Below are 72,089 nucleotides of genomic sequence, written 5' to 3'. Positions count from 1 at the left end.
GTTTTACATCCTGGGAAATCCAACAAGAAGTCAGTGGTAGATCGAATGTTTAAAGAATATTTGCATTCTGCCTACCTTCTAACTATGTCCTCACATATGCACAGAATAAAGATAGTGCTGTGTAATTTATAAGATCATTTCTCTTTGGCCCAAATCACTTCCCTTTCTGTGAAATACATCTTAACATATATACTGCTGCCATAACCATTATCAAATTATTTTATCCTTTTTCTTTGCATCTATACAAAAGTCTCCTGAAAAGCTGCCTCTAATCTCTGATTCTTGAAAAGTTGACACAGGAACAATCATTGTTCGCAGGTATGCATACAAGATTAATTTTACTGGACAGCTGGATGCAATGGTATACCTGTATCTGATGATGCAGTTACCAGGAAATACAAGAATTGAGGGGCCAGGCTCACCTGGGCAGAAAATTTTGCATAATATTTTCTCAAATGAAAACGATGACTGTGGTGGCACACTCCCATCACCCCTTCTCCAATGAGAAGCATAAAGTACATAGATTATTACCTAAATGTGAATTCCAGAAATAAAAAAAAACACCTGCTTAGCAAATATAAGCTTCTGACTTCAGGTACCAGTAGAGCCACAAACATACGAATGAATAAGAAAGACACATAGGATTGTTTGGGGGAAATGTTAATGTTTAATCCTGTATTAATTCACTCATATGTTCAAATGTGAGTACTTGATTATACTTCTAAAGTGTGGTCATATGCTTACACAGACTATGTAGAGTCTATAAGCCAGACCTGGGGCTTGAACTCAAGGCCTGGGCACTGCCTGCAGCTTTCTCAAGGCTATTGCTCTACCATTTGAGCCATAGCACCACTTCTGGCTTTCTCTGTGTATGTGGTTCAAAGGAACCAAGGCCAGGGCTTCTTGCATGCTGGGCAAGCACTCTACCACAGGGACACACTCCTGACCCTGCTGCATATATTTAAAATGTCATTTGAGTTTTGAATATTCAAACAAAAGAACATGATATTAGTTTTTGTTTGTTTTTATATTGTGTATGCCAGTTTGGGGGCTAGATATCAAAGTGTAGTTGATGTTTCTGACCTTTTGTGCTCAGGTTCACTCTTTATCCCTTGAGCTGCATTACAAGTTTCCTTTTTGGTGGCTAAGTGGAGATGAGTGTTTTAGGGACTTTCCTCCCCAAGATGGCTTCAAAGTATGATCCACAGATTCCATTCTCCTGAATTTCTAGGATTTCAGATAAGAGCAGACAAAGTGCAGCTATATATTTTTTCTTTTATTTTGGAAAATTGTAGTGGGATAGTTTTATTTGAAATAATTTAAAGATGCTGAATATGCACATTAAACATCTCTTAAATATAAACACATATTCAATATTCTGCCTTAAAAATATAATGTGGTTGTGTTTTTTTTCATATCCTCAACACAGTAAGAACTTCATAGGTCTTTATCACATTCAAAGGATGTTACAGTTTTTATTTTTAACACTCATTTAAAATGCTTGTTAAATACTAGTAAGCATTTGTAGAACAAAAATGTGTTCTCATCCAAACGAATTTGCAAAGCTATTTTTGGACATGCATTTCTTAAAGCTAATCTTAAAAGATATATTCATATTTTATATTTAGTGGGAAAAATATGAACATACACAGAGTATCAAAACTGCAATGATAAGTGATATAATTTCTTTACCTCTTGACAACTTGAAAAATGATATGCAATTATTTTTAAAGTGTTTTAACATTCTCTGTTAATCTTTCAAGGAAATAATAAATTAGGAAATATATGTGATTAAAAATTCAAAAGCCTATATCACATTAAGGAGAGTGGATCAATAAAAAATTGGTTCAAATGTACTTATTTATACAAAAGAAAAGCATCCATATTGCAAATTAAAAGAAAAGCTTCAACCAGGTTCCAATGGTTCACATCTATAAGCGTAAGCAACTCAACAGGCTCAAGTTTGAGGCTTGAGATGAGATTTTGAGCCAAACTGATCAGATAAAAATCACAAGACAATTATCTCCAGTTAAATATAAAACAGCTGCTAGTAAGACTGAGTAAATACCTCATATCTGTATAATATAACACGATATTTTTTCTAGCAGACATAAATTTTATAATTAACAATATTTTGATTTCTGTGGGTGTTTAAAATAGAATTTTAGTCATTTCAACCTGGATAATAAAACCAGGAAATATATAACTTTTGTAACAAACTGTAAGAAAAATCACATGGTTTTTGAGTATGGTGTTTCTTTTATACCTTTATATGTTATTTAAAAAATGCACGGCTGGTGGGGCGGGAGTTTGGCCTAGTGGTAGAGTGCTTGACGAGCATGAACGAAGACCCAGGTTCTATTCCTCGGTGCCACATACATAGAAAAAAGCTGGAAGTGGTGCTGAGGCTCAAGTGGTAATGCTCTAGCCTTGACAAAATCCAAGGAGAGGACTCAGACCATGAGCTCAAGCCCAGGACCGGCAAAAAAAGTATTGCAAAGATGAGGTATAGAGGGATTACTGTTACATATGTCAAGTATTAAGTGAATTTCTTTTTGTAGTGTCACCGCTTCACTCGTTTTCTCCCCGTGTTTTTTCATTCCCAATTTCCTTCTTCCCAAGTTGCATAGTTTATTTTTAACATATTGTGGAGTGGGTAAGTAGCACTGCTAAATTAATTTAATCTTTGACCCATCATTTCTGTGCTTTCCCATCCCCTCTCCAAATTAGATGAAATTATAGACAAGACAAAAGGTACAGAGATTAAAAAACAAAAAACAGAGGCCAATGGGGAAAAATAGAAAATAAAACCCACAACAATGAAAAGAAGACCTCTTGTTTCCATTTTTGGAGTTCATTTTGGTGAGTACCATTTTATATGGTCATATGCATGTCACTGTCGCAACAATTTGATTCTTTCCTAAAAATATCCCTTGTTCGCACTGTGTGAATGTTTAGATTCCTGTTTATCATGTTCAATTATAATCTTCTGTCTTTTAGAAACTATCAATTTGGTTTACTTGCGGACTCATAGGCACATTTTAATTATTATAAAAGAGGGACACCATGCAACCTATGTTTCTTTGGATCTGGCTTTCTTCACTTAATATATTTTTTCTAAGTCTTTCCATTCTCTTAAAAATTCAGCAACACCATTCTTTCTGGTATGTGTAAATACACATACCCACATTCTTTCCTTTGTGTATACATACCGCAATTTCTTAATCCATGCATCCACTGAAGACATCTGGTTAGATTCCATATTTTGACTCTAGTAAATAGTGCCATGATTTAGTGTGACATGGTTTGTGGTCAATTAGATAAATACCCAAGAGTGGAAATATTGAGTCATGGGCAAACTCTGTGCTTAGACTTTTATGAAAATTTTATAGTACTTTCCAGAGTGGTTGAACAAGTTTACATTTCCACCAATAGTGTAAGTAGTATTTCTTTTAGGCCACATCCCCTCTAGCATCTGTTATTATAAGTTTTCTTGAAAAGGGTCATTCTAACTGAGCTGAGGTGAAGTTGTTTGATTCACATTTATTCTTATATAGTAATTGAAAAAAACATATATGAGATTGCAAATGCAGCATCTAAAAATAGAAGTCCTTATTTACTTTTACAATTTAATTAATTGTAATAGTTGTCTAAACAGGCTACTTTGTAATATTTTCATATATGCACATACAACATGTAGTCAAATTCTTACCTCCAATTACTCCTTAATATTATACTTCGCCTTTTTTTCCCCAGTTTTTGGTGGATTCACTTATATTCTATTCATACATGTGGTTGTATTTTGTACTTCAAAACTATTCACCTCTCTTATCTTTTCCTTTCTCTCTCCTACCATTCTGTTTCCTTTCAATAGTTTCCCTTTTAAATCTGTGCCTTATTAGTAATTGCACTACTGGTTCACACACCAGAATCCACTAATTATGTAAAGAGAAATAGTTTATTTAGATTTCAATCCCTGGAGATCCAGCATCATAACAAGTGCAGGTATCAGCTGATCTCTCTGCTTTATTATATTATGGAGGGGAGGAATGGCAGCAACATATACAGCTTCAAAGAAGTGACTAACTCTCAGCCAGCAAGCAAGAATAACAATTCTCTTTTAAAAATTCAGACTTGCAGGAGTGCTACCAAGGGTGTCACTTGGCATGTTACTTGTCTCAAAAGACCTAAAGTCATTCCACTAGACCTAGGTTTTCCACAAGTTTCATAGTCACTTGTCAGCTATACCTTGCTGATCACCCCTTTTATTACAATGGACTGGGATTTTAGGTCCCATGCAATTATCCTGTTGGACAAAGCAATCATCTTGTGTTCCTTGTTCTCAACTTTTACCACTAATTGTTTTCCTATGTATGACAATATTTTACTTGTTTATATAGAATCTGTCTCTACAACAAGAAAATAATGTCAATTCTCTTTACTTCATTCACTTCCTACACTCGGTTATATGGGAATTCTCCTCCGGAAGAAAAAAAAAATTCAAATTCCCCGCCTAATTACTTAAATGTCCCCTGTGCAGTCAGCTCAGTTCAGCTTTACAGTCCGTGATCAGTTAGTAATAAAACAATCTCTGTTGTAATTGATAGTCCCTTGATCAAATCTAATTACTCACTTTAAAATTTCAGCAACATTTAACAAGATCATAACTTTGTTTTAAAGCTTTGTTTTTTACATTTGGTTGTTGATTTCTCTTTCTTATGTATCTTTATAATCAGTGGCTGTTCCATTCAGCTGAATGTGAAGTATATGTTTTGTCTTTCCATTTCTAGGTCCTGCTATCTTTTATATCTATTTCCAAAGGCTGGATGTTTCCTTCTAGACTTCAGCATTAAATATCATTAATAGATATCTGTAGCTAAATCTCTTTCCACGAACTTAAGACTTGTTTTAAGGGGCTGGGAGTTTGGCCTAGTGGTAGAGTGCTTGCCTAGCATGCATGAAGACCCGGGTTCAATTCCTCGGTACCACATACATACAAAAAAGCCGGAAGTGGTGATGAGGCTCAAGTGGTAGAGCTCTAGCCTTGAGAAAGTCCAAGGACAGTGCTCAAGCCCAGGACTGTCAAAAAAAAAACTGTATTAAAACTTGTCTATCCAGGTGATTTTTTGAATTTCTAGTAGGAATATTTAATGTCCCTATCAAGCTACATTTCTCTCCAACTTTGTCTTTCACTGAATCCTCCAATTAGTAAGTTTGCATAATGACTTTTTGTCAAATTGAACAATTTGCCATGTCTTTTCACTGATTCAATATGATTAATAAAAAAAATTATTTGCATTTAAAAATGTAAAATTCCTAAAATGAAACATGAATGTGGTAGGGCCAAACAAACATTCTAAAAGGGAAATTAAGACATTGAATCCATTGTAGCCATTCTGCTTGGTTTTGCATATCTTTCAGTACAGCAATGTAAATAGCCTTGTAAGTGAAATGAGTAGATTATGCAGATGGTTATACGACAATTGGTCATGTTTTACAAAGTTTAAAACTAGCAGTGAAGATGTCAAGACACACTGGATTCCCAATACTGACTGAACTTCAGTCTTATATCTTCTAAATGGGAAAAGAAATCAGGTACCATAAAGACATATTCCTTCTTGTGCTTTCCCTCTCCTGTCCTCTCTTCCTCAACTCCCAATTGTCTTTCATTCTCCTTCTTCTCAATCTGTCATTTGCAGGGAAATGGATAGCTATGGATAATATCCTACTGAGTGAAGTAAGGTAGGCCCTGAATGACAAAGGATGATTGGTTATTATGTCCGTGGGTCTTAGACCCAAAATAATATACAGAAGTTTGTAGACTGCTACAGTACAGTATGTGCAGGAGCGCATGTGGGAGGGGTTTCCATGACATAAACTTTACAAACAACACTTTGTTTTCTAAACTTAAATGGTTGTTCAAATGAGCTATAAATTAACAAGCTCTTTTCTGAGTCCAATATATTTTGATAAGTTTCTCTTCTATCATTCTCCCCATCCTATCTATACTTCTTTTAGAGATAAATTAAAAATGAGTATATTAAATAGGGCCATAATAATGAATGAACATATGCGAAAAAAGAAGTGAAAGCCAGTCATAGTGACTCTTCTATCATTCTCCCCATCCTATCTACACTTCTTCTGGAGATAAATTAAAAATGGGTATATTAAATAGGGCCATAATAATGAATGAAAATATGTGAAAAAAGAAGTGAAAGGCTCAGGTCTATAATCCTAGGTACTCAGGAAGCTGAGATCTGAGCATCAAGGTTCAAAGCCAGCCCTGGCAATAGTGAGACTCTTATCTCCGGTTAACCACTAGAAAACTGGAAGTGGCACTGTGGCCCCAGAGGTAGGGAGGAGGCCTTGAGCTTAAGAGCTCAGGGACAATGCCCAGGCCCAGAGTTCCAGCCCAAGGACTGACAAAAAAAGAAGTGGGGAGCTCTGTGTGACTTGTGGCATAGGTTTCTAAATTCCATTGTAAGATCATTCAGTACAAACTATCTTATCTGGACCAGCTTCAGCCATGTTTAGATACATCCCATGAACCTTTGCCTTCTGAACTCACTGTACAGGGAATGACACTGGAATTCGCAATTTTCTGTATTTCTTTCAAGCCTACACCCTCCCTATCAATAAACTATACAACACCTGTTCTGGCTGTCCTCAATAATATACTATTTCTTTTTTATTTTTATTTGGCCAGTCCTGGGCCTTGAACTCAGGGCCTAGGCACTGTCCTTGGTCTTTCTCAAGGCTAGAGCTCTACTACTTGAGCCACATCACCGTTTCTGGCTTTTTTCTATGTATGTGGCATTAAGGAATTGAACCCAGGTCTTCATGCATGCTTGGCAAGCACTCTACCACTAGGCTAAACCCCTGGTCCTAATATACTATTTCTTAAAGAACATTTTTGATACCTTATTTTCTTGATGTTGCTTAGATTATTTATTTCAATGTGTACTTTGCTTATCTCTGGATCACTGGTGTATGTGCAATATACTTTGCTTTCTTTAGAATTTTCTCTTTCATCAAAATACATGTTTTATGTGAATGTTTTGCAGTTGCCATGGCAATTTTCTTGTCAAACCTAGCAGCCAAGTGGAAATGGAAACCGTCTCCTTAATTTTGAGGACCAGAAAACTGAGTACCAAATTATTCAGTGATCTTATTGGGTCATTGTATACTAGGACAAGGATCAGTGAGTAATAATGAGCTGGTTTATTCTTATGCACATTATTTCACAGTCTTGTCATCATAGTTACTTAATGTTTACTTCAATAATGGTATTGGTAAGTAGGTTTCCTGTAAAATTATCATCTCATTATAGCAAAGAGTCTTATGTTTATTTTTCTTATTACTCCTTTAAATAGAGAACAAATATATATGGTAATGTCCTCAGACAATAATGTCATGATCAATAATTTCAGTTACTAAAATCTCAAAGATCAGCAATTATACCTCGATATGTGTCTGTGTATATATGTGTAAAGCTATCTGTCTATCTATGTATAATATAAAATGTAGGGCATCAACCTTCAAGCTTGAGTGAAAAATATGAAAGTTGAAGCCCCAAGTTTAAGTCCAAGAACTGGCAAGTGCACACACACACTTGCGCACACACACACACACACACACACACACACACACACGCTGCACACTGCACACACATGAGGAAGATGTAATGATATATGTACATGATAAATACACATGATAACAAGTAAGAATTAAAATGGTCATATGTTTCATTGAGTTTCTGCAATTTGCTTTGAGTATTTGAGTTCAACACAAAATCACCTGCTGCCGCTAGACTATGTGAAATTATTTTCCATTTATGCATTTAAATGAAAAAATATTTTGGGGGGATAAATACAACCACTCGATAAGATATTTTTCATTGTTGGAGAAAAGCAAGGAGACGATTAGCTGAAATCTCCAAGCAAACAAAACATTTCATCATTGTGAAGAATTCATCTGTGTAATGGAAATGTCATCAGACAAATGAATCTCACCTGTGAACAGAAGGCTTTCAGTTCTGTCATTTACCAGACAAGTAAATCTCACCACCTCGCCATAGTTCTGATACTCAATGTTTTCACTAGGAGAATGGGCAGAATCTGTATATCAAGGAGCCATAAGTTTACAATAAATTAGACTGCTTATTCTCTCAATCTGGGCACTCTTGTGCACAGTCAAACACTTTGATGAATGCTTCTGTGGCATTCATGTAACTATTACAGCTTTAGGAAACCGTATTGCTTCCAAGAAAGAGCATCACAATATTTTAAAAAAGACAACTGAAAAAAAAAGGAGAAAACAACTTACTTGGTTTTATAGTAAATGAAATGGTATACATGACTCTTAATTAAGACATATACACATGCATCAGAAATGGCAGTGTGATGAAGTAGATTCAGCAATCCACTGTTTCAGTAATATCACAAAGCAAAAAACAATGCAGCAAGTTTATAACACATTGAAACACAACATGCAAAATCTTCTAACTCAACTTGCAGAGGAACTGACCTCTCTGCTCTTAGAAGAGGAGGCAGGCTGGGGAGGAGACAGTTCCACTTAGTAGTGTTGCCCCCACTCCATACAGTTCTCTTTCATAAAGAGGCAATAGGTGTATTTTCTTCTCTGAAGATACAGATTTGGGCTAGCTAAAAAGACTATGAATTTTTCCTTTTTTGGTTCCGACCCAGACCACTGATTTCTTCATGATGTGGGTTATGATTTTTACAACTTAAAAGAATTTTTTAATAACTCTTTTCTCACGAAATATTTAACCAGCTTGGTGAAGTTACCAACAACTTGTGCTTACCTCCAGTACTTAACCATGTCCTGGCTCCTTGGCAATTCTGTGATGTCCGAAGGACATAAATAAATGCCCCACCCTGTGGTTATCTGTAGTTTCTTTATTCCTTCCAATAAAGCACCATCTATACCTCCGTTCCCTCACACTACAATTCTTTCTAAAAGGCTGCATTTAAACTCAAAGACAAAGGAATTTTCTTTCCCATGTAGTATTTAACAGACATTCGCTGAGTCTGCATGAACTAAAGAATGAACAGAGCCACAGGTTGTTACTGTATCTGACTTGGGTATCTGGTATATTACATATACACTTATTTGTTTATTTGAAATAGGGAAGTGAAGGAGAAAATCAAGATGATGGGGTGGAAGGAAACAAGGAGAAAAACATTAGAAAGGGTATCAGTGTTCAAGAAGCAATGTACTGACTACATGACAAATTTTAGTGTAACCCCTCTATACATCACCCTGAAAACAAAATACAGCTGAAAAATAAATAAATAAATAAGCCACAGGGTAAAAATCCGCACTATATCTCTAGCTCACATTAAGGAGATAATTCTAACTCCATAAGAAATTTTCCTTGATCCTTTCTTAAGGAACCAAGGAATGTTAAAGTTAGATAATGTTTGTTTAAATTTTATTATCTATAAATGCTCAAACCTAAATTTTCTTTCTTTCTTTCTTTCTTTTTTTGTGGGTCATGAAGCTTGAAATTTCCTGGGCATTGTCCCTGAGCTTTAATTGGAGTCTCAGGTTATTTTGTGCCTGGGATGGTTTTGAACCTTAATCCTCAGATCTCAGCCTCCTGAGTAGTTAGGATTACAATCGTGAGCCACTACACCCAGCCTTCAAACCTAAATTTTCTTAATCACACTGATATAAAACTTACTAACTACACAAGATACTGATTCTCATACTGTTAACTAGGGTTCATAAAGCTCAAGTGAGGAAAACAGTGGATATCTAAAGTCTTTGGTAATTTTTCTCTTGAAATGTGGACTACAAATTAGGCAAAGCAAAAAACAATAGGCAATTTTAAATTAAATGTGCATAGGATTCTTAATGGAGCAACACAGACATTTCCCAATATAGGTGGAGTAGATTGAAACGATTTTAAGACACATTCATCCTTATGACAAGAAGTACACTGAAGTGTATACTCTAAAAAGTTTATTTTATAGTCTTAAGTTGCAAGTAACGATAAACTTCTATTTCCTATTTTTGTAGTCTTTAGCACAAGTTGCAAATAACTATGAACTGGTACTTTTTCAAGTGAGGTCTCCTTACTGCTTGTATAATGTCTTGCATTTCTGTCCTTGGAGATGACAGAAAGATCTATTTGTGTATTTCTCTGATTATATATCTACAGTTGAAAGACAACTGTACCTGTTATGTGTCTGCTGTATTTCAGAGGATGCCATAAAAGCAAGTGGCTTTAACTATTATTAATGGATTTCATTACCCTTCACAGTTTATGGTTTAATGATGTTCTCTTCCACAGAGAATTTCTGCCATGAAAATCTAGAGGTAAAAAATCATTTATTTTCAACTAAATAGAATGACTCTACAGGTTAATGCACTTTCATTCTGGAGGTAAACGCTATCATTTTAGTCAATTAACTTTTAGTCCTTTGTTCAAAGTCCAGAAATGATAAGAAGGTGCTTTGTTACTTCCACTAACCCGAGAATTTCTCTGAAATTGTAATTACAGAATGTTAGATTTATTGTAGTTTACCAGGCTTGAAGACGTAGTATGGTATCTGATACTAGTGGAGTTTTCCTTAATGGATTTTATCTGGTGGTCAGGACCTTTGTAAAGTATTAGAATGGAGGTTTTAGTGTTCATCTCATACAAATAACTGCACTCTCAGGAAAAGGCATTTTGATTAATACTCTTATACAAATCCAGTGAGAATGTGCTTATAATGTGAAGAGAAAGTCTGATTTTTCAATTGCAGTGAAAACAGCACACATTCCCCATTCCAGACAGTTCACTGTTGATAAGTCTTCCCTGTTTGAGGAGTTATTAAGTGGATCCATGCCAGTAAAATCTATTTGAAGTTATATAAACATACTAATTAGGGATTATTACTGCTCTATGTCTACATTGAGTTTGAAAAATTGAATTAAGTCCTATAATCAGGTTTTGCTGTTCCTGTATAAAATACCTCTGATTTCTCTCTACATGGGTTTCTAAAAACTTTTTGCCTCATTGTTCATGATGTTTCCAAAATCATCTTCTCTGATAACAAGACTCACTAAATATGTACCCAGAACTGCAATCATATGTATCTTGATCATTTGGCAAGTACTGAGGTGATCCTCAGATTCCTAAGATTCACTGAAGGCTGAGCACATAAGTCACACATCAGAGACCACTGCACATAATGTTGATGGAAAAAGAGAGATTTTAAAAGTTCACTATACATTTGATTTAAAGAGTCATTCTGAATAAATATTTTAATTATTTGAAGGTAATGAAATTGGGGCATTTAAGCTTTTCCTCTCCCTTTCAAATCATAAGACCATAACCAACTCTGGATATTGGTAGCTCACATTTGTAATCTTAGCTATGTAGAAAGCTAAGATCTGAAGATTATGCTTCAAAGCCTGAGCAGGAAATTCCCTGATACTTTTATTTCCAAGTAACCAGGGAATTGTTGGAAGTGAGGGCAGGGACCATTGGTAGAGCATTAGCCTTGAGCCCAAAAGCTAATGGACAGTACCCAAGCCCTAAGTTTAGGACCAAACACTAGTAAAAGGAAATGCATTATGAAATTAATTTATTGAGTAATTCGAAATAAATAAATATTTAACTGTTTCATGGTGAATATTTTAAGGGTTTTAAGGTTCTTTAAAGGTTTTCAAACCAGAAGAAAGCAGACATATATAAAGGGTTCCCTATATTTTACGGCTTTCAATTGACAGCAGGACTGCAATAAATTAGTTTCTACATAGCAGAGCAAAGGCATTAACTTAGCGAAGATATAGTCTTCAGAAGAGCAGATAATCATTGGCAGCTACTTAGTCAGCAGAAGATTAATATCCAGAATTAATAAAGAATTGGGAAAAATGATCTCTAATAGAACTGTGAAATGAGCAAATGGATAAATGAAATGCATGTTCAAAGCTAGAACAAATAGCTCAAATAAATTCAACAGTTTTAGCTATTATGTAGAAATAAATAAAATTGTACTGAGATTCCATCTCACCCTAGCCTAAACAGATATCATCAAGAAAAAAACAACAACAACAAAGTATTTTGAGAATCTCCATTAATCCACACACAAGGGAAATACATACAGATGCTACTCCTGAAATTAAAAATACAGCTACCATTCTATCCAGGTGTACTGCTCCAAGGCATGTACCCAGAGGCAACCAAGACCAACACATAATAGTAGGACTTGGGAATTCATGTTTGCTACATAGACAAACAGAGTGAGATGTAGAAACAAGTATAGATATAATGAAGCATTTTTCCACTACTGCACATAAGGAAATCATGTTGAAATAGTTGTTACTGGGCATTATATAAATAAAATAAAATAAGCCAGACTCAGAAAGACAATTTTCATTTTCATTCCTCCATATGGTGAAAATTTAAAAAAGAAGGAAAAAAGTTACAAAACAAAAAACAACAAAAACAAAGAAAATTAAAAGGAAATTGTCAAAACGAGGGTATAGAGATTAGAACAATGGTCATCAGAAGACATAGCATGGGTAATATGAGAGGAGAGATTAATGGATTCAAGGAACTTTGTATAGCAAAATACCTTATACAATATCCTGTATACAAGTGTAGAGAGAGCATATGATGTTTTGAATAATTTTTTAATCTTTTGTCAAAAATCTCTGTACGACTTTGCATTTGCTGACTTCTCAAATCCTTCTCTTTCAGCTTTCTCAACTATGTCTTTTTCACTATGGGTAATTTTGCACTTGTGACTATCTCTTCATCTTTTTTATTCCCATTTTCCGCGCGCGCGTGTGTGTGTGTGTGTGTGTGTGTGTGTGTATGTGATGGGTCTTGAACTCTGGGCCTGGGCTTTGTCCCTGACTCTTCAGCTCAAGTCTACCCCTTGAGCCACAGCCCCAGTTCCCATTTTCTAGTGGTTAATTGGAGATAAGTGTCTCAGGTTCTTTAGTACCCAGGCTGGCTTTGAACTGCAGTCCTCAGATCACAGCCTCTTGAATAGCTACGATTACAAGTGTGAGCCACTGCAACTGGCTGTACAAATCCTTTCCTCTGTCTCTAAAGTACTAAGATAACTTTCATAAGATAAACATCTTATGAAGAGAGTCCCATGAATGAACTTTGCATTTAAGATATCCAAACTATTTATTCAATCGACTTTTTCTTTTTTTTGTGGATATTTTATTGTTGTTAAGTAGTTGTAAAAAGCAGGAAGATGACATTCAACAAAGCATACAGTGTGACTTTTTCATTGTTAATGTGATATACAGTGAGGTTAGAGTTACATAAGTCAGGTAATTAATACATTTCTTTCTGAACAGTGTCACCACCTGCCTTGCTTCATTTTCTTCCAATTTTATAGAATCCTATGCAGATAGCTATTGAGCACTTGTGATCCTCTAACCAGTGTAACTCCTTTCAACATTCTCATCCACCACTCTCAACTCACTCCTTCTCTTAGTTTATTTTAATTTTAAGTTATGTATTTAAAATGATTAAGAAATGGGATTACATCATACTTAAAAGCTTCTGCATAGAAAAGGACATAATTAACTAATAAATAGAAAGATTAAAGAATGTGAGATTTTTTACAAGCTATGCATCACACAAGGGTCTAATATCCAAAATATAGTTTGAGTTCTAAAACTTAAAACTTCAATGAAGAAACAAAAACTTAATTAATAAATGAACCTTTTTGTTTCTTGTGCTGATCCTTTGATTTAAAACCAGAGTATAATTGCAGAATGCCTTTGAAAATGCATTCAATGAAATCTCAAAGGCCAAGGAAAATGGAGAGCAATTAATATATTTCCATGTTTATTATTAATGAAATGAAAAATAGAAAATCAAGTAAATTGTTGAGAAATGGTTGTACAAGTACTTAGACTGCTCTGAGCTTAAACCATTGCCTATCATGTAAGAAGCGGAAGGAGAAATAAGGAAGGAGGAAGAAGGATGGAGGAAGAAGAGAAGGAAGAGGAGAAAAAGGAAAAAGAAAAGGAGAAAGAGGAGGAGGGGCAAAGAGAAGGGGAGGAAACAGATATCAGAGAATATATTCCTAGGGGTAAAATGATAACTATTAAAAATGGGAATATGTTCAGTGAAAATGATCTAGTAAATGAGAATTTAATTTTGTTGTTAATTTTACTTGATATTTTAGACAACCTTAACATTGACATGTTTGCATTTCACATTCCCAATATCTGCTATGTATTAAAGAAAACAACCTCCTTAGAGTAGTCTAAAAGGTTGCCTGCTTAGTGACCAGAAAATTCACTTACAGAAAAAAAAAAAACTTTATGTGCCATTGATTCAGACCTATTCCACTTTAAATGGAGTAGTTGGAATGGCCCTGAAGAATGCTGGCCAAAGGGCAGCGATTGGGGCATGGGAGCCTCAACAAAAGTTCAGGCTTTGCTTTTCCTTTGCAATTCCCTTTGTTGCATGTGTTGCTGAGCTTTTCTCTTTATCCTTTTCTTTTTTCTTAAATGTCCCCAGTACATTCACCTTGGAACTCTCCTACTGTTGGAAAATATATAAAAATATTATTTTTGAGAAAAATTTAAGTTATTAGAAGCAGAGACAGTTCTGTTCTGATAGTAATGTTCTTAGATTAAATTCATCCTCAAAATAATCCCTGACTGATTATGAAATCAAGCTTTGTACTTTTATGAGATGGAGATCATGAATCCATACAACATTAATTTGCAAATATTAGTTTGTAGGTTTCTAGAAAAACCTTTCTTGGAAATACATAACTGTTCTTGTGAAGGCTGATTAAATTTGATTCATGTCTGAGTTTCTGAATTCTGGATAAGCTATGATTATTCAATAGCAGGAGTTGAATAAAATATGATGTTGCTATTATTAGTTTTTATGTATCTCCTAGATTTCCCTATGAAGGACAGAGTTTTTCATTCTCACAATTTCTGCATCACTTTTTTCAGGTTATTTTTCTCCCTGTATAATTAATATTTCCTATGTTTTTGCATGAAAGTTTGTGGTTAGGGAGGTGTATGTGTTCTGGTACTCTGCTTGAACTCAGACCCTGTATGCTGTCCTTGAGCTATTTTGCTCAAGGCGAACACACTACCACTTAAGCCACAGCTCCACTTTCACTTTTGATAGTTAATTGGAGATGAGTCTCCTAGACTTTCCTCTTCAGCCTCCTGAGAAGGTAGGTTTACTGAAGCAAGCTGCCAAAGTCATATCTGATATTCATATTTAAATATTAAAAAGTTAAAGAAGTAGTCACAACAAAATTAAAACCTGTTTAGTAGACTGAATTAATATTGAGTAATTTGATGAAAGTTGGTGATAATCATAATGATTAAAATAAAGAAGACCCTTTCAAAATCACTTCATGTAGACCAGGAATTCAATATCTACATACCTCTGGTATGCTTTGTAAGTGTTAAATGTTTCCAGCTTTCTGCATAATCATACTTTTTTGTTGTTCTTTATGCTCTTGTTGTTTTTGTTGTTTTGAATTCAGGACCTAAAATTTGTAAGAAAATAATTTACCAATTAAGCTATGTCATTGGCCATTTTATTTATTTTGCTTTCATTGTTTTCAAAAATAATTTAAAAATAATTAAAATATTTTCCACAATGCTGGCTAAGATCAGTCCCAAACCAAAGTCCTCCCATTAAACCTCTGCCTCCAAAGTCGCTTCGATTATAACCATTACGCCACAATACCCACCCTTGGTTCACATTATATTTGCTTGCATTTTACATTAGGTAGACATATTTGTTAGTGTAGACTTATATGTATGCAAGGTCTGTGGCTTGAAATGAAATCACCTCTTCTGGTCAGATTGCAAACAAAAGCCAGTTCAAACACCTAGGGATTCTTGTCAATTATCAAGCAATTGGTTCATTTTAATGTCAAACCAAAGACCCAAATATATTTATTTCAGCAACTATTTATGTCGAATATGTATTTTTTTATTTCCTCTTACTCAGGAATGCTTCATGATTGCATGAATTTAACCTTTAAGCTAAGGGTCTTGAGGGTTCTCATTTGGATCCAGTGCCAGTGATATTAGCAATTCCCCTAACAGTGTCTAAAGGAGGGTGTTTACAATGCTATATTCATTGGAAACTTCTTGTCATTATATCAGACTTCATATACATATAGATCATGCATGATACATGCATGAAATGTGTGAAAAAGCATATATGAGATATTTGATATATTTATGGGATACATGACATGTACCATATATATAATATATATACATGTATATTCACCTTGCTAGTCTGCCAAAAATTGTCATTGGTTTACACTTAAACCTAAATCAATACAAACAAAAAGAATTTTTTTATCTATGTCAGTCACATTCACATGTAATTTACAATTGTTCAAATCATAGTAAATGCTGAAAATTGAAATTTCAGGTAAGTTGTTTGCTTCCATTAAACATTTTAAACTTTTGAATATTTCTTCTGGGATCAAATAATTATTGGTACATTACTTCTTGAAAAATACATATATAAATGTGTAGTGTGTTTGTGTGTGTGTGTGGTGTGTAGTGTGTGTATGTGTGTGTATCTCTGCATGTTTGTAGTGTTCAGGCTTGAATTCAAGGCCAGGGATTTTCAAGGATTTATCTGCCCACACTGGTTTCTAATCCCGATCCTTAAAAATCAGCTTCTTCTATCTCTGTGATTATAAATGTGAGCCACCAGCATGCAGCTTAATATTTCTTATGTAATATATCACTTGTGGAAAGCAACAAAAATAAACTTTTTGATTATCCTCCAAGGAAACCTGAGTCTGGCCGCAGAATATATATTGACAGCTCCAGTTGCTTTGCCTCTGACAGGATTGTTAATTTTCTTTCATGGCTAAGCCTAATCAGGCTTGTTCATAGCCTATAAGTAGTCACGATAAAGACACAAGTGCGTGTCCATTGTTCTGAGCTGCTTAGAAATGTGTCTATCATCCTTCTTGGCCAGTTTTCCTTTTCCTTTTTTCCTCTCTGTTAGCCACTGCAACCTGGCATTTAGATTCTTACTCCATATTCTTCCTTTTTTTCTGTATTTTTTAAAAGTATGTCCTTGGTAAAGATTTCAGCTTTTAAACAACTTTTCCTACTGGGTATTTCCTCAGATAATTGTGAATTTCCATGCAAATCATTCATACTTACATCACACATTCATTTTTGTTTGTATGTAAATTTCATATTGATTATATATATGCATATATCTTTACATATTATATATCTTTTTGTAACTATGCAGGTAAGAATTTTTCATGCAAAATTCATTTAGCTGTAACTCCCAGAAATCCATGTGATAGTTATAAAGTTAGTTTTGAATTCAGTCAAATGTTTAAGCTATTTTCTTTTTAGTGCAGGGGATCAAGTCCAGGGCTTCCCACAATTGTGGCATGTGAGAGTTAGTACTTAGTGTGTGTACATGTGCATGAGTGCATGTGTTAAGGTGTGTATCTGTGGCATATGTGTGTATGCGTGTGCACACGTGCTTATGCATATATGCATATATCTGTGAGTGTGTGTGCTGGTCTTGGGGCTGGAACTCAAGGCCTGAGGATCTTGTATGGAATCTTTGCTCAAGTCCTTAGAGTGATACCTTCACTTGTGTATTTTGCCTATTTTTCTATATATGTGGTACCGAGGAATTGAACCCTGATTTTCTTGAATGCTAGGCAAGCTCTCTACCACTAGTCCAAACTCCTGGCCCTCCTAACCTATTTTGAAGCTCGTATTCTTCCTGGCTCTGCTTTGCTAGCAGCTGGGATTATGGACGGCTGCCACAACACAGAGCTTCTGTTTAGATTTTAGTGTAATCTTTGACATTCTTCCACTACAAAAATGTTCTCTGTGGTTTTAAAAAGAATGTTTAAGCACATATGGAGTTGTTGCTAATTAAAAAATATTGTATTTCAAAATGAATAGTAGATAATTTCAGTTTATCTATTAACATTTATTAACTTGTATGGGATATTCTCTCTAGCCTATGGATACATAGCATTATTTTCAACTTTTACAGAATTAATTTTTTATTTCCATTTAATGGATCAGTTTCAACTGTATTTATGCCCTTATCATTTACTTTACTCAAGTTGTCCAACTTTACACATTAACCTATAGATGGTTATGAAATTTGCCATTGTGATGGTTATTTATCTTTCATTTCTTCCAATGTTTCACTCTAAAATTTTGTCTCCCACTATAAATCAGTTTCAACACAATTACATAATAATTTTCACGATATATGAGAAAGCACTTACTATTATAATTAAGTTAATTGCTACATATATTTTTAATGTTCTTCTAAAATATTTCCAGTTCCAAGGCTCAAACTCAATGCTTTACACTCATTTGGCAGTTTTGTTCGATGTTGGTCTTTTACCAATTGAACCATACTTCCAGTACAGCAGTTTGCTGATTAATTGAAGATAGGCCTTCAAGCCATTGTGCTTGACTTGAAATTGTCATAAAAGTTGTTCATAACTATCCTCTTAACATGACTTCTAGTATCTTCTGATGACAGTACTTTCAGATTTTTCTTTATTGTGTTTATAAAGGGCATATATAATATTCTGTCTTTAAGGGAAATTCCAGCATTTGTATAATTAGTCTCTTTTAATGAATAAATTATAACTTATGTTTTCCATTATAATATGTACTTGACAAACAACTTTTCATACACCATTGTTGCATAACAACCTGTGGATGCAAGTGCTACAGTGGAGACATTTTAAAATATTGTTATTTGCTTTTATGTCATCAGGGCATCCACCATCCCAATTAGCCACTTTGTGTAAGTCTGGCAAATCCATTGTGCTGGCTCAGTGATGGTGAATGATGACTATGATTCTTTGTATTCAAAATGCTGGGATATAAAGATCATAGTTAGAAGTCAATCTGGGCAAACGAGTCCAAGAGCCTACTTTTTTAAATACTAAAAATCTTCAAGTGTGAACTTGAGTAGGAAAAACAAAAATAACAAGATAAAAGAACTGGGGAGCCAGGTGTCCTGGCTCATGCCTGTAATCCTAGCTACTCAGGAGGCTGAGATCTGAGGATCAAGTTTCAAAGTCAGCAGGGGTACAAAAACCTGAGACTCTTATCTCTGGTTAATCACTAGAAAATGAGAAGTGGGGTTTGGCTCCAGGGTAGGGTGGTAGCCTTGAGCTGAAGAGCTCAAGGAAAACACCCAGGTCCCAGGGTAGGGTGGTAGCCTTGAGCTGAAGAGCTCAGGGACAGTGTTCAGGCCAAGTTCAAATCCAAAAATGCATGATAAATAAATGCATAAATAAATAAGAACAGAGGAAGTCCTGATTTAAACCATTTACCAGAGATTAAAAAAAAAAAACAACAACGAAGAACCCAAAGCATTATCTCATTTATTTAGGTCTCGTAATGTCCTCAGGCTGCCTCCACATCTCTCCTTCTGATAGCATGTTTGATGAAATGAACAAATTCACATTTCTATAAAATGGCCCTACATATTTCTCTCTCCTAATTACACACCATATGAATACTATATGAGTGTACCTTATCATTAAATTTTTAAATGGACTATTTAATTTACTTATTGCTCTTGCTGTTACATGCTCTGTAGTCAATTATTAGCCATTAATTAAATATTTCTTCAGCAATATTACTTTGAAACATAAAGGTGAATGAACCTACCTGTAGGTAAAGTCAGTAATCATTACTATGCTTTAAATATATTTGCATAGTAAACTCATTTACTTAATAGAGTTGAATTCAGCTAATACATTTACATGTTTTATTGCCAATTAATGTCTGCATACATGCCATCAAATTCGCTAAAAATTAGCAGATGGATACAATTATCCATGATCATGAAAGCACATTGCCAGGAATGCTATGGGTTGTTAATTATGAGAACAGAAAGTTTAATTACTCTCATCAGAAAAAATTGGTAGCTTGGTAATTTTTCATAACAATATTAGAAAGCAAATTCCCAGAGTTCATTGGAAAAACACTTATAGAAGCATTATTCATTAAAAAAAACATTTCCATGACTCTTAATTCAGTCTAATTACACAAAGAATTTGGCAGTGTAAATTTCTTCCTGCACAAGTCACAATGATATGTCTTCAGACAGCCTAAAGCCATTGACATGGAACACAGTACACATTACATAGCATGTGTGACCTGGCCCCATTTTACCCCATCAAACTCAGTTACTTCTCACCTTTCTCTTTATTCTCCGCTAATGCAAATAAATCAGATTGAAATCTCTTACACATGCTGCAGTAAATAACACCACTGACATGACCTTTCAGTACATTTGGATTAACTACTCATTTTTCAAATATTTAGTAGCTTCAAAGTGTCAACTTTACCCTCTCTAACATAAGTTAAAGTTGACAAATGTTTCTAACCAATTCCTATTTTTCCTGCTAAATTATAATGTCACCTTAGAATGTTTGTCAATAGTTTCATAAATTTGTGCTTTTCATTCATACAATAAGATATGTATCGAAACAGTAGTCTGAACCAGATCCCATATTGTAATAGGAAAACAAACCATTATTTTCAGATAGAGAACTTTCGTTGATCAATAGTTTATGCAGAAATAATGAGGGACCAGGATAAACAATCAGAGTAAGATGATTTGTGGAGAATAGTGTTTACATGTTGTAGTAAATAGAGTTAAATTTTTGTTAGAAAGAGGAGAAGTTCAACTAAATAAGAAAAAAAAACTGCGAAGTCATAAAAGAAATTTCAGTAGGTCCAGATGTATTTTTTATTTTAGTTTACTTGGAAAAGAAGCCATAAGAATGTCTCAAGGAGAAGAATGTCAAATTCTAAAGGAGACCTATGCATTAGTGGCTCACATCTGTAATTGCAGCCACTCATGGGGCTGAGGTCTGAGGACTGAGGTTAAAATTTAGCTCTGCACAACATTAAAAATGAAAGTCTACAAGACTATCTTGAAGTAACCTGGTAAAAGTCAGGAGTAGATTCATGGCTCAAGTAGTAGATCAAGTTCAGGGAAAGCATCCACGCCCTGAGTTTAGGACCCATCATCAAAAGCAGATTTTATTTATTTATTTTTGCTTTATTTTTTTATTGTAATTAGTAAAAGGGTTACATGATATTTGCCAGATAGAAGGTGCATTAATTCACATACATTGATACCCTTTTACATGTCTTGGTACCCATTTCCCTCCCCCCCACCCCCCCACCCGTCTTGGTTTTCCCCCCTTCCCTATCAAATTTCAAATATCCAAATACAAATAAATTCAATATATCAGATAACAAAGTGAGATACTATACCAATATGAGATAACCAAGGGACAGCAAAGGAGATGAGAGACAACATAGTACATTAAGGACAACAATCTTTCATTATATGGCTTTTGTTTCACTATCCTGGAGGTCCTTTCAATTAGCTTCACATTATATGTCCTTATGTATCAAGATTTTGCTCTATTGCAAATCTCTGCTAGTAGAACCCAAGGCAGATTTTAAAGGGGCATTTCCTGGAGGGAATTTTTGAAGGTATGTCAGTACAGTTATCTGAATGAAATAAACTGATGGCTTGAAGATGGCTTGTAGAACTGAAACTGGTGAGCAATTGTCAGGTCATATCTTTGACGTGTGAGCCAGTGATATTTGCTGGTAGTTTGGATGTGAAATTTTGCAGAGATGAGTCAGAATTTGGGGTATGGACATCAGGAAAAATATAGTCATCATTCCTTAGGGTATTGTAGATAAAGGATATCAAAACAGATTAACTTGTTTAAACTACTTAATTAAAGGAATAGTGAACTACTTATTTTAGTTTGAGAGCTCTATGACATTTGGGAGATATTGAAATATGAGGTAAGACCTTCACTAAATGCATGCTGATGATAACAAGGGATTAATTAATATCCTGAAAAGCAGAGAAGACAACTCCAAGTAGAATTTATGAGCAGGTGATAAGAAAGACAACCCAGTACACAGAAACAGACGTGTCCACAGACAGGGGTACGGGCACTTAAGTCACATGTTACCTTTTTGAACAATATGGTATCCAGATGGGGGGAAGCTGACAGTTTTGCTTGTGGGAAAGCTGGGCACCAGTGGACAGGAGGAGAGCCCTGGTTCAACGCAAGCTGAGGTAGACAAATCCATGAAATTCTTTTCATGGAATAAACAGCAAAAAGCTGAAAGTGATGGTGTCATTCAAGTGGTAGAGAGTGCAAGTTGTGAGGGAAAATGCCAAGCCAAGGGTGTGAGCTGAGTTCTAACACCAGTATGAGCAATAATACTAAAATCATCATCAAGGATACTAAAATCATGATCATCTCCTCCCCTTCCTCCTTCTTCTTGTTCTCCAAGAAATATGGACAACAGCAGGATACCTGAGGAAAAGAAGGTATGAAAAAGGGATTAGAAAGATTTTCTGATTGACTAAAAGCTATAGTTTTGTTTTGTTATACCTCAAACAAGGGAATATTTTTACATCAGGGATTATCACCAAAACTTGACACTAGTGCATGAACTTCAATATTTATGCACATGTCTTCATTTTTTAACATTTTAAAAAAATATTTACTTTCAAAAATCTCTGTAGCCCAATCAGCTTTTTCCAAAATAAAATCTCTAGTTTTACTGAGAAATCATGTAAAATATAAATTAAGTGTGAAGACATCAACAAACAAGTATTCAAGAAGGAAATCTCTATATACAATCACTGGCACTTAGATTTTAGAATATAATCAAAATTAGGCTGAGGGTTTGTATGTCACAGATACATATTAATCTATGTAATAAAACATTATGTCTATAGAGTCATACGTTTTTATGTTTATGTAGTTGTGTTTTTATTTCCAGTACCATGTCCATAGCATTGGGTACACAAATATTGAGTCCTTGCTCTTGTATTGTTTGGATCTAACAGCCACATATTAAGGAAAACTAGCACCTTTTGTTCTTTGGTCTTGATTGCCTCACAACATGATTCGCTCTAGATTCATGAATTTCCCTGCAAATGCCATTATTTTATCTCTGCACTATTCAAAATAGTCAGGCGATGGAAACAATCCAGATGCCCTATTGTAGATGATTGGATACAGAAAATGTGATATATATATATATATATACAAGAGAATTCTACATGTCTTCATTTTTATGAAGTTCATTTATATGAACTAGACAGAGAGGTAGTTTCAGGGTTTCATTAGTTATGGATAAAAGGTAGCATGAACTTCCCAAGCATATAAAGCACATTATATTTATACTGTAAACATCACAATTAAACCCTTTTGCATGTTAATTTTGCTAATAAGAAATTTTTAAACATTTACACTCCAATAGAAAGATAATTCACTCAGTGTAAGCCAATAAAAACCAAGTAAAGTGTAATAGATCATGGGAAAACAGAGGTCAACAAGAAGTTCTTAGAATTCAACAGAGCAAATACTCAAGCAGATTACTTTTTAGCATAATAATAATACTCTAAAGGGAGATAACAGTATTCAAAGTAATATCTATCAGGATATATGGAATCAGCAAAAAATAAAATGACAATACCTGAGGGGGAAAAAAAAGAAAATGTAGTTGCTACATTACTGAATAAAAGAGAAGGATAATCGGTTGTAAATGACTGAGGGTAAAGGGCAATTAAAAATTCTGAATATATAAAGAACCAAGATATTAAATGTGAAAAACTTAGGTATGGGCAACTAAACAATGAACTTTAAAATGTTATATAAAAGTATAAATCACCAGCAAAAAAACAAAGAAATGTTCAGTATCATTAACCATCAGAAAAAGGCAAATCAAAGTTACATTGAGATCCCATCACATCTTAATCAGAAAGGCTGACAATAAAAATAAAAATAAAATTGTGGATAAAAAATGACATGATTCTGTATTTAAAGAACACTATAGACTCCACTCCCAACCTGCTTGAGCTGATTCAAAACTTTGGCAAGGTAGCAGGGTATAAAATTAACCCTCAAAAATCAACTGCCTTCCTCTATGCCAACAATGAGAGGAATGAGGCAAAAATCAGGAAAGCAACTCCTTTTGCAATAGCACCAAAGAAGAGAAAGTACTTAGGAATTAACTTAACTAAGAATGTATAGGACCTTTTTGATGAAAACTTTAAAATCCTGAAAAAGGAAATTAAAGCAGAACTGAGGAAATGGAAAAACCTCCTATGCTCTTGGATTGGAAGAATTAACATCGTGAAAATGGCAATCTTGCCATGGAATATCTACAAATTCGACACAATACTCATCAATATCCCAATGTCTTCCTTCAAGAAACAGAAGAGGCAATCCAGAATTTCATGTGGTATAACAAAAGACCCCGTATAGCAAAAACAAGTTTTAGCATAAAGAACAGCACAAGAAGAATTTCAATATCAAACTTTAGACTCTATTACAGTGCTATAGTGACCAAAGAAGCTTGGTACTGGCACAAGAACAGGCCTGAAGACCAATGGAATAGAACTGAGGACCCAGATACTAAACCACAGACCAATGGCCACCTAATCTTTGATAAGGAAGAAAAAAATAGAATAGAAAAAAGACAGCCTCTTCAACAAGTGGTGCTGGATGAACTAGTTATGCACCTGCAGAAAATTAAAGTTGGAACCTTCTTTGTCAGCCTGAACCAGGATTAACTCTAAATGGATCAAAGACCTGGAGGTAAAACAGATACACTGAAAACTTTACAAGGAATAGGAGATCCTCTAAGTCTCTTTGGCACAGGTCAAACCTTTCTTAATAAGGACCAAGAAACACAACAAATCAGAGAAAGACTGCAGCACTTCTGTAAGGCAAAGGACATAGCTAGCAAATTCTCTAGAAAGCCTACAGAGTGCGCTTTTGACTAATCATACAATGGACAAAGGTTTCATATGTAAAATATATCAACAGCACAAAAAATTGAATAACTCCAAAACTAATCTCCAAAGAAACAACCATCCCATTAAAAGATGGGCCAAAGACTTAAAGAGAGTCTTCTCTGAAGAAGAAATAAGAATGGCCTATAAACAGATGAAGAAATGCTCAACATCTCTGGTCATAGAAGTAATGCAAATCAAAACAACTCTAAAACTCCACCTCACTCCAGTTAGAATGGCCAGGATCAAGAAATCTAATAACAACAGTTACTGGTGGGGATGTGGCCAGGAGGGATCACTACTACACCGTTGGTGGGAGTGCAAACTCATTCAACCATTATGGAAAGCAGTATGGCAGTGCCTCAAAAGGCTAAACATAGAGCTCCCCTATGACCCAGCAATTCCACTACTTGGCATTTACCCAACCATCCAGAAACTAGGGCATACTAAATCCACTACCACAACAATGTTCACTGCAGCATTATTCACCATAGCAAAGATATGGAACCAAACTAGATGTCCCTCAGTTGATGAGTGGATCAGCAAGATGTGGTATTTGTACACAATGGAATTCTATGCTGCTGTCAGAAAAAACGACATCGACCCATTTGTTAGGAAATGAAAAGACTTAGAAAAAATCATATTAAGTGAAGTAAGCCAGACTCAAAAGAACATAGGCTCTATAGTTTCCTTCATTTGTCATTATCAGTAGAAACTTTGGGCTCTCCTAGTAGAGATCTGCAATAGAGCAAAACCTTGATACATAAGGCCATATAGTATGAAACTAATTGAAAGGACCTCCAGGATATTGAAACAAAAGCCATATAATGAATGATTGTTGTCCTTAATGTACTATGTTATCTCTCATCTCTTTTGCTGTCCCTTGGTTATCTCATATTTTTACAGTATTTCAACTGGTTATATGCTTATTTGGTTATTTGAAGTCGGATAGGGAAGGGGGCAAAACTAGATGAGGGGCAGGGTGGGGGAAAGAAAATAGGGACCAAGACATGAGAAAGGTTATCAATGTTTGTGAAGTAATGCACCTTCTATCTGGTGAATATAATATAACCCTTCTATTAATTACAATATGAAATATATGGAAAAAGAAAAAAATGTGGGGTAAGAAATATGCTCTTTCACACTATAGGTGGGGATGTAAATTGATCCAAGAATATTCTTCACTGTTTAATTTAGGTCTTGGTAAAATTAGTAGATTTAAATGAATTATTTTTTAAACAATATCTCAGAATGTTTTTGTTGCATGTAGTAATTCAACAAATTGTATGAAATTATAAGAAAAGATACATGTCCTTAATAATCAGAAATATTAGTTCATACCATCTCTTCTATTGCTGTGGGCATATGTACACTCTAGCTGTATTGAAAGAATGTAAAGTAATTAGATGTGTCTTAACCAAAGGAAGAATACTACAAGTTCAGTTTCAAACTATCTATACCATATACGTTAATAAACAATGTAACTATACTGTACTAAAAATTGTGTAGTTGTAGTGTTTATTTTTTAATTTACATGGTGGCCAACACTGATGAATTGGCTGGAAAATGGTGACTACATATTTTGTTGTCAAAATCTTTCTGGAGGTACTTATAAATTTGTTACTATGAAGTGGTTAGCTGTTTACCCAATTGATTTTAAGAAGTAATTTGACCTCACATATTTAGTAGAAAACCTCAAAAAACACAACCTAATGGCAACTAGGTACTTGAGATTTCTTTTTTCTCCATGAGTATGTTTTCTCCTTAACAAAATGTGCATGTGGCTTTTCCTGTTTCTAAGATATTGTCTACATGCCAGATTTTCCATTACCAAGAGTCTTCAATCATGAACATCAATTCCTTAAAGTAAATGATTTTGTCTTTACACATATGCATACACATATACATGCATGCATGCACACACACACCCTAATTGCACCAAAAACATTGTGTTTTCCACTGATTTTTAGCAGATATTTGACTAGAATCATTGTAACTACATAACATATGGGAGTATTTTAAAAGCATGAAATAAAAGTCATATGAACAAAGTTAAAAAATAAATATAAATAAATTGTTTGGTCTGTGTGTCTTAATGTATGATCAGAGAATGACAATGAAAATTCATCTGGTTTTCCCTTAGTTTTCATTTCATAAAGGGAAGCTTCCTATTGTTTTAAAATTTTTGCTTCAGTCCCTAAGTGTTCTTACATTTTCGTAGTTCACTATATAACAGAATTAAAACTAGTAATGAGAGGAATTACTGTAAAAGAATTGGTATTTGTGATATGCCTGAGTGAAGATATATTCCACTATCTTTGTAGCTCTCTGGGGAGTGGTAGAATTTGCCAAGATTACAAACCAACAGTGACTAAACAAATCTCTTCTTTAGTTTCCCCTGTAGGTTCCTTACCTATTCTACAATGAATACCTTTGAGGCAGGAGATGTTAATAGGAGACAGATTGCATTTATCAGGGTTTTAGTTTCAACCCTTCCTAATTGGACCCCCAGGCTTGCATCTCTCACAAACCCCATCCTAAGCAGCACTGCTCTGGTAGATAAATAACTAGAAAAAAAATTAAAAGAGAAACAAGAAAGCCAGAGTATACTTGGAGGAGACAGGCTGCAAGAACAGAACACATCCACATAGCCTCCAGCCCATGAGTGTGATGAAGGCTGTGAAGAGCTGATAACACCATGTTCTTTGTGGCAGACACACTTACACGGGTCCTAAAAGCCAGAAGGTAGAGTTTAAATTAAACGACAAACAGTTGCTATCAATTGGCATGAAGAACGCACTGCAGAACTCTGCGAGGTATTGGTGTGCACACGGGCCTCTAATTCAGCACAATGAAATCCGAAGGGAAGGATAAAATTCTGTGTAATCAGGGAGGGAAGTGTGCAGAATGAGCAGCTCTAAAGCTTTGACTGGGGGCAGCAAGGTGAGACAGCAGGTGGAAGAGGCTGGAAGGAAATCTAGGCCATCCGTCAGGTACCATTTAGAATCAGAATGCCTCCAGAAAGATGTTATGATTACATTGTGTACAGTCATGCTGACAGTTGTACAAATATAGCCTTCTTTGTTGTTCTCAGCTTATTTAAAAGATTGGGACATTTCCTTCCTAACTCTTGCTATGGTTATTTTACGACAAGCAATTCTGTCCTGTGAATTTCACAGTATTTGGGGGTTTTCTTCCTAACTGGAGGTGTGGGGATTGCCTAATGCTAGTACCGTAGGCTGTGATTAAAAGCTGGTAGTACATCAGCGATCAAGTCATTAGTTTTAAATGGAACTGCAACTTATCTTTTTTTGTTCCTATTTTTTTCTAGTCACTTTTGTAACAGATGAATCAATCTATAGGAACATTAAGCTGAGTATTAAGTATTAGTTTCTATTAATTTTCTGCTGTTTGACAATGAGGAAGGTGAGAGTAACATCAGTTTTACAAGTTTGGGTCATTTCCCTAATAACCAATGGAAATTAAGAGGTCAAGGAATATGTTATTTTTATAATCTGGATAAAAGTACATTTGTCAAATATTAATGACATTTACAACCGTTTATAGACCTTAATTTTAGAGCAATTATTTCTATTCAAATCACAAATACTCTTTCAGATTTGGAATAAATCACTAATCGATGGATTCAGATCAGGGTTATGCCTTATGACCCTTAATAGACATAATTCCCCTTCACATACAGACTTAATACTACAAGATCTTTGACAACTACATTCATGGGACGGACTGTGGCTTGTCTTGATACAAGCAATGAGAAGACTGGATTCTGTATTTCTTCCCTTCATCAAGTATATATACATATGGTTCTGAGCAAGAACTTTGGAACAATTGCTTTCAAGTCATTCTCTTTTTCTTTTTTGCCTGTCTTGGAGCTTGAACTCAGGGCCTAGGTGCTGTCCCAGAACTTCTTTTCTGCTCAAGGCTAGTGCTCTACCACTTCAGCCAACCATGATTCCACCTCCTGCTTTTTCTGAAAGATCTGTTGGAGATAAAATACTCATGCATGGACTTTCTTGCTGGGCTGGCTTCAAATCACAATCCTCAAATATCAGAATCCTGAGTTGCTAGGATTATAGCCGTGAGTTAACAGTGCCTGACTTAAATTTTAGAATTGTGTTGCTATGAGTTCTTGAGAAAATTATTCAATGTGTCCACATTTTAATATTTTAATATAAAAATCACAATGAATAATATTAAATAATGTGTATTTTGCCAGAAGATTAAATTAGTAAATGTACATGTCTATATGATATATGTATGTAGATATAAACATACATACCTACACATGTTTATGTACTCATGCATGTATATATATATATATATATATATATACAAACATAAAGATATAAAGCTAGGCATGGTGGCTCATGCCTGTAATCCTTGCTACTCAGGAGGCTCAGATTTGAAGACTGAAGTTTAAAGCCAGCACAGGCATTAAAGAACGAGAGACTCGTATCCAATTAATTACTAGAAAATAAGAAGTGGGGCTATGACTCAGGGATAGGACGGTAGTCTTGAGCTGAAGAGCTCAGGGACAACACTCAGGCCCAGAGTTCAAGCTCCATGACCCGCCAATTTTTTTTTTAAAAATAAAGATATGCATTCTTATATCTTTAATTCATATACATTACATAGAGATTACATAATATATTCCTATGGACAAATACATATACTGACATTATGAGCATTTCACTCATGTGAAATCTTGTCCCTATAGTTTTTATTATTTTTCATTATTTATTTCATGTACAGTTTAGGCAGGTCTCCCTCATTGTCCATCTAAGATTTATCAATTGTTTCTCCTCAAATATCTTCCCATATTCTTCATTCACCTTAAATTCATGAACAATTACCTTCATAACCCAGTAAAAATACTTTGCTAAAATTTTGAGCTAGTTATATGTTCTGATAATTCTGCAAATTTCCTCAGGCCTCCTTAAGAAGTCAATACTACTTTAATAATACTGATTTTGCTCATTCACTTAGCAATATGGTTTCTCTTCTTATTGATCATCACTAAATATATATTTTAATCATATGGAAAAATGTGTATCTGATTCAACATGTGATTACTCTGTTTGTGAGAATGATTGTCTTAACATATTGTACTTAACTAACCCATTATTCTGCATTTCTTATTTGCTTGTTTTCTTGTTGGATGTGGAGATTGAATTCAGGGCCTGGTTACTGTTCAAGATTTTTTTTAATATTTTTTATTGTAATTAATAAAAGGGTTACATGATATTTGCCAGATAGAAGGTGCATTAATTCAAATACATTGATACCCTTTCACATATCTTGGTCCCCATTACCCTCCCTCCAATCCCCCCATCTTGGTTTTCCCCCCTTCCCTATCCAATTTCAAATAACCAAATACAAATATATCCAATATATCAGATAACAAAGTGAGATACTATAACAATATGATATAACCAAGGGACAGCAAAAGAGATGAGAGATAACATAGTACATTAAGGACAACAATCATTCATTATATGGCTTTTGTTTCAATATCCTGGAGGTCCTTTCAATTAGTTTCATACTATATGGCCTTATGTATCAAGGTTTTGCTCTATTGCAGATCTCTACTAGGAGAGCCCAAAGTTTCTACTGATTATGACAAATGAGGGAAACTATAGAGCCTATGTTCCTTTGAGTCTGGCTTACTTCACTTAATATGATTTTTTCTAAGTCTTTCCATTTCCTAACAAATGGGTCGATGTCGTTTTTTCTGACAGCAGCATAGAATTCCATTGTGTACAAATACCACATCTTGCTGATCCACTCATCAACTGAGGGACATCTAGTTTGGTTCCATATCTTTGCTATGGTGAATAATGCTGCAGTGAACATTGTTGTGGTAGTGGATTTAGTATGCCCTAGTTTCTGGATGGTTGGGTAAATGCCAAGTAGTGGAATTGCTGGGTCATAGAGGAGCTCTATGTTTAGCCTTTTGAGGCACTGCCATACTGCTTTCCATAGTGGTTGAACGAGTTTGCACTCCCACCAACAGTGTAGTAATGATCCCTCCTGGCCATGTCCCCTCCAGCATCTGTTGTTATTCGTTTTCCTGATCCTGGCCATTCTAACTGGAGTGAGGTCAGTTTTAAAGTTGTTTTGATTTGCATTTCTTTTATGACCAGAGATGTTGAGCATTTCTTCATGTGTCTATAGGCCATTTTTGTTGCTTCTTCAGAGAAGACTCTCTTTAATTCTTTGACCCACTTTTTAATGGGATGGTTGTTACTTTGGAGATTAGTTTTGGAGTGATTCAATTTTTTGAGCTGTTGATATATTTTAGATATGAGGCCTTTGTCCGCTGTATCGTTGGTGAAGATCTTCTCCCACTCTGTAGGCTTCCTAATTAATTTACTAGCTATGTCCTTTGCCATACAAAAGCTCTGCAGTTTAGTGCAGTTTAATCCAGGCTTTCTCTGATTTGTTGTGATTCTTGGTCCTTATTAAGAAAGTTTCGACCTGTGCAAAGAGCCTAGTGTATCTCCTATTCCTTCTTGTAAAGTTTTCAGTGTGTCAGCTTTTACCTCCAGGTCTTTGATCCATTTGGAGTTAATTCTAGTGCAGGGTGACAAAGAAGGTTCCAACTTTAGTTTTCTGCAGGTGCTTAACCAGTTCTACTGTTCAAGATTTTTTGCTCAAGTCTAGCATTCTGCCATTTTGAGCCACAGCTCCATTTCTGGTTTTTGAGTAGTTAATTGGAGATAAGAATTTCAAGCTGACTTTTCTGCCTCAGTTGGCTTTATATGACATCCTCAGATCTTAGGCCTCTTGAGTAGTCCCTGGTATAGGCTGTTTTACTTTTCTTAAAATTGTAATTAATAGAGGGGTTACAGTTATATTCACCAGATAGAGGCTGTTTTCCTTAACAGTAAAATTAAATGAATTCTTGAAAACTCATCAAATGTTATTAACCTACCCTGCCCATCTGTTTTTTTGTGTACCATAGAGTCAATATTAAAACATTTTTAGTGGTTTTAAATATTTTCATGTTGTTTTGAAACTATTATCTCTTTACTGGTTTATGAAATACCTTAAAACATTAGGTATGCTATTGGACAATTTCCAGACTACTGCTAAAGCAATTTGAACATAGCAGGGTTGTGTTAAATCTATGCTGGTTGGTACATGATTTTTTTTTTGAGGCTGTGAACTGACTCGTCCCTGCAAAACATGTGGGGTAGAACTAGGCCACTGACAAAAGCAACTTATTCTGACAGGTACACAATAACTGTAAGAAAAAAAAGAATTTTACCTTGGAGAAGTTATTGAGCAATATACTTGAAAAGGACAAGAAAACATTAAAAGTTACTTAATCTTTGATATGAACTAAAGAATAATTAAAAAAGAGACCAAGAAACAGATTAAATCGGCACATAAGAAATGCAGAAATGCAAATACCTGATATTTTCAAAAATTTATATTCTGATACAGGCTTCAATGTCTTCTTAAATTGTTAGATTGTAATTGTGAATTGACAAATAGTTTATCTGTATATGTAGAGGCTTCTAAACACTACAATTATGTATTTTTAAAATGTATTAGACAGAAATAGTTATGAGAAAATGAATACAATTTGTATAAAAGTGAGTTTTAAGCTGAGGCTTTGTATGTCTTAGTTACATATTAATATATGTAATAGAATATATGTTTATAGAGTATATAGCCCATCATAGATTTTTTTTATGTCTATGCAATTATGTCTATATCTCTAAGACCATGTCTATAACCTTGGGTACCCAAATATTGAGTCCTCACTCTTTTTTTTTTTTTTTGCCATTCCTGGGCTTGAGCTCAGGGCCTGAGCACTGTCCTTGGACTTTCCAAGGCTAGAGATCTACCACTTGAGCCACAGCACCACTTCCGGCTTTTTTCTATGTATGTGGTACCAAGGAATCGAACCCAAGCCTTCGTGCATGCTAGGCAAGCACTTTAACCACTAGGCCAAACTCCTGGCCCTGAGTCCTCACTCTTGTACTGTTTGGACCTAATATCCACATATTAAAGATACCATGAGCCTTTTGTTCCTTTGGTCTTATCTCAATCAACATGATTCACTCTAATTTCATCCATTTATCAGCAATTGCCATTATTTTATCTTGTCTGTTGGCTATGTAGAATTCCATTGTATCTATAAATATATATATAGATATAGATCTCACATTTTTTGTATCCATTCATCTGCAGTAGGGCATCTAGGGTGTTTCCATCACTTGACTGTTGTGTATAGTGCAGAGATGAACATGGCTGAGCAGGTGTCCTGGGTTATGATGCTCAGGATAGATGCCCAAGAGTGATATGGCAGGATGGTAGGGAAGATCTATTTTCAATTCTATGACATAGAAACCCTCAGCTTAATTTTAATTATGTTCTAAAACCTATGTGCCAGTGATTGTATATACAGATTCCCTTCTTGAATACTTGTTTGTTAAATATGACATTTGAAATATGATATAAATATCAATGTTAATAAATTCTTTAATTAAAAAATTATATGTAAATAAATCAGATAAAGTGTGGTTTTTACTAAGTATAGGAACCTTATGGTTTATCTCATGTTGTTACTGTATCTGACTTTGGTAGGTATGTGGTATATTGTATATATATATATATATATTTTTTTGTTTATTTGAAATTAGGAAGGGTAGGGGAAAACAAGATAATTAGTAGGGGATGGGGGAGGGAAACTTTGAGAAAAACATGGGAAGGGGTATCAATGTTCAAGAAGTATTTACCTACTATCTGACAAATGTAACTGAAACCCCTCTATACATCACCCTAACTGTAAAATACAATTGAAAAATAGTAAATTTTTATGCTTATGTATGTCTTATTTTTGTAACTTTACAGTTAAAATATATGTGTCTTATTTATAAGATATTCATTCCAATCATTATTTGATTGAGTATTATCCTCCTTTATGTATTTTGATCAACACAGTATCTTTGCATTTGTAATTAGTGCTTTCGGGTATTTTCTCTTTAAGCGTTTATGATTTTAAGAGAGTTATACAGTACAGCTTTGCTTTAAAATTATGCACACAAACAAAATTAGCTGGGACATAAAAGGTAGTACATTTAGTGAATGTTCACACCTACAGAAAGATATAAAATTTACTGTAAATGAATGCTTTCTTTATAATTTTATCATCTTCACTGTACTATTTTTAATATATTAATAAGGTGCACTTCAGCATTATGACTAGAAAAAATTGCACACTGTAATGTTGCATAAATTAAAATCAGTATATAAATAATTATGGGTAATTGTTATACATAATGGAAGTTTGGAAGATTTATATTCCAGGAAACCATCAATAGCAAGAGAAAAAATATTTTGCACTAATATTAGAAATTATTTGTCCCATGTATTGTCATTTTCTGCTTCTGTTTGACCAATTGTTTATTTATATTTTATATATTATCTTCACTTATATATTATAAATTCATAGATATGAATTATATATATATAAGTATGAAGAGCTTCAATTCTCATAATGGAGTCATGAGACAAATGAGACAAGTCTCCTTTAGAGTTTCTACCCCCAAGGTAGAGCATTAAATTAGACTGTGTTTGGAGTTCTAAAATCACATTTTCATAAAGAAGAAAGTGTATTTGTGCCACTAGATTAGTAATTCCCCAGTAAATTAAAGTAAGTTTTATTTTTAGGTAAAAACCTTTCCAGTAGATGGCTAACTGCTATTTTGTGAATCATCATTAAGAAAATGTATATGAATAACAAGGTATAATCTTCCCAGAAATCACTATTATGCTACATTCACTTCAACCAATTTTTGTTATGTATTTGTATATTTCATTTAGTCTGTGTTTAGATTAAGGCAGGTTTTACCTATTTTACCTACCAAATGCTGTGTTTGGTCCCTGAGTCTCCCTGTTGTGAGCTAATCAGTGGGTCTTATAAATCAGTCTAAAGATGAGTCTATTTCTGGATCTTCTGATCTTTCAATGGAAATTGGATAATGTTATATAAAATCTTCTAAAAACATCAAGCATATTTTAAAAACTGAATTTCTTTCTCTATTTTTGAATGGCCCATTCAATAATGCAACTTAAGGGTATTGGTGCAGGGTCATTATTGATCACATCCACCTCCTATTGGTGGAGGCTCAGAATTCTTCATGGCCTGAGATTATATGTACATGAGAAAATGAGAGGGAAAGACATTAGGAATTACATCCAATATCCAAAAAATTATGAGTTCATTTATTTGTTCCAAAAGCCGTTTTCATAAAAACTTGCGTAGTAAAGTGTTTTGACAGGCTGTAGAAATTTATAGGTAGAGAATTAATAGGATTTCTGAATTTAGCCAGAACATAATGCCTCTCTTTAATATCTTATTAATATACTCCAGCATTTTGACATCAACACAGAGGAAAAAGGAAACATATTTTATTTGAATTAGGACAGTTTTGCATTAATTTGATATCAGAAGTATTTGCGACTATCTACCATGTGATATAAAGAAGAGTTTTTCATTAACCTATCGAACTGAAACTCAATTTGAAGGTTCCTAGAATTGCAGTAAGTTTAAAAAGAAAAGGAAGACAGAGGGAAAGGAAGACCAGAAGACAAAGGAAAGTTATTAATGAACTGAAATTTTATTGAAATGGTCATAGAAAACCATACCAACAATATGCTTTCCACTTGATATTGTTCTGGTTTAGTTAGGAAAAAAAAACTAGCTTACTGTTGGTGGTAGTGTAAATTCGTTCATTTGCTATGGAAAGCAGTATGGTGATTCCTCAAATGACTAGACATAGAGCTCTCCTATGACCCAGCAATTCCACAATTTGGTATTTACTCAAATGTCCAGAAACAAGGACATACTAAATCTACTAGCACACGATGTTCATTGCAGCACTATTTACCATAGCAAGATATGGAACCAACCCAGATGCCCCTCAGTAGATGATTAGATCAAGAAGATGTGGTATTTATACACAATTGAATTCTATGCAGCCATCAGAGAGAATGACCTCGTCCTATTTGTAAGGAAATAGAAAGACTTGTAAAGGCTCGATGGTTTTCCTCATTTGTAATAATTAGTACACATCTAGGACTCTCCTATCAGAGGATTAAAATAGTGCAAAAATCTACATACATAGGTTATATAGGATGAAACTAAATGAAAGTGTCTCCAGGGTATGGAAACAAGAGCTTTGTCCTGTGTGATTGTTGTTCTTAATGTACTATGTTATTTCTCTTCTCTTTTGTTGCCCTTTGGTTAATCTCATATAATTACCAGATCTGATTTTATTACCTGGTGTATTGTATATATATAATATTATATATATGTATATGAAATAGAAAAGGGAAGGGGTGAAAACAAGATGATTGAGAGGGTGTGGAAGGAGGGAAATTGGGACAAAAACATGAGAAGGAATATCAATGTGTGAGAAATAGTGCATCTATTATCTGGCAAATGTAACTGTAACCCTTCTATGCATTGCAATAAAAAATATAAAAGGCAAAAGTAAAAAAGCAAAAACAAATTTAAAAAAAGAAAAAAAATTATCTTCAGCGCAATAGTTGTTCCCTATAAATGAGTCTATATCTCTGCCACTCTTACCCCTAACATAAAATTTCACCATCTGTTAATCACAACTTCTCTACAGCACTCAAGTTTAGAGCATTTATTTAAAGTTTTTTTAGACAGAACAGACCTTATCATCCAGTTCTCTTGGAGTCTGTCCTGGTGACCGTTATGAAACCAGTTTACTAATTCAGTTCTTAACAGCTATTTACTGAACACTTATGGTGTGGCCAACACAGAGAAGGCAAGAAAATGAAACAGAATAGGAAACGAGAGGTCACTGCTCCTCTACTGGAGGGTAAGGTATAATTTAAACAAATAGGACAGATAGTAAGGTGGAGAAAGTTTGCCCATCTAAATAGTGAAAGAAAACTTTGCACGTTGAGAATAGAAGGTGGTCACATCTGTGAAATTATTTCTTCTTTTTTTTCAATTTTTGATTAATTTCATGTGGTTACTGTAGCTGACTTTGTTACCTGGTATACTGTATGTACACTTATTTGTTTATTTGAAATAGGGAAGGGAAGGGGTAAAACAAGATGATTGGGAAAGATTGTGCAGAGGGAAAGGGGGACAAAAACATGAAAAGGGAATCAAGGTTCAAGAAATAATGTACCAATTACCTGACGAATGTAACTGTAACCCCTCCATACATTATCCCGACAATAAAATACAATAAAAATGAGATGCAAAGCCACTCATATACCTAAAAGAAAAAAGATAAAAGGGAGGCTCCATGATTCTCAAATTCAGCTTTTAGGATTATAGGCTTTAGCTACTGATACCTGCTCTAATTGACTACCGAATTTTGTTAAAATTGCTGACTGTAACTTCTATGTGTTTTAACCTATGTGCTTAATTTTATATTAACATGCAAGCAATTCTATAACAATGTAATGGATTGTGTGGTATAACTTTATTAACATGAAATTTTTTCTGTGTTTATTATATATAGTTTTATTGTTAAGGTGATATAGAGAGAAGTTACAGTTATATACATAGGTTAGTGAGTACATTTTTTATTGAATATCTTTACCCCTCCCCTTTTTCTCTCACTTTCCCTCCCTCCATCACCCCCTCAAGGTGTAAAATTTATTTTCAATATATTATCTTGCGGCTGTCTCTGCTGCATTGGTTCACACTTCCAGTACTATAGCTTGAGTCACGTCCCTGTGTCCATGCTTGGCTTTTTGATCAAGGCTGACAAATTCCCACTTGATCTACACATGCGTTTCTGTTTCCAATGGTGAATTTGACCTGTCTCACAGGCTTTGAAGTATAGTCTTCAGATTTCAACCTTCTGCTGGGGTAGAATTACAAATGTGAGTCAGTAATGCTCCAATGTGAAAATCATTTCATATGGAAGAAGCATGTACTTTGAAATTTGGTAATTATTACCTCTGGGTATTACAAGGTATTTATTTTCAACTTACAGAAAGTTCTATTCTTCATTTATATGCGCACTTAAATGTATTTTGGTGGTTTTGAGTGTTTAAAATACATTTTATAAATGGTAAAATTCTGATGGCCACATGTCTACTAACTCTAAAATACATAAAATAAAACCTAAAAATAATAGCTATATTTTCCTTCTATTTTCAGGAGTACTTCTCTGTGAAGATAAAAGTTTAGGATCTAGTTACATTTTTTTTTCAAGTGCAAAAATTTGAATATACTTTTAAGCATTTTAAACCTTATGGATATTCAATCCTCTTATTAGAAATCTAGCTTGTAGACAAATGTTTAGGAAAGTCAAGCTTCAGAATAATAGCGAATTGAGTTTGAATTTTATCAGTCAAAATGAAAATATTATATTGTTTTATTACAGTTTTGAAATATAGATGCTTTAATACACATTTGCATATATTGCTAGTCAGTTTAGGCTGATTCTAAGAATTTAATAAAACACATTAGTAATTTATGTCATTTACTTCATTTTTTATAGTTTTATATATTTCAAGGAAAATGATATGGATAGAATTCAAATTCACTAACATTTCTTTAAATGGAAATTTTATAACAATTTTGCATGTGTTTTCAAATAATATTTTTTCAATTGTTGGTCAGTTAACAAACTTCAAATTATATCCAGAACATGACCATGTTTTACTACATCCAGAATTACCACCTTATGAATCTTATGTCATCTCTCCCTTTGATTACTAAACCACAAAGAATATTTTCCCAATGTTAATCACCATTTTCTAGCAGTTTATGTCTAGTATCATATAGAGATGAATATAAACTTTGAAATGATTTAAAACCATGCAAAACCTTGTCCTTAATTTTTTGCCTGGTCTAATTCCCAGCTATTCATTGTCTCTGGCTCATCCTTAGTCATGCAAAACCAGCCCTTGATTTAGCCCTATTTCTATTCCCCTGGCCTGGGGGTACTTTTCTTCATATAATTCATGCAAATTATGTTTCTACTGAAAATCTCTGCTCAAACATTTTCTCCCTGGTAGTATAAATCTCCCTTAAATTTGCATTTCCCTCATCTGAGAAGTCCTATTTTAAGCCTGTTTTAATGATTTTTCTTTCCATCAATGGTCTCTATTACTAGCATTCTCTGTCTCTGTCTCTGTCTCTCTCTCTCTTTCACACACACACACACACACACACACACACACACACACACACATACACACTTATTATTTAATTCTACCCTCACAAAACTTCAATTTCCTAATAAGGAAACTTTTATTAATTTTGTACACTTGCATAATCCTGTCTACTCTGGATGCTGAGATTTTCAGGATTGCTCTTTGAACTGGCCTAGCTAAAGACCTCTAGCAGATTGCACTCTAAACCAAAGCAACGGCAGGCCTGGAGCTGTGGCTAATGAGAAGAGTACCAGTGTAGACAGCAAGCAGAGTGAACATAAGTCCTTGAACTTAAATCCTGATATCTCCATTAAATCTATACAAGAATATATTAAGAAGTTTTATTATTTTCTAAAACAGACCAATTTACTATACTTTTTCCTGTTAAATACACTATGATTTGATTAATTATTGATCCTCCAAATATGTGGAAGAATGAACCCATGCTATTTTAGTGGCATGAAGAGTATAGAAACCCCATTCAGCTGTAATGGTTACCACTGAAGCTTTATGGTGTAATTAGTTTAGATTTGTTTATTATAATAGATCTGAAATCAAGTCTTAAATCTTTTACAGAAAGGAGTAGACAAACCACACAGAAATTTATACAGCAAAGCTCCCTATTGTGTGGAGGTATAGAGGAGAGCTTCCCTTGACAGTTTGGAGTTTCTATTTCTAGAATTGTGAGCCTGTAAAACTCTATTCTTTTGTATAGTGTTGTTTACCACAGGTGTTCTATTATATGACAATATAGAATGTAATTTCATCCTGGAGGGAGTATTTGTAAAGGGCCTGAGTGGATGATATTAAATTTTAATGCACTAGTAGTTGTATAAAAAAATTCAAATATAGAAGTCGATGACCAATGAGACTTGAGATTAAAAAATAGTTGATAAAATTTTAGCTTACAAAATAAAGTGCAAAATAAGAAGTGCAAAATAATGAAAAAAGTTATAGAAATTATTGACCTGTTTAAAATCTTAGGATTTTGAAAAAAATGTAATTTAGTCTGATTATATATTATCTTTTACATAAAAGTATACATTTTAAGAGAGAGTTGATGTCATTTAAAATAGTAATTTTTCAGCCCTAGTCCATCGATAAGAATCAGCCAGTGATATTAAAATCCTTTAAATAAATTTATATATATATATATATGTTAATGTGTTACATTATAGAGATTTTAATTAACAGGTATGTTTGACAGTTACTACTTTAAAAAGCAATATTTCTCAAAGGGATTGGCTGCTTGTGGCGCACACCTATAATTCTAGCACCACAGGGGGCAGAGGTTTGACGGCATACATTTTGATATGGCTGGTATAGTCTGTGAGGCTTGAACTCAAACACACACACAAACAAACAAACAAAAAACTAATTTAAAAAATCCCCAGCAAATAGTACGGATGAGATAAAGATTTGGGTTACAGTATGAGAGTGCCATAAGCAAATAATCCAAGACTGTGTGAAGCCTTTAGCTCTACTCCCAGTACTACAAAAAAAGAAAGAAAGAAAGAAAGAAAGAAAGAAAGAAAGAAAGAAAGAAAGAAAGAAAGAAGGAAAGAAAGAAAGAAGAAAAAGGACAGAAGGAAGGAGAAGAAGAAGAAGAAGAAGAAGAAGAAGAAGAAGAAGAAGAAGAAGAAGAAGAAGAGAGAAGAAGAAGAAGAAGAAGAAGAAGAAGAAGAAGAAGAAGAAGAAGAAGAAGAAGAAGAAGAAGAAGAAGAGGAGGAGGAGGAGGAGGAGGAGGAGGAGGAGGAGGAGGAGGAGGAGGAGGAGGAGGAGGAGGAGGAGGAGGAGGAGGAGGAGAGCGGGAGGAGGAGAGCCGGAGGAGGAAAAGGAAGGAGGAGGAGGCAAGGAAGGAAGGAAGGAAGGAAGGAAGGAAGGAAGGAAGGAAGGAAGGAAGGAAGGAAGGAAAAATGAAGAAACAAACAAAGAAAAAGAAAGAAACAAAGAGAGGAAAGAGAAATACATAAAAAAACCAGAAACAGGGTTGAGAATCTAGCTTAGTGGCAGAGTGCTTACATAGAATGAATGAAGCCCTGGGTTTGATTATTCAGTAGCAGGTAAAGAAGAAATCCTGAAAGTGGTACTGTGGACCAAGGGATATAGTGCTTGCTTTGCTTTGAGCAAAAGAAGCTCATAGAGAGTATTCAGGCCCCGAGTTCAAGCCTCAGGACTGGCAGACAAAACAAACAAACAAGCAAAAAACACACACAAGCAAACAAATGAAAATCAGAAGCACAAGAACACACCCTTGTTGGATAAAAGGAAAAAATATTTTTTTCACAAATATTCCCATCTGTCATCATGATTTCTCAGATACTACATTCATGCACATAGTTATCTTCAAGTCCTTTTTATTTAACATTAGGTAGAACATGGTTTTATTTATTTATTTATTTTTATTGTCTAGGTAATGTATATAGGGTTTACATTTACATTTGCCAGGTATTAGGTGCATTACTTTTCACACATTGATACCTCTTATCATGTTTTTGTCCTCATTTCCCTCCCCCCATCCCTATCATTCATCTTGTTTTCCCCCCTATCCTTTCCTATTTCAAATAAACATATATACAATATACCTTGTAACAAAGTCAGATACAGTAACAATCTGAGATTAATCCAAGGGCAGAAAAGAAATAGCAAAGAACTTTAAGAATAACATTCACAGAAAATAAAGCTCTTGTTTCTATATCCTAGATTTCCTTTGATTTAGTCTCATCCTATTTAACCTTATGTACCTATATTTTGAGCTATTGTAATCCTATGTTAAGAGAATTTAGATGTGTACTAATTATTACAAATGAGGGAAACCATTGTTCTTTGGGGTATGGCTTACTTCACTTAATATGATTTTTTCCAAGTCTTTCCATTTCCTTACATATGGGACCATATCATTCTTTCTGGTGTCAACATAGAATTCCACTGTGTATAAGTACCACATTCTTTCAAGGATAAAACTGGTTTTACTAAGAGAAAAATCTAGCCATTCAAGCTAGATTATTTGAATCACCTATTTCATTTGAACTGAATTTTGTTAAATAAGCAAAATAGTAATAATAATTTTGAATTTAGTAGTTACTATTATCAATACTAATTTTATTTTCTATTCCATGACATTATTGTGATTATTTTTTATTTCTTTGAATTTTATATTGTAAGGGTAATGTATAGAGGAGTTACAGTTACATCTGCCAGGTAGTAAGTACATTACATCTCACACATTGGTACCCCCTTCATGTTTTTGTTCCCCTTTCTGTCCCACACCCCCTTGTTTCTCCTTCCCCTTTTCTATTTCAAATAAACAAATAAATACATATACAATATACCAGGTAACAAAATCAGATACAGTAACAATATGAGACTAATCAAAGGACACAAAAAGAGTAGAAAAATGACATAATACATTAAGAATAACAATCACACAAGATACTGTGTCTATAGGCCATTCTTATTTCCTCTTCACAGAAGTCTCTGTTTAAGTCTTTAGCCCACTTTTTAGTGGGAGGTTTGTTACTTTGAAGATTTTTTTGAGACATTCAATTTTTTTTTTTTGCGGTAGACTTATTTTAAATACAAGGCCTGTATCTGTTTTATGGGTAGTGAAGATTTCCCACTCTGTGGGCTCTCTATTTAATTTCCTAGCTATGTCAGTTGCCATACAAAAGCTCTGTAGATTAACAGTCTCATTTGTCCAAACTTTCTTTAATTTGTTGTATTTCTGGGACTTTGTTGTATTTCTGTTTTTACCTGTGCCAAGGAGACCTAGTGTATCTCCTTTTCCTTCTTGTAAAATGTTTTAGGTATCTGCTTTTACCACAAGGTCTTTGATCCGTTTGGAATTCATCCTGGTACAGGGAGACATAGAAGAATCCAACTTTAGTTTTCTGTAGGTGCTTAGTAAATTCTGCCAGCATGACTTGTTGAAGAGGCTGTCTTTCTTCCATCCTATTTTTTGACTCCTTTATCAAAGATTAAGTGGCCATAGGTCTTTCGGTTGATTTCTTGGTCTGAAGTTCTATTCCACTGGACCTTAGGCCTATTCTTGTGCCAGTACCAAGCTGTTTGGTTACTACAGCTCTGTAATAAAGTTTAAAGTTTGGTATTGATATTCCTCCAGCACTGTTTTTTCTTCTAAAGATTGTTTTTGCTATACAGGGTCTTTTATTATTCCATATGAAATTTTGGCTTGCTTTTTCTATTTCCTTAAGGAATGGCATTGGGTTATTAATGGAATTGCATTGAATTTGTAGATAGCCCTTGGAAGATTACCATTTTCACGATGTTAATTCTTCCAATCCAGGAGATTTTTTTCCACTTCCTCAATTCTGCTTTAATTTCCCTTTTTAGGTTTTTAAATTTTTCATCAAAAAGGTCCTTTATATTCTTAGTTAATTCCTAAGTACTTTATTTTCTTTGAGGCTATTGCAAAAGGAGTTGCTTTCCTGATTGTTGCCTCTTTCCACTCATTGTTGGCACAGAGGAAGGCAGTTGATTTTTGAGGGTTAGTTTTATACCCTGCTACTTTGCCAAAGTTTTGAATCAGCTCACATAACTTGGGAGTGGAGTGTACAGGGTTCTTTAAATACAGAATCATGTCATCTGCAAAGAGGGAAAGTTTCACTTCCTCTTTCCCTATTGGCTCCCCTTCATGCTTGCTTTTTGCCTTATTGCTCTGGCTAGGAATGTTCATACTATATTAAAGAGAAGTGGAGAGAATGTGCACCTTTGTCTCATTCCAGATTTTAGAGGAAATGGCTTTAGCTGTTCCCCATTAAATGTAATGCTAGCTATAGGTTTGTCATATACAGCCTTTATTATATCGAGTAATGTTCCATGGATTCCTAGTTTCTCCAGAGCTTTTAGCATAAAAGGATGTTGGATCTTTTCAAATGCCATTTCTGCATCAAGGAGATAATCATGTGATTCATGTCCTTGCTCCTGTTGATGTAATGAATTATATCCCTGAGATGAATCCTGTTTAATCATAGCCTATAATTTTTGGATGAGTTGTTGAAGACGGTTGGCCAGTGTTTTGTTGAGAAGTTTTGCATCAGTATTCATCATAGAAATGAGTCTATAGTTCTCTTTCTTTGATGAGTTTCTGTCTGGGTTTGGCATGAGGGTTATGCTGTCTTCATAGAATGAGTTTTGCAATGAGCCTTCATTTCCAGTTTCATTAAAAACTTTGAGGAATATTGGTGTGAGCTCTGCTTCGAAGCCCTTATAGAATTCATATGTGAATCCACCAGGTCCTGGGCTTTTCTTGGATTGGAAGTCTCTTATTGCCATTTCTATTTCAGCACTTGAAATAGGTATGTTTATTTGGCTTAGGTCTTCTTAGTTCAGTTTAGCTATGTCAATATTAGCTAGAAATTCATTCATCTCTTCTAGATTCTCAAATTTGTTGGTATAAAGTTTTGGAAAGTATTCCCTTATGATGCTCTGGATCTTGATAATTTCTGTCTTGATATTTCCGTTCTCATCCATGATTTTGTATATTTGGGTGTACTCCCTTCTTTTTGTGATAAGATTTGCTAAGAGTCTGTCAATTTTGTTAATGTTTTCAAAGAACCAACTCCTTGTTTTGTTGATTCTTTCTATTGTTTTTGGACTTTAATTCATTTAACTCTGCTTTAATTTTAATAAAATACTTCCTTCTACTGGAATTGGGATCTGTTTGTTGCTTTTTATTCAAGAGCTTAATGTGCACCATTAAAAATTGTTGGTTAGCGATTTTTCCAATTTCTTAATATAGGCACTCAGAGCTGTAAATTTTTCTCTGAGTATTACCTTTGCATTGTCCCAAAGAAGCTAATATTTTGTGTGCTCCTTTTTGTTAAATACCATACAGTGTTGAATTTTGGTTCTGATCTCCTCAATGACTCACTGGTGATTCGGCAATGTGTTGTTCAATCTCTATGGGTTACAGGGTTTTCCTTGGTGGTGATTGGTGTTCAGTTTCAATTTGATGCCCTTGTGGTCTGAGAAAATTCAGGGAATTATTTGTGTTTCTGAATCTGCACAGGTTCGTTTTATGCTCTAAAATGTGGTCTCTTTTAGAAAATATTCCATGTGCTGCAGAAAAAATCAGTATATTCTGGTGTTGCTGGGTGGAATAATCTGCAGATGTCTGTTAGGTCTATTTGGTCTATACAATTTTTCAATTTTGAAGTTTCTTTGTTGAGTTTTTGTCTATCTGATCTATCCATAGGTGAGAGTGGTGTGTTAAAGTCACCAGCAATCACTGTGTTTAGATCTATGTATGGTTTTAGTGTAAATAACATTTGTTTGATGAAGTTGTGTGCCCTGGCATTAGGTGTGTAGATATTTAGGATGGTTATATCCTCCTGTATCCTCCTGAAGGAAAGATCCCTTTAGTAGTATGTGATAACCTTCTTTGTCTTTTCTCACTAATTTTAGTTTGAAGTGTATTTTATGTCATATGAAGATGGCAACTCCAGCCAGTTTATTGGGGCCGTTATCTTGATAGATTGAACATGGCTAATTTCTGTTGTAAAGTAACAAAATAGTCAATGGATTATCCCCAAATAATATGTTTTGTCTTAAAAGTTATGGTTTTATATGCATATTTTTAGCAATGATTTGGAAACTAATCTACTTATCTTCTATCCTCTGTCTGCTCTGATTTTCACTACGTGTCTGTAACCTTGATTGTTGATGATGTTTTCCTCTCAAAGAAAAAATCATGACTTATCTTTGACACATTGCTGGTATGCTTTTGGATTTCTATATCACTTTAGAGATAGGAATAAGTAAACCCAATTCCCATGACATCAACCACCAATAGGTAAACTAAAATATGTATTCAGTGATTGACTGGGAACACATGTATTGTGGAAACATTAGACCAGTGAGGCTACATGGAACAGGATAGGCTGAGAGTTCACCATTTTAACTAGAAAACCATGCAGCTTATTACTTATGAATGCAGATGAGTACAATTGAGAGAGATGAAGAGGAATGATAGATGCATAACGCTGATGAAAAAGCATCACACTCATAAATTTACATGCTAAAATGAAAGTCCATTGTACACCCACAAAAAGGTGATGTTAAAAAAACTCAAGCTCTAGAGTTTTCCAGGTCAAGTTTTCAGACCACAGTAGATGGCCACCAACTATATTGTCTACCAAAACAGTTTATGAGTGAGTCAAATTAAGTCTATAATGTGGAAATGAGGATTTAATTTAAAGGCAATTTGTGTAACTATCACCAATATTAGAACCTGTGGTTAATCTTGAAGATGTCATGTATCTTGTAGCTTCCAGATGTGATCTTTTTCTATTAAGGCAGTGGGAAGGGCAGAGCAAAAATGGCCTTAGCTTTTCACTTGCACATTGGGAGTTATCCCTTTTACTTTGTTTGTTGAGTTATGTTCTCATATTGTCCAGCAGCAACGTGTACGTTGTTAATTTTCTGCTTTGTTTCTCATTTTCCACTCTGTTGAAGGCTTTTGGACCCACATTCACTGGTAAGGTTTAATATCTTTTTTGGAATGATGTATTATATTTAAGCTCCAAACTTTCAGAGAACTTTGGCTTCATTTTTGTTTTGCTTTGTTTTTCTTGGATGTGAGTCCTTATTTTGGTTAATGATGTTAAGGACACAACTTCAGATAGTAAAATCACAATAGAAGGAGGCATGTTCAGGGCCTTTTGCAATTGTGTAATCACATAGCCTAGAAATCTAAGCACACACACCCTTCCCCTTTCAGTTCTTTACTGTCATATCCCAACCCCTTCACATGCACTGGAGAGCGAGCAGAGGAGCTTTTGCCTGGGCAACTCCTTTAACACTACAGTGTGGAAGAAGAAATAAGAATATTTTCAGAACAGATATCTTGTCTGACAAACTCTAAAAATTTATAAATGAAAGATGTACCTAGAGGGCTGTACAGTTGGAGCAAATGCGAGATTTTTTTTTGTTTCGTTTTCTTTTATCCAGTGGAAACAAACAAGGTCATGATGAAAAGCTTTTTATGTTCTCTGTATCATTCGCTTGTGTTATAGTCTTGGGACCTATGGGAAATTGGGTTTGACTTCTGATCTAGTCCAAATCTTGATTTTAAGGAGCAAGAAGACTTTATAAAAGAAATAAAACTTTCCCCTAAAGCTTCTGAAGTAGTTAACAATAAATCTAGGAAAAAGAGATTAAGCACATCTGAATGTGAATTGAATCTAATTTCTGTTACAAATTTCTGTTACTGTATAATTTCTATTACAGTTCTTTGTTGATTTATAAGTATATGACACATATAATTCTGTGCATATATTTATATACATTTTCCTATTTGTGTTAAGTGATCTTTTAAAGTTATTTTATTCATTTTAACTTATTTTGTTTGTGTGTGTGTGTGTGTGTGTGTGTGTGTGTGTGTGTGTGTACTTTGCCAGTACTTTTCAAACACAAATTGCCTCAGTTCTTACATGGTTTTCTACACAAAGCTGGAGATCTACCACTTGAGCCACAGTGCCACTTCTATATTTTTACTGGCTGAGTCTAATGACTTTTTCTTGTCTGGTTGGCTTAGGACAATAATCCTCAGTTCTCAGCCTCCTGAGCATCTAGGATTACAGGTATCAGGTAACATTGCCTATGTGTTCAAATATTCATTTTACTTAAGATGTATGCATCTTATTATTATGGCTATTAAGTTGATGGACAGAGGTGTTACAGTTATGTAAGTCAGTTCATGAGTACATTTCATTTTGAATAATGCCATCACCTCTTTCCTTGTTTTCTTCTAGGTTATCCTTCCCAAATCCCCTCCTCCACAAGTCATCTAGTTTCCTTTTCAGTATGGTATCTAGTGAGCATTATTGCTGCATTTGTTCACTCTTTTCCCCACCATTTCTCTCCTCCCCCCAAACAGATAAACTTACTTACAAGACACAAGTACAGAAATCAAAACTAGCAACAAAGGAGAGACTACAGAAACAAAAGCAAAAATAACACAAAGTTCTTGCTTCCATTTCTAGGACTTTATTTTGATCAACATCATTTTCCACGATCCTATGCCCATAGCCATTGAGCCTTTGTGATCCTCTCCAAAAATCCTCCTTTGGGCTACCTAAAGTCCTTTATAATTTATGATGTCCAAGTGTATTTTCTTCCTTTTGTCATCCAGTGTACATACTTGTATATTTATTGGCACATTGTAGTTAGAATATATGAAGGAACCCATGCAACTCATGTTTCTTTTGGTCTGGTTTAATTTGCTTAATATAATTTTTTCAAGTCGTTCCATTTCATTACAAGCATAGAATTCCATTGTGTACATATACCACAGTTTCTTGGTCTACTTTGAGGAGCATCTGAGTTTATTCCATTTAATGTATCTTTCTTTTGGTAAGATAACGAGTAGATATTTTCACTTCCCCCTTAACGCGACTATTCTGAAGAAGACACTGATGCATCCTACAGTTATGACCACAGGGATGCACATGTACAACTAGTCTGTTTTATCGTTATATATACCCATACCTGAGATATTGGCTTATGAACACAAAATTTACCCACTAGAGAACTTCATTGGATGTAGAGTGAAATGACAGGAGACTTGACCATTCACTCTACTATTGTCTTCTTTTTTGTGTTACCTCAATCTCATTTTCTATAGTTGTTGTGACCTAAACAAATCTTTCCTCTATAAATCAGAAAATGACTGGTCTGAGATGTACTTATTCTCTGAATCCACAGACCCTCAGGCACCAGGAACACACCTTGAAAGAAGGAAAATGGAAATGAGAGAGGGCACAGAGATGGGAGTTGAGGATGAGCATCAACTCTGAACAAGTTTCCAGTGAAGTGACGGGTCATTGATGATGACTGATATGTAAACTGTGCTTCATATTTTCATGACATCAGCTCAATGAGGCAAAGTTTTAGGGGTAAGGAAGTCAAATGCAACAGCTTATATTGAAAGAGATGGACCACGAGTTACAAAATGGCAATTATGCTGTTATAATTGCCCTGAATTAGAAGAGTGAACCTAACAAGTATTCCTTCACAAGTATATCTTGCCCATAGTTGGTAAATCCTTAAGCAACATGAGTAACAGAGAACAGCAGTGATGGCACAAGGAATTGATGCTCTTCACAGAGAAATTCCATGAAACCAAGCAAAGACCAATTAGATAATCATTGTGGGCAACATGAAAAGGCCTCCCTCAGTTGCCCAATACCAGAAAAGTACTCATCCATGAAATCTCTCAGGCTCCAAAGACTGCAAAGTTTATTCAGATAGTTAACAGCAAACCTCAGTAGCGTTGTTATTTTTTGTTACTAATTTCTAAGTAAATGAGGTAACATTTAAGGCAGTGCAGAATTAATTTTTGGAGTCAGTAAAATGTTAAATTGACAGTGTTTACCTTAAGAATCTGCTGTTTCTATTAGATCAAGACTAGTCCTTAGATGACACATCTCATTCCTTTCTCCTCCTATAGCCTCGGTTGTTTAATGTAGAGACATAAACTATTTACAATATAGAACACAAATAATCTAGTATCCACCATTTCTGGAATATCTTTATTGAGGCCTCTTGTAAGTCCCATGATTTCTCATTCTTCCCATAGCAATGAGCCCTATCCCTGGTGTTGAGGAAATGTGCCATTGCTGTTTAATCTGGATTTTCTTTTAGTTTTTCTTTTACTTTTTAAATATCAGGGTGATATATAAGGGGGTTACAGTTGCATTCATAAGGTAGTGAGTACATTCCTCCTCTAGCAGTGTTAGGGAAGTGTTACTCCTTCCCATTTTTTTTCCACCTTACATCCCCTGCCCCCACCCAAGTTGTAAAGTTAATTTCCAACATTTTGACTTGGGAATACTGCTTTTATGTTGATTCACCATTTGTCCATTGTCTCATCATCTTGTTTTTCACCTTCCCTTCCCTAATTCAAATAAAAAGAAATATATATATAAATATATGTATATATATATACAATAAAACAAGCAACAAAGTCAGGGGCTAAATCTTCAGGGGAAAACAAACAAACAAAACAAAAGAGAAAAGAAATAACTTCACACGGTACATTAAAAAAACAACAACCACATATCCTGGAGTTCATTTCCATATCCTGGAGTTCATTTTACTTAGCATCATCTTGTATGGCCATACACATTCTGCTCCTGTGATTCTCTGCTAGTTAAATCCTAGACATACACTAATTATTAAAAATGAAGGAAATCATGGAGCCTATGATTCTTTGGGCCTGTATTACTTCATTTAATATGATTTTTTTCTGTCTTTTCATTTCCTTTCCATTTCCACTTCCATTCTTTGTAATGGAAGCATAGAATTCCCTTGTGTAAGTACCACATCTTCTTGATCCATCCATCTACTGAGGGGCATCTGGGTTGGTTTCATACCTTAGAGATGGTAAATAATGCTATAATGAACACGGTTGTGCTGGCTGCTTTAGTATGGACTATTTTTTTAGTTTTTAACATCATTTGTAGTAATTGTACTAAAAGGTTACATTGTTAAATTTACCACTATTTCAATTATTTCTATGATCCTCAGTCAGTGTATAGGATTTGTACATATCAAAGTCCTTACTTTGACAAAATGTACCATAACTGGTTAGTTGTGGAACTAATTCATTTCTCTTTCTCCTCAGTAAATGAGGCCACATTTGTAACAATAGCACTATGTAATTATGATTATGTGAGTCATACTGAACGGTAGAACATGTTTGGGTATGATATATGTTTCTTATAAATTTGGTTATAAATCCATCCATTTACATATTTATGCTATTTTTTATTTTCTAGGTTTTTCATCTTTAGGAGGGATTTGGTGTACACAGCACAGACCTAGAAGAGTACATAGATGCGAGGCAAATAGAGTTGCTGTATCAAATTCAGAATTCTGACTTCCCAGCACTCACAGAAAGAGGAAGAACAAAGCATCTAAGACTTAGTGATTTCAGCAGTATGATTATAAGAAGAATTAGGTTGCATTTCTCCTCTAGGTTTTCTTGGGCTCCATAAAATCAACGTATTTTCTGGGCATTTAACTTTATTTTTTAGGCACAGTCAATAAACCCTTGAGAATTGTTTCCAAATTCATGACTTATGAAACATTGGCTGCCACAAGGGGCAGCCTTACTTAGTGCCATCCATCAGCCAATGAACTGTAACTGTGACTTGTATGTGGTCTCACAGAGCTATCCAAATGCTTGTTCCTCGATTTCAGAAAAGTACCCGAGTGTCGTACAATTTTGAGATGGGCATGGACTAACTCCTGACCTGTCTTGTGTTTGCTATCGAAACTGATCAAAATAGATTCAGAAATTGTGCCTAGTTTTGTAGAATTCATATAATTATTTCTACAGACTTGCATGTATGTGTATGTGTGTGTGTGTGTATATAAGAATGCTGGATATAAAGATTTTACTCAGTATGTATTTACGTAATCAATGATGGAAGATATTAATAGGCCAGTTTAGTTTTCAATAGCTGAATTAAATCATCTTCAATATCTGAATATACTTTTTCTAAGAAATTTTAATTCTTTTAAGTCATATATATATATATTTATGTGTATATATATATCCACATGTATATAATAAGCTATAACAGAGCTATGATTCCCTATACTTATCCCTGTAACTCTGGCTACTTAGCAGACTGAAATCTGAGGAACATGCCTAGAAGCTGGATTAAGTAGGACTAACTATGAGACTCTTACTTCCAATGAAACAGCAAACAGCCAGAAATGGAGCTATGACTCAAGTGGTAGAGCACTAGCCTTGAACAGCAAAGCTCAGGGATAACACACATAGGTTCATGAGCACACACACACACACACACACACACACACACACACACACACACACACACCTGTTCCTGTGCAGGGCACTTCTGGCTTATCCTTCCCATCCTAGCTGCTCTATAAATTGAGATTAGCACAGGGGTTCAATGCCAGCCCTGTCAGAAAAGTCTTTGATATTTTTTTCCCCAATGAAGCAACTGAAAGCTGAAAGTGGATATAGCTCAGACAGCAGAGTTACAGTTTTGAGTATAAAAGCCAGGCAAAGGTACAAGGTCTTGAGCTTCACCATTGGCATGAAAATTAATTAATCAATGAAGTGTTCTTTATAGCTTTTATTTAACATAATACAAAGGCTCTATTTAATGTAGTAGTACTTTCACATATGTTACCAGTCCTTTAGCGCAAACAAGTTATCTGCAGGAATTTCTGCAGACTGGGGTATACTACCTGTCTCAAAGACAAGAACAATGAGGAAAAGGTAGAGAAAAGAGTTTAATTAGTTGTAGTCACATCAGAAATAACTGATCAGGCTTTTTCGGGTATCCCAGGTCTGTCTGTAAAGGGCTTGTCATAACTTGTATACTTTATTGACAAAGGGTATAGCCAAAAATAAAAGTTAGGGCTTCATGGTGACAAGATTATTAGGATGCATTGTTAAACTTACCAGATCACTGGCTTCTAAAAAGTGGAGTTTCAGGCTCTAGGTACATACCCTATACATGCTGAATGTGTGGCCCAGTCACCTACTCCTCCTATATAGCAAATAAAGAGATGATAATTATGAAGGGCAGAGAAAAAAAATGCATTACACATCTAAGGCAGCCGTATGAAGAGGTGAATTGAGCACTCAGCCAATCTTTGTCCACCTTCTGAGTTATTGACAAGAGCTGTAGTTTCTTATTGTTTTTTTTTAATTGTACTTAACAGAAGAGTTACATCATATTCACCAGACAGAAGGTGCATAACTTCACAAACATTGATACCCTTTCTCATGACATGGTCCCCATTTCCCTCCCACCCTCCCCCGCTTATCTTTACTTCCCCACTTCCCTATGCAATTTCAAATAACAAATTAAGCACATATAAAACATATCAGATAACAATGTGAAATATTGTGACAATATGAGATAACCAAGGGATGGCAAAAGAGATAAGAGATAACATAGTACATTAAGGACAACAGTCATTCATTATATGGTTTTTGTTTTCTTATCCTGGAGGTCCTTACATTTAGTGTCATACTATTTGGCCTAATGTCTCTAGATTTTGTTGTATTGTAAATCTCTGCTAGGAGAGCCCAAGGTTTCTACTGATTATGACAAATGAGGGAGACTATTGGGCCTATGTTCCTTTGAGTCTGGCTTACTTCACTTAATATGATTTTTTTCTAAGTCTTTCCTGTTCCTTACAAATGGGGCGATGTCATTCTTTCTGACAGCAGCATACAGGTCCATTGTGTTTAAATACCACATCTTGTTGATCCATTAATCAACTGAGGGGCATCTGGATTGGTTCCATATCTTTGCTATGGTAATTAGTGCTGCAATGAACATCATTGTGCTAGTGGATTTAGTATGCCCTTGTTTGTGGACGATTGGGTAAATGACAAGCAGTGGAATTGCTGGGTCATAGGGCAGCTCTATGTTTAGTCCTTTGAGGAACTGCCATACTGCTTTCCATAGTGATTGAACAAGTTTGCACTCCCACCAACAGTATAGTAGTGATCCCTTCTGGCCACATCCCCTCCAGCATCTGTTGTTATTAGTTATCTTGACCCTGGCCATTCTAACTGGAGTGAGGTGGAGTTTTAAAATTGTTTTGATTTGCATTTCTTTTATGACCAGAGATGTTGAGCATTTCTTCATGTGACTATAGACCATTTTTTTCTTCTTCTGAGAAGACTCTTTTTAAGTCTTTGGCCCATCTTTTAATAGGATGGTTATTACTTTGGAGATTAGTTTTGGAGTGATTCAATTTTTTGAGCTGTTGATATATTTTAGATATGAGGCCTTTTTCCATTTTATGTTTAGTGAAGATTTTCTCCCATTCTGTAGGCTTCCTAATCAATTTAGTAGCTATGTATTTTGCCTTACAAAAAAGAGCTATAGTTTTAATATAGGCAAAGAAGTAGGGATTGTAGGAGACCATTACAGATAATGATTTAAAGGTCCTGGTCACAAATGTGGGATGGTTGACCATTATCTGTTCTTGTTCTTGGAGATTCCGTGATGTACTGATGTACACCTGACAGGTGATGTGTCCTGATATATTGGCTGCTGTCTGCCTGTGGAGTAGTTTATTCCAGTCCATCCTTCCTTGCATCCTGACTGTTGAAATGGCTGCCTAACATAAGCAACACCGCCTTACAAGAAATTAATTTAGTTTTGGCACACCCTGTCACAGAAATCATTCTCTCTAGGGTCTGGAAGTCTGCTTGACTCAAGTGATAGAGAGCCAGATGAGTAAGAATTGTTTTTCTGACAACTAACTACTTTGGCCCAAAGTTTTGGTGGATTATGCTGACCAATCAGAATGAAGGGCAATAATGCATGAGGGACTCCGTGCCCTGCACATTTTCTTTCTTTCTTTTTTCTTTTTTTTTTTTGCCAGTCTTGGGCTTGAGCTCAGGGCCTGAGCACTGTCCTTGGACTTTCTCAAGGCTAGAGCTCTACCACTTGAGCCTCAGCACCACTTCCGGCTTTTTTTTTCTATATGTGGTAGCGAGGAATCGAACTCGGGTCTTCATGCATGCTAGGCAAGCACTTTAACCACTAGGCCAAACTCCCGGCCCTCATTTTCTTATTTGGCTACTGTCCATAGCAATTCCTTCTGGGAAGATAAATGTTGCCTTGTAAAGTTCCTTTGCAGTAGGTGTCTTTATTCCTATTTGACACCAAATATCCTGAGATATTTTCTTCACTACTATTACTTTGCTTGATTATTATTATTGTTGTTGTCAGTCTTGGTACTTGAACTGAAGGCCTATGCATTGTCCCTGAGGGTTTTTTTTTCTTTTTTTCTTTTTTTTGCTTAGTTCTCAACTAATCTGAAACATGTTTACACTTCTTTTTTTTCGGGGGGGGGAGGTGTGCATAATAGGTGGTAAAAGTTTCACTGTCCTGCTTGGGTTGGCTTCGAACTATGACCCACTGATCTCAGTCTCCTGAGTTGCTAGGATTTTAGATGTAAGCCTCCCGTGCTCAACCTGGAATTATTTTGTTTAACTATAAGGATACTTGCATCACAAACTGGCTGAGATACTAACACTATTTTTTATTTCCTTTTATCTTCAGTGAGCTGTAAAAAAAGGGATACACTTAAGAAACATAACTATACATTTAAATTAGAGTTCAGGTTTGGATTAGAAAAGCAATGGGAAATTGATACTATTAGAGAAATGCCTATCTATATTCCCTGCTTCTACTTTACTAGGGATGATTTTATTGAATGGAAGTCATCACTCATCTTTTAATATAGTTCTCAAAAAATTAGTGGCCTTTTGAACAGTGTTAATTCATTGTCTTATAATTCTAAAGTGAAAATTTTGACCTATATTGCATCAGGCTGATCTGAAAGTGCTGATGACCTGGATTCATTACTTGTCTTCTGTTTACGTGAGTCATTGTTTTTCTCTGGGTTATTTTCCTCCAACTACAAAAACAAGCACACACCAATTTCTTTGCATGTCACATCCCCCGGACCTGAATTTCATTGTTATGTGTTTTTCTTGTTGATCAGGGTTGGATTATCAACTTTTAAAGATTTATAATTAAACCAGGCTCACCTCAGTTGTCTAGGTTAACTTTCCCATTTCAAAGTGTTTAACCTTCATCACATGGGCAAGGAAGGTTTGTCACCATAAGATAAAGTACTCAAAGGGGTCTGGGATTTGCATATGTGTACCTAAAGAGGTTTTTCTTTTCAATTTCCACACAGGACCTTCATACCTTTGTACAAGGCATCAAATACAATACAATTCAAAGGTATTACTGAGCAAAATTTCTAGAAAAGGTTCTTTGGCTTAGTCATTCTTTCTGAAAGCAGCATAGAATTCCATTGTGTACAAATACCACAACTTGCTGATCCACTCATCAACTGAGGGACATCTAGGTTGGTTCCATATCTTTGCTAGGGTGAATAGTGCTGCAGTGAACATTGTTGTGCTAGTGGCTTTAGTATGCCCTTGTTTCTGGATGGTTGGGTAAATGCCAAGTACTGGAATTGCTGGGTCATAGGCGAGCTCTATGTTTAGCCTTTTGAGGGACTGCCACACTGCTTTCCATAGTGGTTGAATGAGTTTGCACTCCCACCAACAGTGTAGTAGTGATCCCTCCTGGCCACATCCCCTCCAGCATCTGTTATTACTCGTTTTCTTGCTCCTGGCCATTCTAACTGGAGTGAGGTCAGTTTTAAAGTTGTTTTGATTTGCATTTCTTTTATGACCAGAGATGTTGAGCATTTCTTCATGTGTCTATAGGCCATTTTTGTTGCTTCTTCAGAGAAGACTCTCTTTAAGTCTTTGGCCCATCTTTTAATGGGATGGTTGTTACTTTGGAGATTAGTTTTGGAGTGATTCAATTTTTTGAGTTGTTGATATATTTTAGATATGAGGCCTTTGTTCGTTGTTTGGTTGGTGAAGATCTTCTCCCACTCTGTAGGCTTCCTAATTAATTTGCTAGCTATGTACTTTGCCATACAAAAGCTCCGCAGTTTAATGCAGTCCCACTTATCCAGCCTTTCTCTGATTTGTTGTGATTCTTGGTCCTTAAGAAAGTTTCGACCAGTGCCAAGGAGGCCTAGTGTATCTCCTATTCCTTCCTGTAAAGTTTTCAGTGTGTCAGCTTTTACCTCCAGGTCTTTGATCCATTTGGAGTTAATTCTAGTGCATGGTGACAAAGAAGGATCCAACTTTAGTTTTCTGCAGGTGCTTAACCAGTTCTGCCAGCACAACTTGTTGAAGAGGCTGTCTTTCTTCCATTCTATTTTTTTGGCTCCCTTGTCAAAGATTAGGTGGCCATAGGTCTGTGGTTTAGTATCTGGGTCCTCAGTTCTATTCCATTGGTCTTCAGGCCTGTTTTTTGTGCCAGTACCAAGCTGTTTTGAGAATTATAGCTCTGTAATAGAGTCTAAAGTTTGGAACTGAAATTCCTCCAGTGCTGTTCTTTCTGCTAAGAAGTGTTTTTGCTATACGGGGTTTTTTATTATTCCATATGAAATTTTGAATTGCCTCTTCTATTTCTTAGCCAGACTCAAAGGAACTTAAGCTCAATGGTTTCCCTCATTCGTCATAATCAGTAGAAACCTTGGGCTCTACTAGCAGAGATCTGCAATAGAGCAAAATCTTGATACATAAGGCCATATAGTATGAAGCTAATTGAAAGGACCTCCAGGATATTGAAACAAAAGCCGTATAACAAATGATTGTTGTCCTTAATGTACTATGTTGTCTCTCATCTCCTTTGCTGTCCCTTGGTTATCTCATATTGTTACAGTATCTCACTTTGTTATCTGATATATTGAATTTATTTGTATTTGGTTATTTGAAATTTGATAGGGAAAGGGGGAAAACCAAGATGGGTGGGGGGTGTGGGGGGGAGGGTAATGGGTACCAAGACATGTGAAAGGGTATCAATGTATGTGAATTAATGCATCTTCTATCTGGCAAATATCATGTAACCCTTTTACTAATTACAATAAAAATGCTTAAATAAATAAAAAAAGAAAAGGTTCTTTGGTAGAAAGTACAAAGGTTTGATACACCCTTTCAGCTTGCATGAACATTTTCCCATCATGCTTTGTGAAGTACAATCATCTTAGCCAATCCACTGAGAGTAGGGACAAGCACTGATAAAAAGAGGAGACTAGAAATTACAGCAGTCTCCAGCCTGCCTATATTAGAAACTTCTACGTAAAGAAACACATAATTCTTACTTGATTTGTTAGTTATATTTGACTCCTTTACATAGCTTTTGGATAAATTCCTAGCCAATATACTTCATCAAAGTAAAGCTGAGTTGGTCATTGTAAAAGAGAAAGATCTATGCAGATTGCAGGATTCATTTCTTTTTAATAACTGAATTAGATTATCCATTCAGCAACCTCCCTGGAAGCAGGCAGTCTTTTAACTGGTTGAATCGACCAGTTACAGAAACTTGGACAAGGCAAGTTATATAGAAAGACAATGCAGAGTGGATGTACTACGAACACATTATCTGTAATTAAGCCAAAATCAGACATCAATATATGTCAGTATTATAAGTAAATAGATTTCGTTGCTAGAAGAGTGTGTTAATAAATTTAATTAGAACAATAGTTTATTTTTGAATCAGCAAATCTTAGTATGCTACAAATAATATTAGTGTTTTAAATTTGTCACATATACATCCAAGTTTATCTTACTTTTATGTTCTCAATAGAAATATTCAAAACATTGCATAATGTAAGAAAATACTGCTATTCCTAAATCGGTAAAAGGCATCTTTGATCTAAAGTTTGAAAATAAGGTTAATGATGAATCTTTAAGCTTAGAATATACAAAGCATCAAATCTGTTTGTAGTTTTCTTTTCTTCCTTCTTTCTTCTCTCCCCCTTTGAATTCCTCTCTCCTTCCCTCACCCTTCTTCCCTCTCTCTTTCTTTTTTCTCTCTCTACTGTTTTCCTTCCTACCTCCCCCATTCCTTCCTCTATTTCTTTCTCTTTCTTTCTTTCTTCCTTCCTTCCTTCCTTCCTTCCTTTCTTTCTTTCTTTCTTTCTTTCTTTCTTTCTTTCTTTCTCCTTCCTTCCTTCCTTCCTTCCTTCCTTTCTTCTTTACTTTCTGCCATTCATGGGGCTTGAACACAAGACCTGGGCATAATCCCATAGCTTTTCTCCTTCAGGCTGAAAAGTCAAGGCTGTAAAACATTCAGATGTTTTAAAGCTTACTTTCTTATCCATTCTTACTCATTTCTCTTTAATTAAATTAATAAAAATCATAGAGAAGTGCATATGGTATGTTCATGTAATATACTCCAATAAGGGTATTTTTAAGAGTTCGCATTTACATGTTATTTATTTTGAAAATATGTCCAATTAAAGAAAATATATAAATTCACTTAAAATTCGAATCTCATTGTGTTGAATTGATATGCCTAGCTAAAAGACTATATACATTCCAATGTTCTCAAAAACCATGAATGCCACTTTTTTTTGGGAAAAGAGATTCTTGAATCAGAAAAAAAAATCACAGGAGCAGACAATGTGGTGTGATGATGAAGGCAGAAGTTACCATAACAGTTGTAAGCCAAAAATGGCTAAGCAATTCCAGCAATGACCAGAAAGCAAGAGAAAGACTTCCATGCTGGAAACTGAAATCAAAGGTGAATTTCTTTTTATTCCAAGAAGCAGAGTTTTGCTTGGTTTTCAAAATGTAAATCACCATATGAACTTTTTAGGCATAAATGCTATCTATTTAGTGTTATCCAAACATTTAATGTGATTCAATTTGCTAAGCACTCTTCCCATTCTCTCATGGGAATGGAATGCTATTAACTGAGTGACAATATTCCTTTGATGAGAAGGGAAAACAGATGTACTAACCATTAAGGAATTTGTAGATTGTGACTCACAGAATTTTCAAAGTAAATTTATATGGGTGAGAAATGGAAAGTCAAAGATTGGACATTTATATTCAGAAAATATGAGATGTGTATATTTCCTACCCCAGAGTCCATTCATTAGTAGTTCCTTAAACTGAAACAAATTAGAGGCAGTAATGTATTTAAAGTAAATGGTACAAGTAAAAATCCTTTATCTTTTTAATGATAAAGGACTCTCTAATGATACACAGTTCCAACCTGTTGAAACCAACATGAACCTCTATTCCTGTATCCTTTGTATATCCTTAGAAACATTTCACTATATTTGCGATTTTTATTGAAGAGAAATGTCAATTTGTGCAAATTAGTAGTGTATGTTATTGAAAATCTCACATCATAAAACTTGATTTGAATAAAAAAGAACCCATTATTACTCTCTACAATTTTTTTCATTACATTTCCCCCTATCTTTATACTAGTATGGAATATTTATGTATTTTATCCTTTGGACAAATTAAATGCAAGGCAAATAAAGTTTATAATTGATGTTTGAACTATGTAATTTGTCCTTTTATTTTCAATTTAACATATATTTGAAAATGAGATGTTTCATTGTGAATTTCTATACATGCACACAGTTTATTATGAATCAATTCATCCCACATACCTTGATCATATTCCTGCTGTTTCCTTTCTCCTTCCCCCTCAAATACTGTTTGGTTGGTTTCATAATATTAGACAGATGAATATCCATAGACAGACAGACAGACAGACAGACAGACAGACAGATAGATAGATAGACAGACAGATAGATAGATAGATAGATAGATAGATAGAGACAGACAGATGGATGGGTAGACAGATAAATATATATGTGATATCCTTCAGTCCTCTTCACCCAGGTTCACCTGTTTTAACCTCGCATCTTCCTGCTGATCATCTCTTACACTGTTCCCCTTTCACATTCATGTCCACTATTTAATTTATTAACATCATCATCTTTTATTTCCATAATGTGCAAGTAAGCAAAAATAAGTAAATAATCGGCTTTTTTGGACTTAGGTTATCTCATTCAGCAAGATGACCTGCATCTCCAACAATTAGCATAGACTCATTTTTTTTGTCTATGGCTGAGTAATATTCCATGTTATTTTTCCCTTTAAGACTCAATAACATTACATGACATATATATATATATATCATGTATAGAGAGAGTACATGTAGAATACTATATATACACATATGTACTCTATTTCCTTTACAAGTCAGTTGTTCATAGAGATACAATAAACATTAATAGATTGGTAATATTCTTGTATTAATTTACTTTCCTTCAACATATACTGAAGAAGAGTTATTTGCTGAGTTCCTATGGTAGGTCTATTTTTAGTATTTTCATGTACCGTCTTCTGATTTTTCTCATGGTTGTACTAGTTCACATTTTCAACAATATATTTTGTTTGGTTTCTTGATGATAGACATTCTAATTGGGCTGCAATGAAATTTTAGATTATTTTCCTTTGCATTTATTTAAGGTTAAATGCATTTAAATTTTTTCATATATTTATGAGAAATTTCTTTCTGTTATTCTGAAAATTGTCTCTTCAATTCACATGCCACTTGTTAATAAGATTATTTGTCCCTTTGGAGTTTAATTTTTTATCTGCTTGCATATTCTTATCCCTTTAATAGATGGAAATGATTTGCTCCAGATCTGCAGGTTATTTTCACTTTTTTAAAAAAATTAACTTATGCAGGTTACATAACTTGTACTTGCTGGTCTATGAAGTCTAGAAAATAAATGAGCAATGACTCAATATTTTCTCTGTACCAATTTTCCTCATATAGTTTTAAGCTTTCAAGTTTTTGACTAATTTTTATATTTGCTTGGAGTTACTTTTCTATTAGCTTACATATATTGGTCTAATTTCAGTATCATAAATGTTGATGGCTAGTTTTTCGTGCATTGTTTGCATATTCATTAAAATCATGGAGGTTTTAAAAATATCTCCTGGTGTCCCCCTTTCATATTTTTCTTATTACAATCCTTAAATATACATTTTGATGTCTCCTGATAAGACAATTTCCCCAAGAATTTTCTCTAACATAACTCGCATCTCTCTAAAATTGCCACCTGTGGGTTTTTCAGTAGTGAATGCTTCACAGTCTTCACCAACAGTTTTTACAATAAGAAAACTTAAGAGTGACCTCCAGGATATGGAAACAAGAGGCATATAATGTGGGATTGTTGTATTTAATGTAGTTATTTCTCATCCTTTTGTTATCCCTTGGTTATTCTCATATTATTACAGTATCTTACCTTGTTATCTGGTATATTGTATATATGATTATTTGTTTATTTGAAATAGGAAAGGGAAGGGGGGAAAGGATGAGGGGAGGGGTGGGAGGAGAAAAATGGGGACAAAAACATGAGAAGGGGTATCAATGTGTGTGAAGTAATGCACCTTCTATCTGGTGACTATAACTGTAACCCTTCTATTAATTACAATTAAAAAGAAAACTTGGCAGTAAGTAACATGGCAAAAAATGGCTGCAGCACGGAAATGAAGCACAAGTAGAGATAATCTTTTTTACAGAAAGTGTTCTCTTTTAGATGTGGGAACCTCTGCAAGTCATCTAGTTCCAATGGTGTGACTCCTGTTATGGTAAGACATAGTTCCTATTCATGTCTCATTATCCTTTCATCTTCAGTGTTATCCTCCTATTGGAGGCACGTTAAGAAAAGGATGATCAGATTTCTTCCGGTTTCAGTCTCTGTTCTCCACATGATTCTTGATGAGAAGTTGTACCTGATGAGAGTTCAGTGGACTGTCAATTTTTGTAAATTTTGTGACTCCTGTTATTTCATTTCTTGCCTTGTCAGCATTTTTCTAGGTTATTATCGACAGTAGATTATTAAAAAATATTGTCAAGCTGTGACATCTCCCTTAAGAAATTATTATCAAATTAGTACTTCGTAGTCCCAAATAATGCCATCTTCTATCTGAGATATTATCACAAGAAAGGCACTCAGGCCTAGAGTTGATGCAAGGACTGACAAACTCACACACACACACACACACACACTCACACACACAAATATACTGTAAAGTAGGCATATATGATTTCTCCAAATGTTTAGAAAATATACACACAGTTTTACAATCCTTAGAAAAAAAGATTTTGACCAAAGTACACCAATTATGATAAAAAAGAATTTATATATTGACCATTGTTTTATCAGCCATTCAAATCATTTACTGAAAGTATTCAACATAAGACAACAATGTATTTAATTAAATGTAGATAAATTAACAACAAATTTAACTATATTTCTTGCTAGAACGCCAACCAGTTGTGGTGAACATCCGTTTAACATCAGACATCTTGAATAATCTATTATTGTCATATCTAGAGTCATATTTAATATGGGACAACAGAGAAGATGACAGATTGCCTAAATTATGGTGTTTTGGCATAACTTTACTAAGTACTCACTTTTTCTATCATATTTGTTTTCTAATAATTGCATTGTCTGTTGTTGTTTTTATGAGTGGTTTTGTTATTTTGAATATTTTTATTTTTTAATTGTATTTTATTGTGGAGGTGAGGGGTTATAGTTAAATTCATCAGGCAGTGGGTACATTATCTCTTGAACATTGATACCTCTTCCCATGTTTTTTTCCCACTTTCCCTCACCAGCACTCCCACCACCTCTCAATCATCGTGTTTATTTAATTTTTTTATTGTCTTCTTTGCTCGTTTATCTGTCTTTGGGGGGGGGCAAAGGGAGGCACAGAAATGGAAGGGCAATGGATGAACAAATGGCATCAGTGGTACTAATTAGTGGGAAATGAATTGTACAACTTGTGGTAGTAGCCAGAAAGAAAAAACTGAGAGAGAACAAGGGAAGAGATGACATTGCCCTGAAATAATTGTACTAGTCACCTGACTTACAACATTTTTGTACATCTTTTTTTTTTTTTTTGGATCATGGGGCTTGAACTCGGCCTGGATGCTGTCCCTGAGATCTTCAGCTCAAGTCTACTGCCCTACCCCTAGGTCTGGGTGTTGTCCCTGAGCTTTTCAGCTCAAGGCTACCACTCCACCTTTGAATTAAGCCTCACTTCCCATCTAGAGGTTAAATGGAGATAAGAGTCTCAGGTCCTTTTGTGTCCTGGCTGGCTTTGAACCTTGATCCTCAGATCAAAGCTTCCTGAGTAGGTAGGATTACAAGCATGAGCCACTGCTATCAGTTGTCTATCACTTTTATAACACTAAGAAAGGAGAAAAGCTTACCACCGTAAAAATAGTTTACATAATTATCTCCAATAATTAACAACCGTTTATTGATTATATATGAAAAATAAATATAAATCATTCCTTTTAATGAGTGCTATCGGAGGCAATGTGGAAATAAGTTTGGCAGTAATTAAAGCGTATACGTTTCCTGTATGAATACTGCAGATATTAATAACTTATCATGCTCCAAAGTTGTAGATAACTTTAAAAATAGCAATTCTCTCTTCTTTTTTTACATATATTTTGATTACAAGTAGTAGATACAGGAAACAACTGACAGGTAGATGGAACTTTTCATTGGTTAGTGAAAGGAAGATCCTAATTCTTTTTGAGATGTAAAATTTGGAGCTAACATATTTGAATTATAATCGGGTATAATTACTTAACTTTTGACAAGTACCTATTGTATTGAAAGTTTTATTTGACATTATGTTTCACTTCTAATATTCAAAAGTATGTATGGCATACTATGAGATGCTCTGATGTTTACATAATTTACATAATGGTACATAAATAGACATCCCACAAAGAAAAGCAAGGATTCAGGAAGAAATGGTGAGCTGGGAAAAGTCCTTGGCAAATCAGCATTAACTATAAATGCATAATTTTACAAAAGTCAACTATAAATTGCATTAGATCTCTTTCACCACAATGTATTCAAATGTAGTAACTGATCCATCGAGTAAGTTTCATAAACTAATCTTTATTTTATGACTATATTGTTGTCACTTGGAGAAATAATTTAAGTCATGAATGCATATTCATCAACAATCCTATGCATAAAGATCATATCATGAAAACTGCACAAACAATTTACTGGGTGCTGGCAGCTCACCTGTGTTGTTTTAGCTGTACATGAGACTGAAGTCCTGAAGATTGAAGTTTGAGGCCAGCCAAAAAGAAAAAAATTATGGGACTCACTGTCCAACTTTACAAGCTAAATGCAGAGATGGACACATGGCTCAAGTGTCAAAGCACCAGTTAAACAAGCAAGCCCAGTAACTGCCCTGCATTCAAATCCCAGTATTTCCAATAAGTAGTCAATGTTTTTGAAGTACATTCCTATGGGAGACCAAGTTTAAGTAAAATTTAATATCTGATTTTTGGTATTACATCAGGAACCACTTGAAGGGCCTGGGCACTGTCCTTGGACACTCCCTGCTCAAGGCTACTGCTCTACTTGAGCCATAGCACCACTTCTGGCTTTTTCTGGGTATGTGGTACCAAGGATCAAACCCAGAGCTGTGTTCATGCTAGGCGAGCACTCTATTACTAGGCTAAGCTCCTAGTCACCAAAATTCTTTAAAAAAATATCAAGTCCTTCTACATAAGCAACTTCTGTACTCATGTAATTTAAAATAATTATAAAAACAACATTAAAAAGCTAAATAGCAAAGTTGCAGCAGAAAATTATCTATCTATATTCTTCTGCATCTTCACTATTTATACAGCTATTTATATATATTTATCCATATAATATATATCAACCTAGATATCTATCAAGTTATATAGATATCAAGCAATCTATCTATCCATATATAATATATATGCATATGTGCATATATCAAATTTTAGAAAACATCTATCAGATGAACTCAGACTAATGCAATAAAAAAGGAAACCATGATTGCCTATTAATATCTTCAATACATACTGAATGAAAATGAAAGCGAGAATTCATTTCCCTCTAGTATACCTAATAATAGGAGATTTTAACACATTCTTCTTTCACCAATGAAACTTAAATGAATAAACGTTTGTTAAGTATGTGGAGATTAGCCAGGTGCTATTCACTCACACCTGTGATCCTAGATACTTAGGAGGCTGAGAGCTTGAAGATTGTGGATTAAAATCCAGCCAAGACTTTTCTTCCAGCTAATTAACAAAATGTTGACTGAAGATATGCCTCAATCAGTGCTAAGTCACTAAGTCAAGGAACAAAAGAGCATTGTGGAGTAAAGGTCCCGGCACTAACACATAAAAGAATATGTAAATGGAGTAAACAAATAATTAATAAGATAAATCTTTTCTAAATATATCATGACTGTAATTTCTTACATTAGTACAGCACTTCATGAATTTTTGTCATAAGCACACTAAAAGTACTATAAAACAGTTATAATAGAAATATCATTCTCCAAAGAATATAATAAAACAAGAAACATTCATCTTAAAATGTTTTTGTCAAGGAAATATTTTTAAATCAGAAAACTGTGTTTGAAAGTAATAATAAAAGCTCCTAGTTTCTGTGGCAGGAAATGTACATAATGCTTTCATCCTTAGAGTGTTCTTGTCTGAGTCAGTATAACAAAGCAGTGAAAAAAATATGCAGGAAAGATTGAAAATGTTTGACTTGATCATGTAAAGCAGAGATTACTAGAGTCATCAGCTGGTATAAATACTTAAATGGCAACTGACAAATTGTGGATGGAAAGTGAACTAGCATGAAAGTAAAGAGTTCATTAAAGTTCTTGGCACTATATACTTTTGTGGGGGACACCTCTTTAATAAGCAGAAAGAATATCTAAAAACTCTTCCTTTTAATTCTGAATATAAGACTCATTTGTCAGGTTAAACATTTCCAAAACCCTTTTCCACTAAGAATTAAGTAAATTCCATCTCCCACAGCTTTTCTCACTCATATAACAGAGAAAATCCCACACAGTTTCCATGTAGAAAAAATAAACATTGTCCCTAAAGGGTAAAAATTAAACATCAATTAGAGAACATTTCCTTGCACCACTACAAGACAGAAAAATAGTTGTAAAAATTGTGTTTAGCAAAACCTAGGAACAACAGAAAGCCAGAGTAATTTGAAGTCACTCCAACAGTAATTACAGCAAACATTAAAGCCAATAAAAATCATTCATGGTTATAAGTAAGTGAGTTTTCAGAGCTCTGGTTATCATTTATAATATTTTGATATACATTTTAAAATCCCAAATCTTGTGACATAATATTCTTAGCAGGTCATGGTGACTAAATGTGAGAATGAAAATAAAATGCTTCCCTGTTCATAATACAATAGATTTTGTATTTTCTCGACATGTCTGCCCTTTCTGTTACTACTAGAGTAGGAAAAAATATTAACTTGAGTTGACCTTAACAATAGCTTATCGAAGTGTACAGTTTACTTAAATTCTCTTTCGTCTGACCTTTACTAGACTTGGTTAAGATAGATTATTGTGGTCTACCATGAAGAATTTTATTTTGAATCCTAGGCTGGACTTATTCACCTGTGTGTACATAATTTATCTCAGTAACAGTTTTAATAATCTGCTGAGAATACTTAATACTTTCTCATTGATTGGTGCATTTCTATGATAACTTTTAGAGATGGGATAAATGATTTAAAGCTACAAAACCCAACAGACTAAATTTCTTGAATATTATCTATGCCTCAGGTTGTATGAGATGTAACTAAAGGTCATTTTTTCCCTTGTGACAAGTGCCAGGTTTTGTAAAACTTCTCTGACAAAGTATCTTCTTTTGATAAGACTTACATACAAGCAAGGCATACAATTTTTCTTAAAGAAGTGTTAAAGCTGCACAACTATCAGACACTGGCTTTTAAATTTATATCTTTATGTAATAATCTATTAAATATGCTTAATTTGTTTCACTGTTTTCTTAGTGAAAGACTCAAAAATATAATCTATTTTTATGCTTACAAATGTTAAGTGGATTTTTCAGCTAGCTTCTAGAATTCACTTATTTAACTAATGCAAAGAGAATCAATAGCAGTTTTCTGTAACCTATCATTTGCATCTAATTTTTTGTAGTTGAATAAATATATGTTTGTCCTTACGATGCTAACTACATAAGCAGCCGTGTTTATGCTGTTTAAGTGTGATTAACTTGTGAAAAATTCATCAAGTGTCCTGAGATCTGCAGCACTTATTTAAAAACCATGTCTAAGGTTTTGAAGAATGAAAAATGGCTTGACGAGGAGGCAGCCCACAAAGAATCTGACACATCAAGGGAAGGAGATCAAACAGGAAGAGAGCAGGAATATTCCCACCGCTGGCTTCAGTGTCTGGCTCCACTCCAAGGGGCCAAGAGAAGAGGCATACATGAAATATAGAGAAAGAAAAGAGACATGAATCTCAAGGTGAAGAAATGAAAGACCATTTGACATTAAAAAATGATTTCTATTTTTACAATTTTTACACAGTGAATAAACTCACCTCAGCCTAACCTTAAGTCACAATGATATTACTTTTTTAAAATATCTAGAGAATGGAACACCTTATTATCAATCATAAAATGTGTCTATTATATATTAAAAAATCTGTTGAAGCTTTCACAAATTTTCTTTTTGGTAATTTTTTTGCCACTCTACCACTAGGCCAAACTCCCTGCCCAAAAAATATATCCATAATCTGATTTTTGCTTTTTTTGGGGGGGGGCAGTTCCAGGGCTTGAACTCAAGGCCTGAGCATTGTCCTTGGGCTTTCTCAAGGCTAGAGTTCTACCACTTTAGCCAGAGCACCACTTCGGGCTTTTCCTATGTATGTGATACAGAGGAATCAAATCCAGGTCTTTGTCCGTGCTAGGCAAGCTCTCCTACCACTAGGCCAAACTCCAAGCCCCCTTTTTGGTAATTTTTTTTGACCATTTGCTTGTTCCAGAAAAAAGTTAATTTTAATGCAGAGAATTAAAAGGAACTCAGACTAATATCTTGCTTTAATAATATTTAAGTACTGTATAAAGAAGTTTCAATTCAATATATCAATTTATTAGCACAATGCATCTTGATTAATGTTATCCCTGTACAATTTTTTCAGTGCTATCTAGAATTACATTGAGAATTTCATGTGAGACTAATTTTAAAATTTATTTCTTTATTTTTCACAACACTTTGAATTTTTTCCATTTTGTATGTAGTTTAGACCATTTTAATTATAAATCATCTCCCAAAGTATCTGGAGCTGGAACTCCAAGAGACTGATGTAAAAAATCAGTGTGATTGCAAGTCAAAAAAGGATATAGCTAAGTGAAACATTTTATTGAAAGCATTCATAAAGTACTTGCTTCACAGTTAACATTCTGTAAATATGAGCTCCTTCAGGAAGTGAAACTGAACTTGAAAGCGATTATTGGCCTTGTCTTGTATTCAGTTTGATTCAGACGCATACTACTTCCAGATTCTTAATCTTCCTTTCAATTGCTTAGCCATGGAGACTACCAGCTGTGGATAACCAGATCTTTCTGTGACTGATGTAAAGTCTAGAAGGTGTATACGAAGAGGGATGTTTCTGGTACTCTCTGAATGATGTTATAATCTACCCATTGACAAGTCATGGTTTCTTCTATTGCTTTAAGGTGACAAATCACTCATTGCATTGTCCTTCCTTTGCCATTCATTTAAGAAACTGATTGTTCATTCATTCATCTCTATGCAGCAAATGATTATCACTCCCATCCCATAGTCAAAGCACATGTGTTTGTTGAGACCATATTTTCTGTTTTGTTTTGTTGACTTGTGGTGCTAGAGATTTTTCCAATTTCTTTACACACAAAATAGTTGAACAGTGAAATGGTTTAGTTAAACACTGCCTGGAACATTTATTTTGGTTTTCTTTTTTTTGTATTGTACAGTTATGTATTGTTTTAAATTTCAATATTTAAATCAGTTTCATTTTGTTTTAAAATGCAAGCTAATCCACCATCTGTATGGCACTGTCTTTAGGTTGGAATTAGTGTTTTTCAAATTTTCTTGAGGAAAAGTATACAGAGATAGAGAATTAGGGCTAAACTCCACAAGGGAAAGAAAATTATACTAAAATAATAGCAATGGGTTTAAGAATAGACTATGAATTTGTTTGCTTTGTGTTTGGATAAATAATTTATTGGAAATATATATTAATGTACTATGTGAAGTTATATATACTATTTTTAATTTTTTCCCTTCTTTATCTCTTTTCCTTCCCTTAGGGTTTATGCTCTGTTGATGCTGTATATGACTTTGTTACCTGGTGTGTTGTATATACGTTTATTTACTATTTGAATCAGGGAGGGGAAGGGGAAAACAAGATGATGAGGCAAAGGGCAAAGGATGAACAAGTGTAACAGCGATATTCACAAGACATGTTGCAAACGTACTTTACAATTTAAGAGGAAGTGGAGGGACAAAAAGTGGGAGAAAAATATGGAAAGGGTTAATGTTCAAGAAGTAATCTACTCACTACCTTACTAATGTGATGGTAATCTTTCTATACATCACCCTGATAATAAAATAAAATTAATGTTAAATAAAATATTTAACATGAACTGTAATTCTCAGTGCTAAGAATAATGATTCCTTTTTAGGATTTTTTGATTTTCTCATTTTTAAAAAAGAAAGGAAGGGGCCAGGAGTTTGGCTTGGTGGTATAGTGCTTGCCTAGCATGCCTGAAGACCCAGTTTTGATTCCTTGGTAACACATACATTGAAAAAAGCCAGAAGTGGTGCTGAGGCTCAAGCCCAGGACTGGCAAAAAAAAAAAAAGGAAAAGAAAAGAAAGGCTTATATTAGTTGCATTGATTAACAGGTGATACTCTAACATTAGTTACGGTATTTAATGAACAATTTCTGAGTGTAATAACTGCATACTGTTTTATTCATTTATCTTCCTTTGTCTCTGCATCAGGTGGGCAGAATACTCATTATATTTTTATTGCATTACAATTTATTTATTCATTATTTTTATTTATTTATGTTGTCAGTCGTGGGGCTTGAACTCAGTCCCTGAGCTATCCAGCTCAAGGCTAGTGCTCACCACTTGAGCCACAGAGCAACTTCTGGTTTTCTGGCACTTGGTTGGAGATAAGTCTCATAGACTTTCATGCCTGGGCTGGATTTCAACCTCTATCCTCAGATCACAGCCTCCTGAGTAGTTAAGATTTACAAGTGTGAGCCAGCAGGGCAGCTTGCATTTTATTTATTTTTTATTGTAAAGGTGACGTATAGAGGATTACAGAACATAATTAAGGTAGTGGATACATTTCTTTTTAAACACAGTTACCATCTCCCTTATTTTCTCCTGCTTAACCTTCCCTACACTCCACCTCCAAGTTACATAACAGTATCTAGTGAGTATCATTATTATATTAGTTCATCTGTTGTCCTCCTATTTCTTTCCTTTCCATTGATAGTGAACTTATATAAGACAAAGGGTACAGAAGACTAAAAGAAGAAGAAAACAAAAGAAAACTGCATGAAGGACTTAATAACATCTAAGTGTATTGGATCATATGTAATAAAGTCTATCAACGTGAACTCCAAGAATTGGAAACAAGAATGTACATTCTTATACATCCATTTTTCAGCTACAGAGGGAAGATTGCAAGGGATATTGTCTAGAACAAAAGAACATTCCTTTGGGATTTGGTGGTGGTGGGGAATTATACCAACACTTTCAGGAAAGGATGGATCATTTTCAGTAGTGACTATTGCCAGTATTACTATTTTCAGTTTCATGTTATTCTGGAATTGATTGAAATGTTTTGAAAGAGAATTATTTGAGATGATTTGATGGCAATATTAACACTGCCACTCAGTCCTGATAAAATTTCACTTGAAAGAAAATGATCTCTTCTTTTTAAGCAAAGTCTTAGTGTCATTATAACTTTTATAAAATCCAGCTACTATAAATTAAATGAAATTAAAAGTATTTTTAAGTTAAAGTGTGCATTTGATTTTTTGCATATTTGCAATATATCGGAAATTCTTTGTTGTCTGTGTTTATTTCGTACTTTCTGGTACCAATGCTGTTCTCATAAAATTTTTGCTTCTATAATGCTCTTTTTAGGAGAGCAATAAAGAGCTTAGAAGGTTCAGTTATGGTTATAAAAAGGGGAAATTTATTGCAGTTTAGAAAGAGAAATTGGCATATGCTTTGAGTTCGATCTGATCTATGTTTTATACACTGAAATATGAAGAAAAGACAGAAATGGAATTCATTTCAAAGCCATAGGATATTATCATTCAACATTTTGAACACTATAACTGCTTAAACTTGTCAAAGGCTCAACTCTATCGCTGAGAAAATTGTAAAGTCTTTCTTTTATTTTAGGAAATAAGGCTACTTCTTTTGAAATCTCATCTTTGGTCTTGTTATATCTGCAGCATGATAATCAGAATAGAATATTAGACTCTACATTGCATTTTATTTGTTTTATTTCTCAAAATTCAAGTTCTCTAAATTAGTATATTATATTTAAATGAAAAGAATAGTATTTATAATTTTACTTGTGATAAATAATACATGCTTTATTTACTTTGTTGGTAATTAGTTTTATACCACTTGATTACCCCAATGATTTTATTTATTCCAATAAGAATCAGCAAGTTTCTATTAAGAGGA

This window comes from Megascapheus bottae, chromosome 6 (genome assembly GCF_031878675.1).
Source record: "Megascapheus bottae isolate mThoBot1 chromosome 6, mThoBot2.hap1, whole genome shotgun sequence".
Lineage (NCBI taxonomy): Eukaryota > Metazoa > Chordata > Mammalia > Rodentia > Geomyidae > Megascapheus > Megascapheus bottae.
The sequence above is the reverse complement of the archived record's forward strand: the minus strand, read 5'-3'. Positions refer to the sequence as shown.